This window comes from Osmerus eperlanus, chromosome 19 (genome assembly GCF_963692335.1).
Source record: "Osmerus eperlanus chromosome 19, fOsmEpe2.1, whole genome shotgun sequence".
Lineage (NCBI taxonomy): Eukaryota > Metazoa > Chordata > Actinopteri > Osmeriformes > Osmeridae > Osmerus > Osmerus eperlanus.
In genome coordinates this window covers 5842664-5914752 of record NC_085036.1, presented here as the reverse complement: position 1 = coordinate 5914752, position 72089 = coordinate 5842664, and the positions used below count along the sequence as shown (strand labels likewise).

At 43.1% G+C, this 72089-nt stretch overlaps 4 protein-coding genes and 1 long non-coding RNA gene across 5 annotated transcripts; 1 reads left to right on the top strand and 4 right to left on the bottom strand.

Annotated features, from left to right (window-relative positions):
* Nucleotides 1-12127: 12127 nt before the first annotated feature.
* LOC134039202 (tripartite motif-containing protein 5-like) lies at nt 12128-13199 on the bottom strand. The gene has a single exon (XM_062484913.1). It carries the CDS (start codon nt 13196-13198, stop codon nt 12443-12445), a length of 756 nt encoding a protein of 251 aa, XP_062340897.1. The 5' UTR covers nt 13199; the 3' UTR covers nt 12128-12442.
* Nucleotides 13200-15907: 2708 nt separating this feature from the next.
* LOC134039561 (zinc-binding protein A33-like) lies at nt 15908-19339 on the bottom strand. The gene is made up of 2 exons (XM_062485494.1): nt 19259-19339; nt 15908-18744 (listed from the first exon to the last, which is right to left on the bottom strand). The coding sequence occupies exon 2, from the start codon at nt 18726-18728 to the stop codon at nt 17793-17795; it is 936 nt and encodes a 311-aa protein (XP_062341478.1). The 5' UTR covers nt 18729-18744; nt 19259-19339; the 3' UTR covers nt 15908-17792.
* A 9348-nt stretch (nt 19340-28687) lies between these two features.
* On the bottom strand, nt 28688-29927 carry LOC134039943 (DNA polymerase theta-like). The gene is made up of 5 exons (XM_062486152.1): nt 29849-29927; nt 29597-29698; nt 29271-29382; nt 28971-29095; nt 28688-28857 (listed from the first exon to the last, which is right to left on the bottom strand). Exons 1-5 carry the CDS (start codon nt 29924-29926, stop codon nt 28699-28701), a joined length of 576 nt encoding a protein of 191 aa, XP_062342136.1. The 5' UTR covers nt 29927; the 3' UTR covers nt 28688-28698.
* A 569-nt stretch (nt 29928-30496) lies between these two features.
* Nucleotides 30497-31566, top strand: LOC134040006 (uncharacterized). The gene is made up of 3 exons (XR_009932845.1): nt 30497-30665; nt 30753-30867; nt 31153-31566. It is a non-coding gene; the product is annotated as an uncharacterized LOC134040006 (long non-coding RNA).
* Nucleotides 31567-42354: 10788 nt separating this feature from the next.
* Nucleotides 42355-44321, bottom strand: LOC134040012 (DNA polymerase theta-like). The gene is made up of 5 exons (XM_062486232.1): nt 44267-44321; nt 43939-44063; nt 43458-43593; nt 43033-43136; nt 42355-42875 (listed from the first exon to the last, which is right to left on the bottom strand). The coding sequence occupies exons 1-5, from the start codon at nt 44319-44321 to the stop codon at nt 42762-42764; spliced, it is 534 nt and encodes a 177-aa protein (XP_062342216.1). The 3' UTR covers nt 42355-42761.
* Nucleotides 44322-72089: the final 27768 nt, after the last annotated feature.

Genomic DNA, 72089 nt, shown 5'->3' with positions numbered 1-72089 from the left:
ATCCTAATCAACAACAGCTACAATCATCACCGCAACCAAAGGGCTGCAGGGAGACAGGAGAGTGTGAGGACCATCATATCTGTCCACAAAACCGACGTGGCAGCAACAGCTAATGCACACCTGACTTACAGAGCAGAGAGAGAAGTAAGGGATCCAACTAAGAACTGTCCACTTCATGACAAGCCGCATCCTCTGGAAAGATGCAGACGTTTTAGAATGAAGCCGCTCACAGAACGTAAAAGGTTACTAAAAGAATTTAGAAGATGTTTTAGGTGCTGCTCTGCTGTTCACATGGCCAAGGAATGTCCAGTTAACAGTCTACATTTACATTTAGTCATTTAGCAGACGCTCTTATCCAGAGCGACTTACAGAAGGGCATTCCCCCCGAGGCAAGTAGGGTGAAGTGCCTTGCCAACATCATTTTGCAGAGCCGGGGATCGAACCAGCAACCTTCTGATTACTAGCCCGCTTCCCTAACCGCTCAGCCACCTGACTCTGCAATTTCGAAACAAACCTAAATCCATAGGCTACATCTATATCCTCCATTTTCCCGACACAACCATGTTAAAAAGTTAGGCTACTGGGTAATGTATTGATTAATAGTAGGCTATTTATTTAAAACAATGTAAAAAAAAAAAATGTACATGTGTTTAGAGGGTGTCTGTTTCTTAATTAACAACGTAACTAAAGGTCTAAAAGAGGACCTCGACCTACGTAGCCTATCGTTCACGTCGATTATGGCGTGTCGTTTCATTTTGATGAAGCGGTGGATGAGGGAGCTGTCATACTACACGGCTTAAAGGGAACGTTCTTTCTGGAAGAAGTCACGTGGCCGTGTGCATTGCTTTTGCCGTGGTGGATTGTATGATCCATGTTTTACCTCTCGGGCTGCTTAAGAATAGGGTGCACGTGCAATTAGCTTGACTACTTAAATCTGACTTGAATTAGTAGGACTGCTTGAGCTGAAATTGGCCTTTATGGAACCGCTTTAGCCCCGCTTGACTTGTTAAGCTAATTCAAGTCTGGTTTGGGACTTTAAGTCCAACTTATTTGAGCAGCCTTTATGGAACAGGGCCCTGCTTTGTGTTTGGCGCTGCCGTGCCAGCGTTGCTAGGAAAGATGAGACGTATACAGTGACGTAATGACGTGGCTCTGTGGTGGCTCTTTAGCCCATGGAAAAGCAAACCGGTTCTTAGTAGGCTCTGTTCTTGAACCAGCTCTAGCTCTGGCTCTAGCACCAGCTCTGAACTAGCTCCCGGTTCACTTTGGTGGAAAGGGGGTATCAGAAGCCTGATGGCCCTTGGAAAGAAACTGTTGTCCAGTCTGCGTGTGCGAGACCGAATGCTTCGGTATCGCCTGCCAGAAGGCAACAGGGTAAAAAGACTGAATGATGGGAGACAGTCTCTTAGAATCCTGCATTCTTTTCCCGAAACCCGTGGGGAGGAGAGCCACAACATCATGGCCACAAACAAACTCAGCAAACATTGTTCTTGCTCCGGCTTTAACTTTTGGATATCCGGCAGCGTTGCCGCAACGGACCGAATGGCTTCGCTAGCATCTTTCTCCGCCGCCATTACTGAACTACAACTCAAACTAGCGCACTGTTCGCTGATTGGACCTACAAAAAGTTGATTTGAAAAATCCGACTAATATGCCGAAATCCCAGACCTAGGACAGAAGCAAAATGAAAATTTAGCGGAAGTACGTAGGAGGGCAGAGTCAGGCTAAAGGTGACCAACCTACATGTCTAAAATGACACTTCAATTTTAGTCTTTTCAGATCAGATGAGGGGCATAGTCAAAGTGGCCCTTAAGGACGATCCTTTCCTCATCTGATATGCCCATGATAGAAACAGATGCGTTTACACACGTAACTTTTGAACCGTATGCCCTGGATGGATCACGTCAATTTCCAGTTGTATAGGTTTTCCGTTATTTTCGGTTTTATAAAAAATCTTAGACATTTTTCACAGGTCACAAATGTTGTCCAATCTTCACTAAATTTGGCATACTACTGCTGTGGAGGAAGAAGGAGAGGAGGTGAAAAGAGAGGTGTCCTCAGCTCTGGACCTCCTGACTGCTGATATCTCCGAGGTGGTCTGCTACTGTGAGAGACAGCGTGGAGAGATGACCACCACCAGGGTAACATCCGACCAACTGAAAGCCCAGACCAGCCAGCAGTTTGAGGAGCTGAGGAAGGAGCTGGAGTGGAGGGAAGTGGAGGAGATGAGGAAGGTAGATAGATGAGCAGGGTGACCTGACTGCGATGGAAAAGAACATGGCTATGGAAACATGACACAACTGGCCAGTCTGCAGTCCCTCCTGCACCTGTCTGACCCCAGAGACCTGGTGGTGCAGTGGCAGGAGAAAGATAGGGTGGAGGAGAGGAGAAAGCTGTATTCTCCTTCTGGAAGCTTCCCCCGTCTCTGCCTGCTGCAGAAACGTCTTGCCCTCCGGCCACCCCTCAGCTTGCTGCCCCACACTGACAGGAGGGGTCTGGAGTCCACCCTGGCCCAAAACATAGGCTCACCTCCACGCTCATGGATCAACCTTCTGTTTGGTAACATGTTTGATTGCATCCAGGGACTTCTATGGAGGTGGACTTTTGGTCAATTCTTCTAAAACGTATCTCAGTATTCTGTTAATATCTGTCAGTATCCATCTCAGTCCACATCCAGCCCCTCCTCCAGGCAGTCCAGAGAAGTCAATGATGGTCTTCCAATCCTAATATGTGTCCTGGCTGTTACACTCGTGTTCGCCCTGATCACAATAGCCTGGACTCTTGGCACAGTCAGACAAAATAGCATTTAAGAGTGTCTTTTTGTGTGAGTTCATCGGATTTCAAAATAAAATATTTACTACATGACAACGTGTGGCGCAAATGAGCAAAATAACAGTAATAACCTACTGTTATAGTGGAGTTTAGGACATTTGTTTGCAGATAATTTATTGGAGTGATTTAAATGATATACTTGTTTGCATATGCACATTTCTTATGAGAAATATTGACGTAGGCCTATATATATTTATAATACGTTCCATCTGTATGAAAAATATATTCGAATGCTACACATGACGTACAAATATGTAATAATGACGTATCTGCATACTCATTACAGAGCTACATCACATTTATTCTGAAAAAGCAGGTGAACGCTAACTTAGCACTATATTGTAAGCTTTCTCAGGAGATATTCTCAGACAGGCTAATCAGACAATTTTTTGTTTTTGGTGAGTAATTCTTATAAATTCTTTACTTATTTTACTTTGTATATTATTACACGTAGGCATAATATTGAATTGTAAGGCTTTGTTTAATCCACGTTGGCTGGTGAATGATTGGAATGGTTGGAAAACGGTGTTGTTTGTATTTTAACGTTTATATAATTATTTATTGCTTAGGGAAGATCGAATCTGTGAATATATTTCCAACTTTACCTATGTCTTGGCTATATACAACTAATTTATAATTTATCAGTAAGACAGAAATCTTAATAAGTAGAGAACCAAAATTTTATAGCTTCCAAATTGTAGTGCCAAATAGTGCTGGCTATATTCATAATAGAAACAATTTTCTTTTTCTGATTATTAAAAAACAGAAAAAACAGTACTGTCTTGGTGCTGGTGATGTTTTGTGATAGGCTCTGTATAACTGTCATCTCAGTATGTATGCGCCTCGTCCATTGATTTTATATAGCGGGTTATTCCTTACTTCTCAGCGTGAGAATTGTTGAAATGCTTGAGAAATACAAGGTGTCGCGTGAGAGCGTGAGAAATGGCTAAAATGTGTGAGTCTCAAGGCGAGTGCTTGAGACGTCATCATGTTGTGTATTCATACTTTAATGTAACATTACAGAGCTACATTTCTTCTGAACAAGCAGGTGAACAGTAACTTGAAGACTTTCTCATAAGATTTTCTCAGGCAATTTGGGTATTTTTGGTGAGTTATTCTTATTAACACATTAATGTTTAGTGTAATTTTACAAGGAAAACATAATTTAATGCTAAATTTAATTCACACTATCGTTATGCAGTTACCGTCAATTTCATGGTTGTACAACTAAGAAAATGTTCTTCACATTCAAAATTCAATACATTTAAAGCTAGTTTGGATACATGGTTTTCATGGTTTCTGGTCAGTCCACAAAAGGCCTGTAAATCAAACCTCAACAACATTGCAGTTACAAAAACAAATGTATCTCTCTCAATTGCTTCACAGCCAATCACTGTTAGAAAACATTAAGGACGGGCAGATTTCTGTAGAGGCTGCAACAAACATGCCAAATCCAGACTCTCCCAGTGAGGTCAGCTCCTCTCTAATAACACTTTCCCATAATCACTGTTATTGGCCATAGGCTTTTGCATGGGGTTTCCAGAGATTATGAAAACCCTGCCCTGACTAATTTACGATTTTGATGATTCTCCACAGTCTGGCAGAGTGACAGTATTGCTGAGGAGAAGGGATGAGCGTCCCTTTTCTTCATCTGTTCGCCATACTCTGATGTCATAATTGAGTCATACACTGATGGTGAATCTCAGGTGAGAGAACCCTGACATTGTGTTATATACTGTTTTCTGTAACATTGAGTAAACATTGTTGGTGAAGACTAACAACGTACCTTTCACATAGAGTGATTATCCTGATCACCATCATTGGGCGTGGAACTCGATCAAAACGGATTGTGAGAAATGGATGACAGCAAAATGTTAAGAGCCTTGTATTGACTTCAACTTAAATGGTTGAAAAGGACACATGGTCAAATGCCTCTGAGTGACTGTGTCTCTAATGTAGGGAGATGAACATGAGGGAATCAGTGCCCGACAGAATTACAAGGATTCGAACAACGGGGATGACCTCTCTATTCATTCATTCGATGAGGCAGATTTTGGAGTCAGTTTTTGCATCAAAAGCAACAAGGTACATTACATTTTGAAGATAGACTGTGTGAACAATATGTTACCATCTGACCCACAGTCTGATGAGGACCGTGACCATTGCGTGAAACCTCTTCAGGACAAACGCCTGGTATGTGTGTGACAAAAGGTCAATGAACTGGCCTGTTTTTCTGGTCAAATTTTCCCCTCTGCCCTGTTCCTGCACATTGTTCTTTACTCTTGGTCTCCCTAGAATCGTGTTATGGATTGCGAAGTCTAGGTAATTCTCCCTCCCTCTGTGAGAGCCGAGAAAGAGACCAGAGACGATCTGTGGAAGAGGCTCGACAGACACCTGTGTGTCTGGAAAAGGTTAGACAAATTCCTGCAAGTCCTGGAACATGACATTGACGTAACCATGGAGAAGGTCCTGAACACCAACCAGATATTTAGGTCCTGAACACCAACCAGAACTGAACACAAAGACGTGTTTGTTGTGAAGAGCCAGAAAGACAACTTTGAACGGATCTTGAAAGATTATGATTATGTTTGATTCAAGGTATCGAATGACACTTTCCTGATTAAGTTTGTCGATTATCATCCTAAAGAGTCATTGAAAGATCCCAGGTCCCACATGCCAAAAGGTTATGTCTTCTCTTGTGACTGTGTGTCCCCAGGATCTCTCTGAGACAGAGACCACTCCTGTGGTCCCCTTCTGCATTGAGGATGCCACGGGATGAATCAAAGGATGACTCCTCTCAACTGTGTCACCGTTGGAGTTGTGACTCCTACGTGACCTGAGACTCCACCTGCTGTGGGGTATTTACCCCACTCTCATCTGCCACCAATCACAAACTTGAGCTCTGATGCAAAGAAGCTGCTCCAAGGAAGACTGGAAGAGCTCCAGCAGGTGGGCCATTATCATCATAGGCAAATATATGATGATATTCACTGTTTAAGCATAAAGCACAATATGCACAATAACTGACTGGATAAATTGTGGACTAATGAGGCTTGAAAAGAACCTTGATTTCACTGGTTCATTGCCATTTTTTCTCAGCTCAGTGATTCTTCCATGTAAGCATGTGTTCTGCTTTCAGGATATGGCAAAGCAGACGACTGACAAAGGGAAAAAGAAGGCCAAAGCCCAGTCATCCATCCAACCACTGACTGTGGAGGAAGATTCCATTGACAACGGGAAGGAAAAGAAAAAGAAGAATGTGGGAAAGAGGTGAGGGCAGATAGCAGAAAAGCCAAATTAAGGGGGTAGTAGAATGTGGGTAGAGACAGCAAGACCTTCATTGTAAGGATGTGAGAATGCATACTGGTATGGCAGATTACATTTGATGTTTTTTCTTATGATTGACAGGTTTCTCCAGTGGCTGTCGCACAAACTCATACGAGGAAGTTGTTTAGATGTTTAACAAACATCATATGCATGCATACACACACACGTCTTTTTTACATAACAGCATTTTGTCAAGAATCTGTATTCAATAAAGTTACAGACATATTTTTTTTTTGTGGTATTGCTTTTTGATTAGGCTATTACTAATCAGGGTAGGTCAACTAGTAGAGCATCCAGAGTATAACTATAAATAATAAAGTATTTGTTCAGGGCTTCTGACAAATGAGGAAGCCGAAAGTTACCTAATTTGCTGTACATGCAGAACAGTAAAAGAAAAAAACTGAAAATGGGAAGAAAACAGACAAATACATTGTTCATGTTCTAATGTTCCAGAGTTGCTCGTATCACACTGTAGGCAGCCTTGAAGAGTTAAGGTCAGTGACATTTCCCAAACACCACTTACATTTCTACAGTTGGTAGTACATAGCTATTTCCTCTTTTATCAGCAAATAGGAGGTTTTAACACAGACACTAGGCCTGTCTATCACACTTAGACACTGGGGTGTCTATAAAGGTTAGGGTGTTAAAGGTCAGGGGTTAAAGATCATGGTTCCATCGTACCTGAATGAGGTCTTCTTCTGTGGTCTCATAGATCAGCTCGTCATGCAGCTGCAGGATGAAGTAAGCCCCTCTGACCCGAAGCCATGTCCTGCTACGGCCCCTGTCTGCACAGCCATCGATGCATCAGTACCACACTTAGTGTGTGTCCATACAGACATATTTGAAATAGTCACATGATGTGTTCATTTTGTTGTGAGCTCAAGGCTATGTGTGTGTGTTACCTAAGTGTGGGTGTTGATGTGACAGGGGGGCAGTAGGGAAGGTTTCCTGTAGTTTCCTGTGCTGGATGTTGACAGTGGCCAGTTTAACAATGTCAGCAGCTGAACCCTGAACAGTGGTGTTCACCGCCTGGCGCTCTGCCTGAGAGGCAGAACCACACACACTCTGTTACAGTCAAACATCAGAGATAAGATGTGTTATAACACTTCAGATGGGCCTCACACCCCCTCACACACACACACACACACACATACAGTTAGGTCCATAAATATTTGGACATTGACACAATTTTCATCATTTTGGCTCTGTATACCACCACAATGGATTTGAAATGAAACAATCAAGATGTGCTTTAAGTGCAGACTTTCAGCTTTAATTTCAGGGTATTTACATCCAAATCAGGTGAACGGTGTAGGAATTACGATACATTTTATATGTGCCCCCCCCCCCTTTTTAAGGGACCAAAAGTAATTGGACAATTGGCTGCTCAGCTGTTCCATGGCCAGGTGTATGTTATTCCCTCATGGGAGTTCTTTATTTCATTGACAAGGAGCAGATAAAAGGTCTAGAGTTCATTTCAAGTATGGTATTTGTGTTTGGAATCTGTTGCTGTCAACTCTCAATATGAAGTCCAAAGAGCTGTCACCATCAGTGAAGCAAGCCATCGTTAGGCTGAAAAATAAAAAAAAAACTATCAGAGAGATAGCAAAAACATTAGGTGTGGCCAAATCAACTGTTTGGTACATTCTTAAAAAGAAAGAACGCACTGGTGAGCTCAGCAACACCAAAAGACCTGGAAGACCACGGAAAACAACTGTGGTGGATGACAGAAGAATTCTTTCCCTGGTGAAGAAAAACCCCTTCACAACAGTTGGCCAGATCAAGAACACTCTCCAGGAGGTAGGCGTATCTGTGTCAAAGTCAAAAATTAAGAGAAGACTTCACCAGAGTAAATACAGAGGGTTCACCACAAGATGTGAACCATTGGTGAGTCTCAAAAACAGGAAGACCAGATTAGAGTTTGCCAGAAAACATCTAAAAGACCCTGTACAGTTCTGGAACAACATCCTATGGACAGATGAGACCAAGATCAACTTGTACCAGAATGATGGGAAGAGAAGAGTATGGAGAAGGGAAGGAACTGCTCATGATCCAAAGCATACCACCTCATCAGTGAAGCATGGTGGAGGTAGTGTTATGGCGTGGGCATGTATGGCTGCCAATGGAACTGGTTCCCTTGTATTTATCGATGATGTGACTGCTGACAAAAGCAGTCGGATGAATTCTGAAGTGTTTCTGGCAATATTATCTGCTCAGATTCAGCCAAATGCTTCAGAACTCATAGGACGGCGCTTCACAGTGCAGATGGACAATGACCCGAAGCATACTGCGAAAGCAACCAAAGAGTTTTTTAAGGCAAAGAAGTGGAATGTTCTGCAATGGCCAAGTCAATCACCTGACCTAAATCCAATTGAGCATGCATTTCACTTGCTAAAGACAAAACTGAAGGGAAAATGCCCCAAGAACAAGCAGGAACTGAAGACAGTTGCAGTAGAGGCCTGGCAGAGCATCACCAGGGACGAAACCCAGCGTCTGGTGATGTCTATGGGTTCCAGACTTCAGGCTGTCATTGACTGCAAAGGATTTGCAACCAAGTATTAAAAGTGACAATTAGATTTATGATTATGTTAGTTTGTCCAATTATTTTTGGTCCCTTAAAAAGGGGGGGGGGGGGCACATATAAAATGTGTTGTAATTCCTACACCGTTCACCTGATTTGGATGTAAATACCCTGAAATTAAAGCTGAAAGTCTGCACTTAAAGCACATCTTGATTGTTTCATTTCAAATCCATTGTGGTGGTATACAGAGCCAAAATGATGAAAATGGTGTCAATGTCCAAATATTTATGGACCTAACTGTACATGTGCCCTGGCGTAGGTGTTGCCGTTTGTGATCCCAGGCAGGTATCTCCTGCGTCCCAGCAGTGTCTGAACGTAGCCCTTTTTTACACAGCTCTTCACCGTGTCTCTCAGGAAGGACTGGATCCCTGGATGGACACACACACACACACAGAGAGAGAGAAACACACACACAGAAACATACTCTTAACCAATCATGAACACAACACACAAGTTGAACAAACAGGAATGGTGCATCTTTGTTTTGCAAGGCTAAAAGAATGTGCCCACAGTGTCTACCTGTGTATCTGGCCTTCAAGATCTCTATGTAACAGGCAGCATCGTTCTCATCCACGCCCATCTGCTCCCCCAGAAACATGGCTCCCATCCCGTAGATGATGCCATAGCAAATCTGAGCATGTCATGCACACATGTTTAACACACATTAATGACTTGTCATGATGTGACTTGTCACATTTGGGGATTTTGCAGATTTGAAAGTGGCACACCTTCATGAAGTGAGTATGTGTGTATTTGTTTATCGGCCAGTCAGCCTCAGCCAGCCCTTTTGATTTTGTTCTTGACCAACTAGCCTTGCTAGCAGCCCCCCCCCCCCACCCCACCCCACCTGCTTAGCCTGCTGTCTGAGGCCGTCCTTCACAGCATCTGGGGTTATGTTCTTCCACTCTGCCGCGATGCAGCGGAAAACATCCACCCCTCCGTTCAGCACCTGGCTCAGAGAGAGAGAGAGAGAGAGAGAGAGAGAGAGAGACAGAGAGAGAGAGTGCATCATCAGGTGAGGACCATTTTGCTGTCCACAAGGTGTCCTGTCAGCATTCCTGTCTGACTGTTTGTGCGTGCGTCTCCTGACCTGTAGGAGGCGCTGGTCCTTAGAGAGGTGAGCTAGCACCCGCAGCTCCAACTGGGAATAATCAGCAGCTAGGATCATCCCTCCTACAGAGAGAGAAAGAGAGAGAGATAGAGGGACGTAGATAGAGAGAGATAGACACACCTTCAATGAATCCAATCAAAACTCATTTTGACTGCACGCGCACGCAAAGCCAAAGGAGGGCGTGGCCTAACCTGAGAAGGGGACGAAGGCGTGTCTCATGCTGATGGAGAAGGCGACATCCTTCTCTGGACTGCCTGCAGGAGGGGCTGGCAGCCTGGAACGCCCTCTCCTGCTGGGAAGACAAACCCACCGTGTCATCATTATGCCACCCCGTTCAGCTCCAGCAGAGCCAGACACACCTGCGAACGCATCTCCACACACTGGGGCACACACACACACAGCATGAATACATTGAAAGCTTAACATGGTGAAACTGAACAGTGGATTAGGAGGAATATCATACAGGTGTGTGCGCGCACATTACTGTGCAAAAGTCTTAGGCACAAAAAAAGTTACGAAAAAATGCTTTAACACATAATGAGACACAACTGCAGCACAAATACAGAAGACAAGAAAAAAGAACGAATTAAGATGATTGTAAAAAGTGTTTCGCAAAGGACCGTATGTGTGTGTGTTCCCCACCTAGCAGTCCATCTTTCTCCAGCAGCGTGTTCAGCTGGTCCATGGCAGCGTGCACCAACACGCTCTCCGTGGCGGCCCTCAGGCGTGGGGAGTGTGTGCATGTCTCCCCTCCCCCAGACCCTCCAGCAGATCCAGCTCTTGGGGGCAGAAGCAGGTCACCATGCTGGCCAGGGTCCTCTCCTCACTGCCAGGGTCCAACAGCCAACACGCCACCTACAGGACCCACAGAGCATTACGAGACCTCGACAGACCCCGAGGTAATGCATGCATGCACACCCTCACTCAGAGAGAATACGAACAACATATGCTGTGTGTGTGTGTTGTACACGTGTATGTGTGTGTGTGTGTTTCGTACACGTGTATGTGTGTGTGTGTGTGTGCATTACCTTGGGGTCTTCACAACTGCCGTCTAGACTGATGGCACAGCTAAGCATCAAGGTCTTGTACACCTCGATGATGTCGTAAGTGATAACCACGCCCCCTGCACCTTTAACCAATGACCGGTTAAAAGGAGAAGTTGTGCGTGGGTTGTGTGTAGCTACACAGGCATGTTGGTTGTGTTAGTGTGTGTGTGTGTACCTGTGCTCTGCTTCTGTTGCAGTGATATTTAGTAGGCGTCGCGCCCCCCCCCCCCCCCCCCCCCCCAGCAGACAGACAGGCCGGTTTGGGGTGTGCGAGGTAGACTCTTGCTGTTCAGTGTCTGATACAGCCTCGACTGGCAGAGGTCTGTGTCGCTTACTGCTGATTTGGTCAACTCCGGCCGTGGGCGGGACTGGGGACACTCAGGGACTCCTGGTTGGTCAGGGTGGGCGGTAGTGGGAGTGGATTGGTTGAGGGGCACAAAAGTTGTATACAACATAATATAATTTAATTGTTATTGTCTATATTTGTTTGGAGAAAAAACATATAATTGTAACAATGTAACGTTTGTAGTTGATGTAGGCCCATATAGGTTATGGTAAATAAAACGCGTAACAGAAGCTTTTTGTGATTAGCATAAAAAGATCATTCAATATTTTTTAATCTTTTTCAAAAAGCATTGAAAAACTATTCTTGGGGCGAACTTGAGATTTTTCGACGACAAGACACTTAGATTTATTGAACAATGGCCGGTATATAGGCCTACACAGAAGAATCCCACACTTGCAGGAACGCTTGCGGCAGCATACATTTTCACATCTGTAAATGCGACATTGATTTGAACTACATAACATTTGGGATTTGTCGAGTGTTACATTCAAAAGTAATTTATCCGTTCTCACCTTTCTACGAGGTTACCGTTCCTGAGAAGTTAGCTGAAGTTGTCCGTGTTTGAGGTGTAATTGAGGCGTGTTCAGTCAGCTTGTGTTGAGGAGTGTGAACTCTGCTCTCTCTCTATCAATAAATCTTCAACACTAGTCTGCTCTCTACGTTTACATTAGACAGTAGTGAACAGTTGAAATATATCCTTGTAAGACAAGACAAGGAAGATTAAGGGAAAATGGGTATATAGATTTTTATACACTCTTGGTCAATATCTTAACCCATTTCTCTATCAGTATCCCCCCCCCAAAAAAATGTAGTGAGAGGCATTTATTTGATGAAGGTTTTCAGACTCACATTCATATATGATCAGAAATACAATTGTGTACAATGGTCAACGGTCAGGATGGGAAGTCTTACTAGATGTGGACTGAGATGGATACTGACGGATACTAACAGGATACTGAGCTACGTTTTAGAAGAATTCACCAAAAGTCCACATCCATAGAAGTCCCTGGATGCAATCAAACATGTTACCAAACAGTGGGTCGACCCAAGAGCGGGGAGGTGAGCCTATGTTTCGGGCCAGGGTGTACTCCAGACCCATCCAGTTAGTGTGGGGCAGCAGGCTGAGGGGTGGCCGGAGGGCAAGACGGTTCTGCAGCAGACAGATACGGGGGAAGCTTCCAGTAGGAGAAGACAGCTTTCTACTCATCCACCCTACCTTTCTCCCACCACTGCACCACCAGGTCTCTGGGGTCAGACAGGTGCAGGAGGGACTGCAGATTGGCCAATTGTGCTCTGGCGTCCACCAGACATGTTTCCATCATAGCCAGGTTCTTCTCCATTGCAGTCAGGTCACCCTGCTCATCTACCTTCCTCATCTCCTCCACTTCCCTCCACTCCAGCTCCTTCCTCAGCTCCTCAAACTGCTGGCTGATCTGGATTTTCAGCAGGTTGGAGGTCCACCTGGTGGTGGTTATCTCTCCACGCTGTCTCTCCCAGTAGCAGACCACCTCAAAGATATCAGCCGTCAGGAGGTCTAGAGCTGAGGACACTTCTCTCTTCACCTCCTCTCCTTCTTCCTCCACAGGCCTGAAGGAATGGCCGACATGGTCCCTCCCGTCCCGACACACGAGACAAACAAGCCTGCTGTCTTTCTTACAGAACAGAGTGAGCTCCTGGTTGTGGTGCTCGGGGCATGTGTGTGCTCTGTTCCCCTCCTGCCTGGCTTCATCAAGCCTCAGCTGCTCCACTAAGTCACGTACAATCCTGTGGGGTTGAAAAGACTTGCCGACAATAAAGGCGTTACACTGTGGACAGTGTTGGAGACCAGCACTCAGGCACTTGTGGATGCACTCTTTACAGAAGGTGTGTTGGCAGCTGAGGATCACTGGGTCAGTGAAGACCTCAGTGCAGATGGAGCAGAGGAGGTGGTCTAGAGCAGAGGAAATCACCGCCATACTGGTGCTCACTACACACTGCAGCTCACCATGACAGAAAATAAGTTTCAATGGCTTTACCCTTGCCTTGTACACACAGACTGACCTTTGGTTTACGGCCAATATCAACTGAGGAATTTTGATTGTTCATAAGAGTATAGCCTTCTCCGTCAGCATGAGACACTTCTCAGGTTAGGCATGCCTATTACTTGAAGCTCTCTCTCTACCTTTATCTCGAGGAGGGTTGACACTAGCTGCTGATTTATGGAACCAGACCGGGTAATGCTATTAAGGCTAGTTGGTCAAGAACAAATTTAAAAGGGCTGGGTGAGGCTGACAAGTTGAAAAACAAATAAACACACACTCACTTCATGAAGGTGTGCCACTTACAAATCAGCAAAATCCCAAATGTGACAAGTCGCATCGTGACATGTCATTGTGTTTATTATTTATTCAGTCATTTTAGTCATTTAGCAGACGCTCTTATCCAGAGCGTTAAAATGTGTTTATTAAAGAATGTGTGTTAAATGTGTGTGTAAGATGCTCAGATTTGCTATGGCATCATCTCCGGGATGGGAGCCAAGTCTCTGGGGAGCAGATGGGTGTGGATGAGAACGATGCTGCCTGTTACATAGAGAGCTTCAAAGCCAGTAGACACTGTCTGTGGCCACGTTTGTGTTTGTAGGATGTTCTGTTTTCTTTCAGCCTTGCAAAACAAAGATGCACTGTTTCTGTGTATTCAACTTGTATGAGGTGTTCATGATTGGTTAAGAGTACATTTCTGTGTATGTGTTTCTCTCTCTTTCTCTGTGCTTGTGCGTCCGTCCAGGAATCTAGTCCTTCCTGAGAGACACGGTGAAGAGATGCGTAAAAAAGGGCTACGTTCAGACACTGCTGGGACGCAGGAGATACCTGCCTGGGATCACAAACGCCAACACCTACACCAGGGCACATGTATGTGTGTGTGTGTGAGGGGGGGCGTGATGGCCCATCTGAAGTGTTATAACACATCTTATCTCTGATGTTTGACTGTAACAGAGTGTGTGTGGTTCTGCCTCTCAGGTAGAGCGTCAGGCGGTGAACACCACTGTTCAGGGTTCAGCTGCTGACATCGTTAAACTGGCCACTGTCAACATTACATTTACATTTAGTCATTTAGTAGACGCTCTTATCCAGAGCGACTTACAGTAAGTACAGGGACATTCCCCCCGAGGCAAGTAGGGTGAAGTGCCTTGCCCAAGGACACAACGTCATTTGGCATCCAGCAGAGACTACAGGAAACCTTCCCTACTGCCCCCCTGTCACATCAACACCCACACTCAGGTAACACACACAGTAGCCTTTAGCTCACAACAAAATGTACAAAAGTTACACATCATGTGACTATTTTGTATATAGTATTGTATTACTATATTGTGACAAATATGTCTGCATGGACACACACACACTAAGTGTGGTACTGATGCATCGATGGCTGTGCAGACAGGGGCCGGAGTAGGACATGGCCTCGGGTCAGAGGGGCTTACTTCATCCTGCAGCTGCATGACGAGCTGATCTATGAGACCACAGAAGAAGACTTCATTCAGGTACGTTGGAACCATGACCTTTAACCCCTGACCTTTAACACCCTAACCTTTATAGACACCCCAGTGTCTAAGTGTGATAGACAGGCCCAGTGTTAAAACCTCATATTTGCTGATAAAAGGGGAAATAGCTATGTGATAGCAACTGTAGAAATGTAAGGGGTGTTTGTAAAATGTTACTGACCTTAACCCTTCAAGGCTGCCTACAGTGCAATACAGGACAATACTGTGTAAGGACAGAATTTCAGACATGTTTTTCCTCCATCTCCCTTAGGTGGCTCAGATAGTGAAGAGAGAGATGGAGTCAGCAGTCAAGCTTTATGTGAAGCTCAGAGCCAAAGTCAAGGTGGGACCCAGCTGGGGTGACCTTCAGGACATGGACATATGAAGGGGGGTCACAAGTGGCCTTAGACATACTGAAGCAGGACTTGACGGCTTTACATTAGTGTTGTACGTTGCACTCTTCGTATATTTGTGTGTGATAAAGTAATTTATTCTCAACAATATACCGAATGGACTGAAAAGTTTAACATATTTTAAAGTATCAAGTTTTATCTCTGCTGTTTATCAATGAACTAAATGTCCTTTCCTTGTCTTCCTTGAGGGTTTAGGTTGGTTGAGGGGCAGTTCTATGGGCATATGTGAAGCCCTCTGTGACATGCTTGCGTGTAAAAAGGGCTATACAAATAAATTTGATTTGATTTAAATGTAGCAATTTATATATATTTTTTGAATCCTCTAACACTGGGAGTCAGGTGGCTGAGCAGTTAGAGAATTGGGCTAATAATCAGAAGGTTGCTGGTTTGATTCCCGGCCGTGCAAAAAATGACGTTGTGTCCTTGGGCAAGGCACTTCACTCTACTTGCCTCGGGGGAATGTCCCTGTACTTACTGTAAGTCGCTCTGGATAAGAGCGTCTGCTAAATGACTAAATGTAACTTGTGATCCTGTGTAAAAGTAATTTGTTGGGGTACTGTATTTGATCCGGTGATTAAAGATTCATCATATTTAGTTTGAAACATACAGTAAATGTCATCCATGAACCTCCGAGTGAGTGTCCAATAACAGAAAAAAATCTAAACAAAGAAAATACATGTTTATAATGAGACCTCTGTATCAATATGATTTAATAACCCTCAAATCTTAACTGAATTTAAAACACATTTATTAACATCCAGGAAAAACTCATATTTATAGTTAAAGCAGCTAGACATTGTGCTAAATAGTTTCATACTGGCTGTATCAAACTTACTAGTGGAGGGCAAGCATTGTAATCAATCATAACAAGTATGTGAGATCAATCTGTAATTATTAAGATATACAGTATACAATACCACTTGAGGAAAGGACATGATTAAGCTGAATTTGTTATTACTGTATACACTCTAAAAGGTTTGTGACCAGGTGTTGCCTTTCTCAATGTGGACAAACCTCTCAGAAGCGAAGCTGACTATAATAGCTGTCATAGGTTTAAGCCGGCGCTCCACCTCCCCCTTGGTTGTAGTTTCAACAGTCTTGCCCACGTCTTCATCAAACTGCAACCACAAGGTTTTGTCTGTTAGCTGGAGGCTTCTTGATTCCATTCTGGGGGAATAGAGTGCAAGGACTGGAGGGCTGTACTGCTGGAGGGACTGGGCTCTGTGGAGTGATTCCTGGACGGGCTTCTCCTGTGTCTCACCAGGATCAGATCCTGTGGGCAGCAAGATCATTCTGCTGCTCCATGCACTTCTTCCTGGCCTGATATATTTTAATGCCATGTGGATTCTAGCATACTTAGTAAGAGCACAGATACAGACGCATCTTGTCTAGTGTCCGTCCTGTTGTGGTCTCACCCCCCTTTCCTGGGGTTATCTTAAAGAATATATTTATGTATGTATTTGACTCAAATGCTACATCTGTATTTTACTGTACAGACTTTAGTTTTATCTCAAGAGTTTATAAATTGACTGAATGTAGCAATAAAAAATACAAAAACAATGATCCTTTAAATTGTGATCCTGTGTAGAAGTAATTAGTCGGGATAGCCTAGTGTATCTGATCCGGTGATGAAAGATAATTATATTGTGTTTCAGATATACAGTAATGTCATCCATGAATGTGGTGCTTTGTAAATTAAACAAACATAGAAAAGCGATCATCAACAGTAAGTGTCCAATAGAGTAAAATTTAAACAAAGAAAATACTCTTCTTTTTTTAACACAATGAGACCTCTATGAATATGATTGAAAAACGATTTACACTATTAACCAGTACTGTCACGACTCAACACACAGCGTGCCCTCCAGGACAGCAGGGAGCACTAAGGAGTCAGAGCAAGGCCGGCTCAGCTGTGAGGAAGTGAACGGCCATGGTTAAAAGGAACCCTGAATTGTTTGTCAGTGCTCATTCATGGTTTGTGTGCTACGGGCGTTACCTCACTTGGAAACTTTTTACGGAAACTCTTTACCTGTGCTGGACCCTGCTTGCCCCGACTGTGGATTTTGGAATTACGATTTGGACTGTTCACTTGGACTCTCTTTTGTTTCACGGTATTGAACCCCGCTTGTCTCTGACCTCTCCTTTGTCTTGCCCTACCTGGAAACTTCGATTGTGCTGGCTGCTCTGTGTACCTTGACCCTGGACTGTGCCTTGACCTTGATTGTGGATTACCCTTGAACCAACCGTCTTGATGGACTTTAAGTTTGCCTTTGCCTCAATTATTATTTGACCCAGTGTGTGGTCATGACTGACTACTTTACGTGATTGAAGTAAATCAGAACCATTAAAAACTCTAAACTGCATCTGCGACTGTGCTCTTCATTCCAACCTGACAAGTACTCAGTGCAGTCTTATATACTTGGTTAGTTCTGATGTTTGAAGAATGTATTTTTTTAAGCTTTTTATCTTAAATAATTAAATGTTTAAACATTCCAAGCTGCTTATTTTTTTGAGTTTTACCTCATGTCAATTCCACTGCTCTTGCCCATACCAAACCATATGTTCTTCAACACCAATATCTACTGTCCTCCCTTCCCCCTCCCTTGGCCCTGCCGGTTATGCTATGCAGCACCTGTGTTGTTTTACTGTACTAAGATGCCATCTAAGGATTTTATCAATGTTCTCCCAAAGAATGCAACCCATCATGTTGTCATAATCTATATCATCCTGTTTTGTAAGACTGCAAATTTTGGATCTGTGGACTTGTGGCCATTTGGGAGATGTATTATACAAAGCACTGCCCTCCTCTCTCCACCACCTAAGAAATTCTCTGGGGTCAGTGATCTCCAGCCCAGACTGCAGTGTGTTTTTTCTTTCTCTGGCTGTAGCCAAGTATCTCTCCAGCTTAGTCAGATGCTCTCCCATCTCAGCCGGACAACGATTGAACTCAATTTCTCTCATTGCTTTCTCCTCTTTTTCCCTCAACTTGGCGATGACCTCCTCAAATTGGGCCTTAATCTTGCTTTGGATGTCATCACATCGATGTCTTTGATCAGAGAGGACTTGTTCTTGATCATGTATTGCTTTGCTTGCTTTATCAATGTCCTTCTCAGAGCTACCAAATATAACTGACACCAACTTTCCTCTCAGATCCTCCTGGGCCTCTTTGAGAGGTATGAATGTGTGACCTCGGTGCTCTCTTCCATCTCTGCAGATATGACAGATCAGCTGGTCGTCTGTCTCACAGAACAGCTTCAGACTCTCTCCATGTTCTGGACACACATCTTCTCTCTCCACTCCTCCTCTCCCCTTCTTGTTCTCCTCCAGTCTCAGCTGGTCAGCTATGTTCTTTATCAGTCTGTTGATCTGGAAGTTCCTGTCCCTGACAGGCTGTCTGCACTCTGGGCAGTGCTGGTGACCAGCATCCAGACATTGTTGGATACATCTCATACAGAAGGTGTGTTGGCAGGTGAGAAACACTGGGTCAGTGTAGACCTCAGTGCAGATGGAGCAGAGGAGGTGGTCTGTCAGAGTTGAGGAAGCTGCTGCCATACTGGAGCGGAATGAACTGAACAATGGAAGAGAAGAAGTGAAAATGTTTTAAGCACATACAAGTTAGCCTATGTTAACCTAGTTACAAACTTTGTTAACCGCATTACAACTGTTATGATTTTAAGCCCATCCATTATCAAAAAGTTATGTACAAACATAATAAGTAAGTTGTTTTTCAGCATCTTTTAAAGTTTCGGTTTCGTTTTGTAATGAATTAGTTTCTATTTCGACTTTTGACTTAGTTTTTATTGTCTATATTTGTTTGGGGAAAAACATATAACTGTAACTATGTTACTTTTGTAGTTGATGTAGGCCTATATAGGCTATGGTAAATTGAACGGGTAACTTCGACGACAAGACACTGGCTGGTAAATAGGCCTACACAAGAATCCCACACTTGCAGGAACGCTTGCTACAGCATACATTTTCGCATCTGTGAATTCGAGATTGATTCAAACTAGATAACATTTGAGATAAACATTTAACATTTGGTTGACTGTTACATTCAAAAGTAATTTATTCGTTCTCACCTTTCTATGAGGTTACCGTTCCGGAGAAGTCATATGAAGTCGTTCGTGTCCGAAGTTCGAAGTGTAATTGAGGCGTATTAACCCTCGTGCTGCCTTCGGGTCACATGACCCAAAGGTTCATAACGAATCATCGTTGTGTTTACCCAATTTTACCCAATACAAAAACAAATTAAAATAATTTTCTTTTAACCTTTGCAATGTGGGGGGTCTGAGACAGCCCAACGGTTAAAAGAATATGCTTCACTGTCTTTGTATGCGGTAAATCTGTCGCAATACGAAGGTGGGTCACAATGACTGATGGGTCAGAATGACCCGAAGATAACACAAGGGTTAAGTCATCTTACGTTGAGGGGTGTGTGTGTCTGAACCGAAACTGTGCTCTCTGTACTTTGCCTACCAAGACGCTTTTAAGATTATCATGTCACGACCAAGGTCAAGCAGCAACAGCTGGCTCTTTGCGCATCTGCGTGTTGACACCTTTGACGCCAGGAGGCGAAAGCTGACGCATTCTTTTGCGGCTCGCCTCCTGACGTCTGGGAATGACGTAGTTAGGCTAGGCCTGCCATACTCTTGTTAATCTTGGACACTTTCTCCAGGAGCCAGTCCTTCCTACAGGCGACATAGGCAGCCGCCTCGGGCGTCATGAAGAGGGGGGCGGCCGAATGTGCTAGGACCGGCACTGCATAGGCCATGAGATGCCGCCTAACTGTGTTGTTGTAATTGAAGTATTTTAGTTAAGTAAATTCATGTCTCTTGTATGTAGCCTAATGTATTCGGGTATGGGCCATTGCGCCCGAAATAAACAATAAATAAATAAATTTACATTAGACAGTAGTGAACAAGAAATGAGAGAGGAGCTTGAGATAACAACTCACTACACTTACACACCCTGCCTCCCCCCCTTTCCCCCCACACATTTAGTGTGACGCTGACTGACTAAACCTGACAGGTTCAACCAGTCTTTCCTGTGCTATTCCATTATATTTCGTAATGGAGGGAAATGATCTTGCAGGAGGACTTACAGTATGTGATGTTACTCTACAGATAATTTCCTCTTCATGCTCCCTCTTTCTGTCCTCCACTCACTGGCATTGTCTTTAAAAGCTTGACAGTGTCAGGGGTCAGGCACATCCTAGCCTTCCTCTGTGTAATACAAACAGCCAGGACACATATTAGAATGGGAAGTCCATAATTTATACTGAATGTAGACTGAGATGGATACTAACAGGATACTGAAATGTGTTTTAGAATTATTGACCAAAAGTCCACCTCCATAGAAGTCCCTGGATGCCATCGATCTCCATCACCACCAGGAAGTACTCGTTCTCCCCCAGGGTCTCTATCTTGCCCTCGTAGCGGGCAATATCCACTCTACAGCTAGAACCCCAGACAATGGTATTCTGGAAAGAAGTTTAATACCTTATCCATAAGTTCCCAGAATTTTCTTGTCTACGACCGCAGGCTGATGAGGCTGGAGGAGTTGATGGGGCTGAAAGGCATCCTTCTTCAACCCGATGAGACCGGCTCTCGGAACTTTGTTAGGTGTCTAAAATACACAGATTTTTATTGAATGTTTTATCACACATTTTCAGTAGGCTACTGTGTTGTGGGTAGAATATTACCACTTGTATGCTACTCTTCCTTGGCCTCAGTGTTCACATTTAGGCTTATTTTGATCATATTGTCTGGGTTAACAGTGACGATCTAGGTATTAATTTATGTATTGTCATAAGAGGCTGTGACGTTGTGGTCAATATTGCCTTGAGAAAACCCCAAATACATGATTAGTACACTCAGGTAAAGCAGTGGTTCTCAAACCTGGTCCTCAGGGACCCCCTGTCCTGCATGTTTTAGGTGTTTGTGCTGTCGGTGCCGAACAGCAAGAAAACAAACAAACAATCATCAACAATCACTAATAGGCCTAGTTGACAATTCAATGGTCAAAGAAAAATGTGTACAAATGTCATTACTCAGTAGAATACATATGTCACATACAAGTACATTAAGTAAATGTATAATACCACTTCCTTATTTTCTCCGTCTCTGACCTCTTTTCTCAAACGGGTGCTCCGCTTCGTAAAGGGATTTCATCGTTTTACAGCTTTAGACCACCTCTAAAACCAGTCCTCTGAATAATATTGGAGATGTGTCATGGTAACATTGGTTGGATACAGCATACGCCATGAGAGCCAAACTGTGACTTCAGGAAGTATTTTCACCATATACAGTCTATGGTTTTGACTCGGAGCGATTCCAATTTCCTCTAGATCGACTGTCAGACTAGATCATCAGAATCCCAGAAGAAAACACACCACATATGCAGCTGACTGACTTTGGCACCTCTTAGAAAAGATGAGAAGGAGGCTAGCCACGCAGGTAACACTCCTCCTAAAGTAGGCCACCTCCACTACAGAAAGCCCACGTGAAGCAGTGCAGTAATAATCATTAAGGAGTAATCATCAAAAAGCAATACCAAAGAGACCCCAAAATGATGATAATTTTATTGAGAACAAAATGTGTTCAAGCATCTGTAATATGAAAAATAAGTCTGAGGAAGTCTGAGGCTTTCCACTTTTTCCAGTTGAAAGCCACTGGAAAAACCTGTCAATCATAAGAATACAAATTAAACTAGAGAGGGTACAATTTCTGGGGAAATTGTAGGGTGTGCTTGCTTGCGTCGGTTGCACAGGGGTCCGTTTTTTAATGACACTTTTACAACTGATATTTCTGTATATTTTATCTAAAAATGCATAGGGCCTACTTATTATTTATAAAGATTACATAGATTTAAAAGCATCTTTTTTTTGCTGCTCATTTACAACTCAAAATCCGAGTTAAGTGTAGAATGAAATATGATGTCTTCTCATTTCCCCTGCAAGAGGCAGCCTCATAGCTGAATCAACGAATACATTTGGCAGACCGGTGTAAAAATTGACCTAATCTCTATGACTTAAACGTCCTTTTAAGTTTTCCCTTCTCATGATATTTTCAGGCATTTAGCCTACTCATATTGCATTCATTCATGAATAAAGAACCCCCTTTGAAGATTATTCTACGACGTTATCGGCAGTAGAAGATGGAATCGCGATTCAAACATTACCATCTGCTAACTGAAAAAATGCCCTCAAAAACGTAAATAAGCTTGACATTTATTTAGTGGAAAATCGCTCATTCATAAAAAGCTCACTGGTAGCGATCATTGTCAGTAACAACGCAAAATGCAATATAGTGTGGAGAAGCTGCCCCGGTAAATTCTACTACGGTACAGTACTAGACTACTGCTGTGTTCGTCTCGGTAGCGATTGCGTTGGTTGAATTCGATTTAACGTTCCGTTGTAAGGTTTAGGCTGAAATTAATTATTTTCATGAACAGATTGACAAAGTTTAGGCTGTGGCAATGAAGTTCAGGTTAGTGGTCAGAGACTTTTGATTTAAGTAAGGGGAGTGCCGAACATGTTCTGTCGCCGTTTGATTTCCTAAACAGCTGTGTACTGTAGATGTTTTTGTAGTGTGTCTCGCGTAGGCTACAGCGTTGCAGTGAGCAACACTGGTTTGAAACCACAGGTAATGGTAATTTCACCAACAAATCGTTTACTAATGTCAGAATAAATCCTACAACGAAAATATATATGTGAGGAATGTTTATTTTAACGATTGAAAACAGATAACGCTACATCATAGACTACTGTAGTATGTGTTGCCCGGGCAACACAGGCTAATGTCATGATGCTAATACGTCAGTGAAATAGTAGACTACTGTTTCCGAAAGTAGATGTACTTCCTTAATAATATCAGCTTATACTGTACATTACACATCACAATTGTGTGTCATATCACAAAGTAATAAATAGTTATCACCCTGGCCTCTTTGCTTGTGGCGTTTCTGCAGCTGCCTTCCAGTAAAGCTATAGTTAGCCTAGCTATCTCCCATGTTAACAGATGCGAAACGAATGTTCTGCCAAAGGTAGTCACGCGTGTTTTCGTGACGTTAGTTACGTAGTGACGTTAGTAACGTCAGTGACTGTGGCTAGCAAATTAGCCACCGTTAGCTTCACTTTTCGCCACAAAAACTTAATTTCCACTTAAACCATACAACGGAACGTAAATTCCAATAGAAGCAACTCAATCGCTACCAAGAAGAAACTTTTGACACCTACGTTGTCTATGTAGGCCAAATATTGACTGAGTTTTAGGGGGGCAAAATGAAATAAAAATAATAATAACTAGAAAAGGCTGTTCCTGCGAAACAGCAGTGAGAATGCTGAAAACCTGAATGGGGATAGCTGACCATGCTAAAAAAAGCTGAAAATAGTGAAAATTTAGTAGAAAGTTATAAGCTGAAGCTTCAAAGCAACCGAAAGGTATTTTTGAAAGGGGCTGGAGCAGCATTCCAACAATGATTTGAAAGGATTTACCATTACTTTTAAAGGGAGAATAATTTGCACAAAAACCTTAATATTTTAAAAAGTATAAAAGTGAGAAATGAGAAAATACCCGCAAGCTGAAATGAATTTCAAAAATGTGTGAGTCACACAAAAGAGGCAGTGTGGAAGCTGAACTGCATCATCTTAACAAAGCATACAACGATGTCCGTGGAGCATACAACGATTAATAAAAAAGAATCATGTAGACGTGTTTATTGAGTAATCGCATAACTAATTACACATGTAAACGGAGTAATCGTATTATTGGCATAAACCGACAATTGCTAGTAATCGTGTTTCTCATGGTCAAGTAAACGTACCAATCACCTGTGTGAGAGACTGAGTGGTGCGTGTCTGTCGTTACGGTGATGGTGCAGCTATGACTGCTAACGCGCTGAGGGCAGAGAATAAGATAAATGTAGCTAGAATCCACACCTCAAACAAGATAACCTAGACGCAAAACTGTACGTCCAATCCAAAATATAAGGATATTTTCCGAGACCCAAGACTCTGCCGAAACCAGAGATATTCTTTATATGTCTGTGCAGTCAGAAATACGACTCTACCTGCAGTTTCAAAAACGTGTTCCTTTTGCTTTCCTGGTGCTTGTTTGTTTGGTTGCCACGGTGATGGCGCAGCTGTGATAGCTAACGAGCTAGGCAGAGAGAAAAAAGAACATTTACCTAGCATCCACACCTCAAACAAGTTGACCTAGACGCAAAACTATACGTCCAATCCAAAATATAAGGATATTTTCCGAGACCCAAGACTCTGCCGAAACCAGAGATGTCCTTTATATGTCTGTGCGGTCATAAATACGACTCTATCGGCAGTTTCAAAATCTTGTTCCTTCTTGCTTTCTCTGACTGATTTTACTCACCTCTCCATTGAAGTTAGTGAGAGAATTTGAAAGGCTGCTCTCGCTTCAAGGCTCATAGCTGAAAATCTGTAAATGTGAACTCTTTAGTAGTTACATTGGCTGAAAGAGGACAATATTTCCTACATTTTAAGGTATAACTTGTTTCTGTAAGTTAAACTATATGAACGTTAGAGGAATTTGTTTGACAAATTAGTTGAATATCAGAAAAAGAATTCATAAAAATCAAGAAGGAGCAAACATTTTAATGTATTTCACACTGTCATAATTCAAAATTGGCTGAACATTTGAAAAAGCTGAATCATTTGGGAATAGCTGAATGTCTTGTGAACATTTTAAAGGTTGAATGGTGTCTCTAGCTTAAAGTAAGCTGAAGTAGTTACGTTTGAAAGAGGAGGAAGCTTTTTAATGATTTGAAAGGATTTACCATTACTTTTAATGGGAGAATAATTTGCACAAAAACCTTAATGTCTTAAAAAGTATAAAAGTGAGAAATACCAAAAGTCATAGCCATCATCTCCTGAAGGAGCTGAACGTTTTGATACCTAAATTGTAGGAATCGGTGAAAGTATGCAGAACGAGTTAAAGGCCAAAAAACGGCGGAAGAACTAAGAAGTTGAAAAACAATAGTGAGAATGCTGAACAGCATTCTCACAATAAAGAGAAACAGGAAAACAATAGTGAGAATGCTTAACCCTCGTGCTGCCTTCGGGTCACATGACCCAAAGGTTTATAACGAACCATCATTGTGTTTACCCAATTTTACCCAATACAAAAACAAATACAAATAATTTTCTTTTAACCATTCCAATGTGGGGGGTCTGAGACAGCCCGACAGTTAAAAGAAAATGCTTCACTTTGTTTTTGTATGAGGTTAATTTGTCACAATACGACGGTGGGTCACAATGACTGATGGGTCAGAATGACCCGAAGATAACACAAGGGTTAACAGCATTCTCACAATTGTTTTCCTGTTTCTCTTTATTATTATTATTGTGTATCAAGCCTTCGGCTTGAGCACACCCACACCCACAATAATACAATTAAACAATTAATTAACAATTAATACAATTAAACCCACAATTAAATCTGCCATACCAGTATGCATTCTCACATCCTTACACTGAGGGTCTTGCTGTATTCACCCACATTGTATGACCCCCTTCATTTAGCCTTTCTGCTATCTGCCCTCACCTCTTTCCCACATTTTCCTTTTTCTTTTCCTTCACGTTGTTTTTGGAATCTTCCTCTTGCTGTTTGTCACTGATTTCCTCCACAGTCAGTGGTTGGATGTGTGACTGGGCTTTGGCTTTCTTTTTCCCTTTGTCAGTCGTCTGCTTCGTCATATCCTGAAAGCAGAACACATGCTTACATGGAAGAATCACTGAGCTGAGAAAAAATGGCAATGAACCAATCATGGTCAAGCCTCATTAGTCCACAATTTATACAGTCAATTACTGTGCATATTGTGATTTATTCTTTAACACTGAATATCATCATATATTTGCCTATGATGATAATGACCCACTTGCTGGAGCGTATCCAGTCCTCCTTGGAGCAGCTTCTTTGCATCAGAGCTCAAGTTGGTGATTGGTGCTTGACGAGAGTAGGGTTTACGCCACAGCATGCGGAGTCTCAGGCCTGCTAGTCACAACTCAAAAGGTGAAGCCGTTGAGAGGAGTCAAAGCCCGGGGAACCTGCTGATTGAAGAGGAGGGCCTCGGGAGTAGGAGGAGTCAGAGGGGGTGAGTCCGTGGCATCCTCACTGGAGAAGGGGACCACAGGAGTGGTCTCTGTCTCAGATAGATCCTGGGGAGACAGTCACAAGAAAATACATAACCTTTTGGCATGTGGGACCTGGGATCTTTCGATAGCTCTTTAGGATGATAATCGACAAACTTAATCAAGATAGTGTCATTCGATACCTTGAATCAACCAATAGCTGAATCAATGAATATGTACATGTATCTTCTCAGGGCTGCACCCACCTGGCCTTGTCTCTGGCTCTTCGCAACAGACACGTCTTTGAGGTACTGGTTGGTGTTCGGGATATCCTCCATGCTTGCGTCAATGTCATGTTCCAGGACTTGCAGGAATTTGTAGAACCTTTTCAAGAGACTGTGGGTCAGATGGTAACATATTGTTCACACAGTCTTATGTTCAAAATGTAATATACCTTGTGTTGTCCGCAAACTTCAGGAGTTTGACGGACTGATGACTGAGGTGCAGCTGTTGGTGTACAGCTAGAAGAGCAGAGGGGAAAGGACGCAGCCCTGAGGAGATCCGGTGCCGATGGGCCGGGAGTCAGAGCCTTGTGTTCCTAACTTAAGGCACTGCTTCCTGTCAGACAGGAAGTCTGTAATCCACCTGCCGGTGGAGTCGGGCACGTTCAGCTGGGAGAGCTTGTCCTGAAGCAGAGCCGGGATGATGGTGTTGAAAGCAGAGCTGAAGTCCACAAACAGGATCCTGGCATAGGATGCTGGGGAGTCCAGGTGCTGGAGGGTGAAGTGGAGGGCAATGTTAACTGCGTCGTCCACAGACCTGTTGGCTTTGTAGGCAAACTGCAGGGGATCCATAGAGGGTCTGTGATGGATTTGAGGTGTTCCAGCATCAGACGCTTGAATAGTTATTAAATCATATTAATAAAAAGGTCTCACTGTTGATGGTCTGCTCATGTATATTTGTTTTATTTACAAATCATCCAAACATACAGTACAGTATGGAGGTTACATTCAGAGATTCATGGATTACATTTACTGTATGTTTCAAACACAATATTATTAATCTTTCATGACAGGATCAAATACGATACCCCGACAAATAACTTTACACAGGATCACAATTTAGAGGATTAAAAATATACATATGCATTACTACATTCAGTTCATTCGTAAACAGCAGAGATTAAAATTTATCTTGACACTTTAAAATATGTTAAACATCAGTCCATTCAGTATATTGTTGAGAATAAATGACTATCACACAGAAATATACGTAGAAAAACACAGAAAGCAACACTTGTGTAAAGCTGTCAAGTCCTACTTCAGTATGTCTAAGGCCACTTTCACCCCCCCTTCATATTTCCATGTCCTGGAGGTCACCCCAGCTGGGTCCCACCTTGACTTTGGCTCTGAGCTTCACATAAAGCTTGACTGCTGACTCCATCTCTCTCTTCACTATTTGAGCCACCTAAGGGAGATGGAGGAAAAACATGTCCGAAATTCTGTCCTTACACAGTATTGTCCTGTATCACACTGTAGGCAGCCTTGAAGGGTTAAGGCCTGAGCCTGTCTATCAAGGTTAGGGTGCTAAAGGTCAGGGGTTAAAGCTCAGGGTTCAGTCATACCCAAATGAGGTCTTCTTCTGTGGTCTCGTAGATCAGCTCGTCATGCAGCTGCAGGATGAAGTAAGCCCCTCTGACCCGAGGCCATGTCCTGCAACTGTCACAAATCCCAGTGATAGGACCCAAATCCACTGGTAGGTGGTGAAAAAAAAAGGTATTTATTGGTGACAGGTGGGTACAGGTGATGGTGGTAACAAACGTGCAGGTCGGTGGTGAGGGTGGCTAGGCAGGAGTGAATGGGTCTCCAGGGTGCAGAGGCTGAAACAGAGGAGCAGGAGTCCGGTCAGAAAAATAAGGTAAAATTTGCAAAGCGAACAGGATGACTTGTGGTATACTTTAATACAGGCACTAAAGCGCAACGTACTGGTACGTCTAACAATCCGGCAGAGACTGGATGTCAGGCCACAGTTTAAGTAGTGGTAACGGTAACGATGATCAGGAGCAGGTGTGTAATGGAACAAGCTCAGGGGGGTGGGGCCATGACAGCTACAGCCCCTGTCTGCACAGCCATCGATGTATCAGTACCACAGTAAAGGCCTTTGCACACTGAGTGCGAAATGTTCGTATGCGTTTTTTTGTAATCGTCAGCCTCAAAATTTGGTGGCTTTGAATTGTCAAAAAAACTCTAAATGTTTCGGAGGTAGTGTGTAAGCGTGATTGACATAACGTTTTTTAACGTGCAAACATTTCAGACACGAATTTCGGACTCAAATGTGTGCAAAGGCCATTAGTGTTTGTGTTCATACAGACATATTTGAAATAGTCACATGATGTGTACCTTTTGTAAATGTTGTGAGCTACTTGCTACTGTGTGTGTTACCTGAGTGTGGGTGTTGATGTGACAGGGGGGCAGTAGGGAAGGTTTCCTGTAGTCTCTGCTGGATGTTGACAGTGGCCAGTTTAACAATGTCAGCAGCTGAACCCTGAACAGTGGTGTTCACCGCCTGGCGCTCTGCCTGAGAGGCAGAACCACACACACTCTGTTACAGTCAAACATCAGAGATAAGATGTGTTATAACACTTCAGATGGGCCTCACACCCCCTCACACACACACACACACACACATACATGTGCCCTGGCGTAGGTGTTGCCATTTGTGATCCCAGGCAGGTATCTCCTGCGTCCCAGCAGTGTCTGAACGTAGCCCTTTTTTACACAGCTCTTCACCGTGTCTCTCAGGAAGGACTGGATCCCTGGATGGACACACACACACACAGAGAGAAACACACACACAGAGAAAGAGAGTGAAATACACACACAGAAACATACTCTTAACCAATCATGAACACAACACACAAGTTGAACAAACAGGAATGGTGCATCTTTGTTTTGCAAGGCTAAAAGAATGTGCCCACAGACAGTGTCTACCTGTGTATCTGGCCTTGAAGCTCTCTATGTAACAGGCAGCATCGTTCTCATCCACGCCCATCTGCTCCCCCAGAGACTTGGCTCCCATCCCGTAGATGATGCCATAGCAAATCTGAGCATGTCATGCACACATGTTTAACACACATTAATGACTTGTCATGATGTGACTTGTCACATTTGGGGATTTTGCAGATTTGAAAGTGGCACACCTTCATGAAGTGAGTATGTGTGTATTTGTTTATCGGCCAGTCAACCTCAGCCGGCCCTTTTGATTTTGTTCTTGACCAACTAGCCTTGCTAGCACCCCCCCCCTCACCCCACCCCACCTGCTTGGCCTGCTGTCTGAGGCCGTCCTTCACAGCATCTGGGGTTATGTTCTTCCACTCTGCCGCGATGCAGCGGAAAACATCCACCCCTCCGTTCAGCACCTGGCTCAGAGAGAGAGAGTGAGACATAGAGAGAGAGGAAACAGAGAGACAGAGAGAGAGAGAGTGCATCATCAGGTGAGGACCATTTTGCTGTCCACAAGGTGTCCTGTCAGAATTCCTGTCTGACTGTTTGTGCATGCGTCTCCTGACCTGTAGGAGGCGCTGGTCCTTAGAGAGGTGAGCTAGCACCCGCAGCTCCAACTGGGAATAATCAGCAGCTAGGATCATCCCTCCTACAGAGAGAGAGAGAGAGAGAGAGAGAGAGAGAGAGAGAGAGATAGAGGGACGTAGAGAGAGATAGAGGCGTGGCCTTACCTGAGAAGGGGATGAAGGCGTGTCTCATGCTGATGGAGAAGGCGATATCCTTCTCTGGACTGCCTGCAGGAGGGGCTGGCAGCCTGGAGCGCCCTCTCCTGCTGGGAGGACAAACCCACCGTGTCATCGTTATGAATGTTACCCTAAGAGCATACAGCTGGAGGGAGACAATCTTTTCTGTGCTTTTCTATTAGATCTCCACAGAGCCCATTTGACTGTAACTGCATTACAGAAGTGTGGATTAAATTGAGCATTAAATTCCGTTACATGTAAGATTACACTAAGTGTTAATGTGTTAAGAAGAATTACTCACCGAAAAGCACCAAATTGGCTGATTAGCTTGAGAAAATCTTCAGAGAAAGCTAGACAGTAAATACCGTTCACTTTTTCAGAAGAAATGTGATGTAGTTCTGTAATGATCACAGCCTCTCGAAGTTGGGACTAAAGAGTAAGGACTTGTCTGTTCCATTGCTTTTTTCGCCTCAAATGTTTGGAACAGTTGGACTTATCTGGGAACTCTCTTGAAGAGATGCCCCAGGGTATGTGTCTGCCCTCCTTGCTCAAACTGGACCTAAGCAACAATGACCTGGAGGATGTCACCACACTTGAATCGTTGGAGGAGCTGAAAGTTGAGGATAACCTATACCTTACAGTAAGTATCGATCTAGGTTTTATATTTGTTTTGTACATGGGCTTTCTTTTGTGTTTCAAACTGTTTAATGTATGAACATTTTTTCAGGTCAATGACAACTACAAGCTGATGGTGCTCCTGCCTAAAATGAGGGTTTATAATGGGAAGGACATTAGCACCACAGCCAACCAAGGTTTTCGCCGGGGAAAACCTTAGGACCAGGGTATGAATGGACTCATTTATCAAGTTGTTGTTTCTCATTGAGTATCACAACGCTCAACAGTCAACAGGGCAGCTAGATGCTTGTGTTAGCCTGCCAAGTTCACAGCAATATTGATAGGCAATAATCTTGACCACAGAAACTGCACGAAATAGACTGCACGAAATAGAATGGATCCTAGACTTGAAATGGGCACTCTTGAAAAGTCATTTGTTTGAGACAGATGGTCTGAGAGATCTTATGAGGCTGTGTACTTCCTTGATGATTGTGAATTTCTGTGATTTCTAGGTGCTGGCCGTGTGGGAGAGTGATGTCATCCCTTCTAGGTGGCGGCCATATGAGATTGTCCATCAAGTCCACTCCGGCCCAAAGACCAGTTTAGACTACACATTTTGTCAAGTTTACATTGTAACAATATTTGAAGGAGTTTTTCTGTGTATATTTTGTGCGTGACCATATTTCTATTCTTTCCTTTATCAGACTCCCAAAAGAAAACACTGGAAGTACATCTCCATTACAGCAAGCCCACGTGATGCAGTGCAGTAATAATCATCAAGTAGTAACCATCAAAAAGCAATACCAAATGAAACACAAAATGATAACTTTATTGAGAATAACATTAAGTCAAGCATCTGTGATATGAAAAAAAAAGTCTGAGGAAAGGGTGGTGTGCAACTGCTGACATCATAAGTGTGTATGTCTACATGATATATGTGTAGTGAGAGAGGGGAGAGAGAGAGAGAGAGAGAGAGAGAGAGAGAGAGAGAGAGAGAGAGAGAAAGAGAGAGAGAGCGAGAGCGAGAGCAAGAGAGAGAGAGAGAGAGAGAGAGAGAGAGAGAGAGAGAGAGAGAGAGAGAGAGAGAGAGAGAGAGAGAGAGAGAGAGAGAGAGAGAGAAAGAAAGAGAAAGAGAGAGAGAATGAATGTGTGTGTGTGTAAGGGTGGTGTGTAACGGATTATGTCAAATGTGTGTATGTCTACATGATCTCTGTGTAGTGAAAGACAGAGAGAGAGAAAGAGCATATGCATGCATGTTTGTTAAACATCTGAAGAACAGCCGCATATGAATTTGCGCGACAGCCACTGGAGAAACCTGTCAAACATAACATCAAATGTAATCAGCCATACCAGTACACATTCTCTCATCCATACACTGAGGGTCTTACTGTCTTTACCCACATTCTACCAACCCCTCCATTTAGCCTTTCTGCTATCTGTCCTCACCTCTTTCCCACATTCTTCTTTTTCTTTTTCTTCTCCTTCTCGTCGTTTTTGGAGTCATCCTTTTGCTTTTTCTCACTGACTTCCTCCACAGTCAGTGGTTGGACGTACGACATCGCTTTGGCCTTCTTTTCCCCTTTGCCAGTCGTCTCTTCCGTCATATTCTGAAAGCAGAACACATGCTTGCATGGAAGAAATCCTGATTCTTTTCACGCCTCATTCGTTATTATTGTGCATATTGTGATTTATGCTTTAACAGTGTCATCATATGTGATGATACCTGTGGTGATGATGATGATGACCCACCTTCTGGAGCTCTTCCAATCCTCCTTGGAGCAGCTTCTGCCAAGTTAACAGCAATATTGATAGGCAATAATCTTGACCACAGAAACTGCACGAAATAGACTGCACGAAATAGAATGGATCCTAGACTTGAAATGGGCACTCTTGAAAAGTCATTTGTTTGAGACAGATGGTCTGAGAGATCTTATGAGGCTGTGTACTTCCTTGATGATTGTGAATTTCTGTGATTTCTAGGTGCTGGCCGTGTGGGAGAGTGATGTCATCCCTTCTAGGTGGCGGCCATATGAGATTGTCCATCAAGTCCACTCCGGCCCAAAGACCAGTTTAGACTACACATTTTGTCAAGTTTACATTGTAACAATATTTGAAGGAGTTTTTCTGTGTATATTTTGTGCGTGACCATATTTCTATTCTTTCCTTTATCAGACTCCCAAAAGAAAACACTGGTAGTACATCTCCATTACAGCAAGCCCACGTGATGCAGTGCAGTAATAATCATCAAGTAGTAACCATCAAAAAGCAATACCAAATGAAACACAAAATGATAACTTTATTGAGAACAACATTAAGTCAAGCATCTGTGATATGAAAAAAAAAGTCTGAGGAAAGGGTGGTGTGCAACTGCTGACATCATAAGTGTGTATGTCTACATGATATATGTGTAGTGAGAGAGGGGAGAGAGAGAGAGAGAGAGAGAGAGAGAGAGAGAGAGAGAGAGAGAGAGAGAGAGAGAGAGAGAGCGAGAGCAAGAGAGAGAGAGAGAGAGAGAGAGAGAGAGAGAGAGAGAGAGAGAGAGAGAGAGAGAGAGAGAGAGAGAAAGAAAGAGAAAGAGAGAGAGAATGAATGTGTGTGTGTGTAAGGGTGGTGTGTAACGGATTATGTCATATGTGTGTATGTCTACATGATCTCTGTGTAGTGAAAGACAGAGAGAGAGAAAGAGCATATGCATGCATGTTTGTTAAACATCTGAAGAACAGCCGCATATGAATTTGCGCGACAGCCACTGGAGAAACCTGTCAAACATAACATCAAATGTAATCAGCCATACCAGTACACATTCTCTCATCCATACACTGAGGGTCTTACTGTCTTTACCCACATTCTACCAACCCCTCCATTTAGCCTTTCTGCTATCTGTCCTCACCTCTTTCCCACATTCTTCTTTTTCTTTTTCTTCTCCTTCTCGTCGTTTTTGGAGTCATCCTTTTGCTTTTTCTCACTGACTTCCTCCACAGTCAGTGGTTGGACGTACGACATCGCTTTGGCCTTCTTTTCCCCTTTGCCAGTCGTCTCTTCCGTCATATTCTGAAAGCAGAACACATGCTTGCATGGAAGAAATCCTGATTCTTTTCACGCCTCATTCGTTATTATTGTGCATATTGTGATTTATGCTTTAACAGTGTCATCATATGTGATGATACCTGTGGTGATGATGATGATGACCCACCTTCTGGAGCTCTTCCAATCCTCCTTGGAGCAGCTTCTTTGCATCAGCGTTCAAGTTGGTGATTGGTCCCAGACGAGAGTGTGGTAAATACCCCACAGCAGGCGGAGTCTCAGGGCTGCAAGGAGTCACAACCCCAACGGTGACACAGTTAAGAAGAGTCAAAGCGGGGAACCTGCTGATTGAAGAGGATGGCCTCGGGAGTAGGAGTCAGCGGGGGTGATTCCGTGGCATCCTCAATGCAGAAGGGGACCACAGGAGTGATCTCTGTCTAAGATAGATCCTGGGGACACACAGTCACAAGAGAAGACATCACCTTTTGGCATGTGGGACCTGGGATCTTTCCATGCCTCTTTAGGATGATAATCAACAAACTTAATCAGGATAGTGTCATTCTATACCTTGAATCAAACAATAGCTGAATCAATGAATATGTACTGTTTCTGTATTGATTACTTACAAAGCGTTGGATGGTGCACTTCTCTTGCTGAGAGGGGTTGATCTTTGGTGTTGAACTACACACTTGGTCGATCCTCGCAGTGAGGTCCCTGCAGGCCCTGCACGCCATGTGCAGCTTCAGCATCTCTCTGCCATATCTCATGCAGGTCCACATCACTGTGATCAGCGTGGTCCGAGTCCATGACTTCGTAAAGTCCTTCAAACTCTGTCAAGATCCGTTCCAACATGTCTTTCTGGATCTTCTGGAGCCTTCTCCCCCTGAACTCGTTCGCATACCGCCTCAGGGCTGCACCCACCTTGCCTTGCCTCTGGCTCTTTGCAACAGGCACCTCTTCCAGGTACGGGTCGGTGTACATGACATCCTGGGTGACTTCAATGTCAAGTTGAAGAAGTTCCAGGGATGCCTTGATGGCCTGCCTGTTGAGTCTCTCCCAGAGGGGTCTGTTCTCTTCGTCTGGTCTCACAGAGCCAGGAGGAATGACCTGGACTTCACAATCCATAAAACGATTCTAGGGAGACCAAGAGTAAAGGACAATGTGCAGGAACAGGGCAGAGGGGAAAATGTGAAAATCTGAAAAGAAAAACAGGCCAATTCATTAACCTTTTGTCACACACATACATACCAGGCGTTGGTCCGGACAGGGATCCTCCTGGTGCTCACGGTCCTCATCAGACTGTGGGTCAGATGGGAACACATTGTTCACACAGTCTATCTTCGAAATGTACCTTGATGCTTTTGATGAACAAACTGACCAGAAAATCTGTCTCGCTGACTGAACATAGAGAGAGGTCATCATGATCTTCAGTCTGTCGGACGGTGTTCCCACCACGTTCAACTCCCTATATTAGAGACACTCAGAGGTATTTGACCATGTTTGATGATTTACCATTTAAGTTGAAGGTAAAATAAGGATCTTACCAATTCGATGTAATCCATTTCACCTATCACTATGCATAAACTACTGAAATCTGCCTCATCAAATGAACAGAGAGAAAGATCATCCCCACATTTCCAATCCTTTTCCTTGTCTTGGAATGTGGTCCCATCAAGTTCAACTCCCTACAATAGAGACACAGTCACTCAGAGAGGTATTTGACCATGTTTGCTGTTTAAACATTTAGATTTAAGTTGATATAAGGTTCTTACCATTACGGCCTCATCCATTTCTCTAACCAGTATCCGTTTGGATCTCGTTCCACTGTCCCAACGACGATCAGGATCATCAAACTATGTGTAAGATAGACTGTTAGTTTTCATAAATCGAATATCTGAAAACCACTGCATTAGGCTATGGCCAATAACAATGATTATGGCAAAGTGTTATTAGAGAGGAGCTGACCTGACTGGGAGAATTTGGTTTCGGCATATCTGTTGCTGAACCCCAGATATCTGCCTCTCCTTGATTGGCTCACAATGATTGGCTGTGAAGCAATTGAGAGAGAGAGAACTTGTAACTTTTGTAACTGCAATGCTGTTGAGGTTTGATTTACAGGCCATTTGTGGACTGAGCCTTGAGTCTCTGTACTGATGTGGCCAGTTATAACAATACAAAAAGAAAACCATGTATCAAAACTTGCTTTAATTATGTTTTACGTGTAAGATTACAATAAGTAGGGGAAACATTAAATTTGTCCAGAAGACCAGACGCGGCCCGTCAAATTCAAGACTCTGGTACTGACCTTCCGAGCGGTGAACAGGACTGCACCCGACTACATCAAGTCTCTCCTCCAGCCTTACAACCCCCCCCCCGCCACCTACGGTCTTCTTCTGACAACCGTCTGGTGGTCCCGCCGCTCAAGAGCGCCTGGTCCCAACACAAGCTCTTCTCCTGTCTGGCCCCCCAATGGTGGAATCAACTCCCCACCTCCCAGTGGCGGTTCTACATTGAATTACACCCAGGGCGAGAAACGGTTGGGAAAGCGCGAAAACTGAGGTCATTTCCACCTCAAAACTATTTCACTTCCTGAAAATTTCATGTAAACCAATCTCATACGAGTTTTGAATCTTGCTTGTTTCACAGCTAGCCATATTTAAAACATTATAGTATATTTTAATTGATTATGTTTAATATATTTAACAATTAATAGACTTATGCTCATTGTAAGGAACTTTAATGTATACATTTTGAAAAAATGACTATTTAAACTAGAGAGGGTACAATTTCAGGGGAAATTGTAGGGTGTGCTTGCTTGCGTCGGTCTCTCAATTTCTTCCAGAGCTCATGTCAAATGTCTTACCTTCAAGGTAAAAATATTTACTGAACAGATAGGTGACCATGTCAATACAGGACATGCTAGGACTTTTGCTTATAATGAAACCATGCCCAATCTCAACACCGATCTGTCACAAGGATGATACCCAGCGTTTTATTGGAAACACTGATAGACTCCATGTTTTCTACCCATACCCACCCAGAGACATACATTGTTGATTGATAGGGCTGGGATGTTTTGGTACATCGAAGTAAATAGAAAAATATAGAAAAATAGAAAACAGTCAATAATTTGAAAATAGAAAAGTATTTTTTTTAAAAATTGACATTTATGTCATTTCATATTACGACAACTGAAAAAATCTGTACATTCTCAATAATTGAAAGGGAGCAGTCCATCTGTGACATGGATATTTTCAACTTGATTGTTATAATGTGGCTTTGAAACCCCAGAAATGTCTTTCGATGTGATATTTCACCTGAGCAAATAGATGACAAGGTGAAGACAGGAATGGAATACGAAACATTTTCTGAAACGTTGACAGGTAATACAGACTGAGACCAAGAATCCAAAGACTATAAGGCAAAAATGTTTGTTTAAAAAAAAAAAAAAAAAAAAAGCTGTTCTCTACTTGTTTTTAGGTTTCCTTGTTGCTCCCCTTTCCTATTGAGGTCCCAAGTCTCATCTCATTCTCAAAGGCCTCACATAGAGATGAAGAACTGACTGTATGGGGAAAGGGGAGGGCGTGTGCAACAGCCAGCAGAGAAGGCATTCTAAGAAGTGGAGCCAGTTGCTAGCTCAAACTGACCAATCACCATAGCCGATGCTGATGGAGGTTTCGACTTAGAACGGACCGGACATCTGAAGTGAATCTGCAACAAAAAAGAAAAAAAACAATATAAGTATGGAGTATATACAGTAATATATAATGTATATTATATGAATATAAGTGTGGAGTATATACAATAATACATAATGTATATTATATACAGACGCTTAAGAGACAAAGAGGGGGCTTGGAACCTTTGACCTTGATCTGTAGTCAAATGCTCTGCCACTGAGCTGTTCGCACCCTTATAATGAATGTAGACTCATAACAAAACAGCCCTGTCAGCGTTTTACAAACATACCTCAGAGCATCTAGCATGGGTAGCAGGTTTAGCATCAAGTAAATGTATGCGACAATCTTTAGTTGTGACAACTTACTGTCACCCTGTCTGGGTACTTCTTCCTTATTTTCTCTCCCTCTGACCTCCTATTCTCAAACGGGTGCTCCTCTTTGTAAAGAAATGTCATTGTTTTACAGGTGTATACCACTTCTAAAACCAGTCCTCTGAATAATATTGGAGATGTGTCACGGTCACGTTGGTTGGCTAGATACAGCATACGTTGTGAGAGCCAAACTGTGACGTCAGGAAGTGTTTTGATGCCGAGGGATCCAACTTTCGCTGCTAAGGTTCTGTAATGTCTAGGTGACGGCCATATGAGATTGTCCATCAAGTCCACTACGGCCCATAGTCCAGTTTAGACTACACCAGAGCCATAGACATTTTTTCTATGGCTCTGGACTACACATTTTGTCAAGTTTACATTGTAACAATATTTGTAATAATTTTTCTGTGTATATTTTATGTGTGACCATTCATTTTTATTCTTTCCTTTATCAGACTCCCAGAAGAAAACACTAGTAGTCCATCTCCACTACAGGAAACCCATGTGAAGCAGGTCAGTATAATCATCAACCATCAAAAAGCAATACCAAATGAAACACAAAATGATAACTTCATTGAGAACAACATTTAGTCAAGCATCTGTGATATGAAAAAAAAATTCTGGTGTGTAACTGATGATGTCATAAGTGTGTATGTCTACATGATCTCTGTGTAGAGAGAGAGAGAGAGAGTGAATGTGTGTAGATGTGTGTGTGTGTGTGTGAGAAAGAGAGAGAGAGAGAAAAAGAGAGAGAGTGTATGTGTGTGTGTGTGAAAGAGAGGGAGAGAGAGAGAGAGAGAGAGAGAGAGAGAGAGAGAGAGAGAGAGAGAGAGAGAAAGAGAGAGAGTGAATGTGTGTGTATGTGTGTGTGTGAGAGAGGGAGAGAGAGAGAGAGAAAGAGAGAGAGAGAGAAAAAGAGAGTGAATGTGTGTGTGTAAGGGTGGAGTGTGTATGTCTACATGATCTCAGTGTAGTGAAAGAGCATGAATATGCATGCATGATGTTTGTTAAACATCTGAACAACAGCCGCATATGAGTTTGCGTGACAGCCACTGGAGAAACCTGTCAATCATAAGAAAAAACATCAAATGTAATCTGCCATACCAGTATGCATTCTCACATCCTTACAATGAGGGTCTTGCGCTCTTTACCCACATTGTATGACCCCCTTCATTTAGCCTTTCTGCTATCTGCCCTCACCTCTTTCCCACATTTTTCTTTTTCTTCTCCTTCCCGTTGTTAATGGAATCTTCCTCCACAGTCAGTGGTTGGATGTGTGACTGGGCTTTGGCCTTCTTTTTCCCCGTTGTCTGCTTCGTCATATCCTGAAAACAGAACACCTTGTGAATATCATCATATATTTGCCTGTGATGATAATGACCCACCTGCTGGAGCTCATCCAATCCTCCTTGCAGCAGCTTCTTTGCATCAGTGCTCAAGTTGGTGATTGGTGGCAGACAAGAGTGGGGCAAACACCCCACAGCAGGCGGAGTCTCAGGCCTGCTAGGAGTCACAACTCCAACGGTGACACAGTTGAGAGGAGCCTGGGGGACCTGCTGGTTCAAGAGGAGGACCTCGGGAGTAGGAGGAGTCAGAGGGGTTGAGTCTGTGGCATCCTCAATGGAGAAGGGGACCACAGGACTGATCTCTATCTCAGAGAGATCCTGGGGAGACAAGAGAAGATATAACCTTTTGGCATGTGGGACCTGAGATCTTTCCATGGCGCTTTAGGATGACAATCGACCAACTTAATCAGGATAGTGTCATTCGATACCTGTCTGTGGATCTTCACAGCAGACACGTCTTTGACGTGTTTGGTGTTCGGGATCTCCTCCAAGTTTGCGTCATGTTCCAGGTCTTGCAGGATTTTTTCAAACATTTTCAAGAAATGGTGTCTTTCGGCACGGGCCTGCCTGGCTCTCTTCCGCAGATTGGCTTTGTTCTCTTCCCGTACACTCACAGAGGGAGACAGAATGTCCTGGACTTCACAATCCGTAACACGATTCTAGAGGGAGAGCAAGAGTAAAGTACAATGTGCAGGAACAGGGCAGAGGGGAAAATCTGAACAGAAAAACAGGCCAATTCATAGACCTTTTGTCACACACATACCAGGCGTTTGTCCTGGACAGGTGTCACATTATGGTCACAGTCCTCATCACACTGTGGGTCAGATGGTAACATATTGTTAGTCTATGTTCAAAAATGTTATGTACCTTGATGCTTTTGATGCACAAACTGACCAGAAAATCGGCCTCATCGAATGAATGAATAGAGAGGTCATCCCCATTTTTCGAATCTTTGACATTCTGTCGGGAACTGATTCCATCATGTTCATCTCCCTACATTAAAGACACAGTCACTGGGATTTGACTATGTTTGGTGTTTAAGTATTTAAATGTAAGTTGATGCAAGACCTTATCCATTTCACTTATCACTATGCACAAGCTGACCAGAAAATCTGCCTCATCAAATGAATGTAGAGACAGGTCATCCCCCTTGGTTGAATCCTTGCCACTTATTTTGGTCCAAGGATGGTTCTGAGGATCATCCCTCTGTGAAAGATACGTCGTTAGTCTTCACCAACCATGGTTACTCGCCGTTACAGAAAACAATATATAACCCAATGTCAGCATCAGGTACAGCTCTCTCACCTGAGATTCACCATCAGTTTCTGAGTCAGTTGTGACATCCGAGTATGACAAGCTGATGGAGGAAAGAGGACGCTCATCCCTTCTCTTCAGCAGTACTGTCACTCTGTCAGACTGTGGAGAATCATCAACATCGTTAATTAGTCAGGGCACGGTTTGCATAAATCTAGTCTCTGAAAACCCCTGCATTAGCCTATGGCCAATAACAGTGATATGGGAAAGTGTAATTAGAGAGGAGCTGACCTGACTGGGAGAGTCTGGATTCGGCATGTTTGTTGCAGCCATCAATGTGCCTCTCCTTAATGTTTTCGCACAGTAATTGGCTGTGAAGCAATTGAGATTTTTAAAAAATGTTAGTAACTGCAATGCTGTTGAGGTTTGATTTACTTTTGTGGACTGAGTCTTGAGTCTCTTTTTACTGATGTGGTCTGTCATAACAATGCACAATAAGAAAACCATGTATCAAAACTCGCTGTAAATGTACTGAATTTTGAATGTGCAGGACATTTGTTTTTAGTTGTACACCCATGTTATTGACGGTAACTGCATTACAGAAGTGTGGATTACATTTAGCATTAAATTCCGTTACATGTAAGATTACACTAAGTATTAATGTGTTAAGAAGAATTACTCACCGAAATTGGCTGATTAGCTTGAGAAAATCTTCAGAGAAAGCTAGACAGTAAATACCGTTCACTTTTTCAGAAGAAATGTGATGTAGCTCTGTAATGTTAGATTAAAGTATGAATGTACACCATTATTACGTTGCTGTAGCCTACGTCATAATGTGTAGCATTTGGACATAATACATATTTTATACAGTAGCCTATATAATTTTAAATAAATATACGTCAATATTCCTCATTTGGTAATTCCGATTGTGTTTTCTGTAAAACGTGAATTGCATGAACAATGACAGTACTACTTTCAGTTTTTTCAGTTTTTAAATAATCCGAATAGAAAACTGTTTCCATTATGAATATAGCCAGCACTAAAATTCAATTTGTCACTAAAAGGCTGGTTCTCTACATATTATTATCTCTGCCTTACTGATAAATTATTAATTGGTTGTATATAGCCAAGACAGATAAAGTTGGAAATATATTCACAGATTTGAACAATTCCCTAAGCAATAACTAATTACAGAAACGTTGTTAAAACACAAACGCCACCTTTTTGCAACCGTTCCAAACATTCACCAGGCAATGTGGATAAAACAAAGTAATAAAATACAATGTTACGACTAATATTATACAAAGTAAATATTAATAAGTAAATAAGAATTACTCACCAAAAACACAAAATTGGCTGATTAGCCTGACTGAGAAAATCTCCTGAGAAAGCTGTACTGTTCACCTGCTTGTTCAGAAGAAATATGAGCAAGCTCTGTAATGTTACAATAAAGTATGCAGATAACACATTATTACGTTTTTTTGTACGTCATTATGTCTAGCATTCGGATGTATTTTTCATAAAGATGGAACGTATTGATATAAATATACATAGGCCTACGTCAATATTTCTCATCATTTAAATCACTCCAATAAATTATCTGCAATTATTGTTATTTCTCTCATTTGCGCCACACGTTGTCATGTAGTAAATCTTTTATTTTGAAATCCATACAAAGCAGTACTTGGCTGGGACTACATTCTTTCCTGTCTACAATTGTAGCAGTGTAGGTCTGTTCGGGAACTCCTCCGGCATTCGAGTCGAAGTAAGATACAGACATTATTTTTCATAAGCAAGCTCTTGTTTTAGCTTCGTGCATGCCAGCATGGACCTGACCAGCTAACCACTGGCTCAGCTAGCTGCCCCAGTCCAAGCACCTTGTTCGTGTTTTAATTGTAGCTGTATGTACAGACCTGTTGGCTCTGTAGCCAAACTGCAGGGGGGTCCAGGAGAGGGTCCGTGATGGACTATTGAAGCACCAGATACTTCAATAGTTATTAAATGATATTAATAAAGAGGTCTCACTGTTGATGCTCTGCTCATATATATTTGTTTTATTTACAAATCATCCTAACATACAGCACAATATGGAGGTTACATTCAGAGATTCATGGATTACATTTACTGTATGTTTCAAACACAATATTATTAATATGTAATCATGGGATCAAATACGATACCCCGACAAATAACTTTTACACAGGATCACAATTTAGAGGATTAAAAATATACATATACATTACTACATTCAGTTCATTCGTAAACAGCAGAGATTAAAACTTATCTTGACACTTTAAAATATGTTAAACATTTCAGTCCATTCAGTATATTGTTGAGAATAAATGACTATCACACAGAAATATACGTAGAAAAACACAGAAAGCAACACTTGTGTAAAGCTGTCAAGTCCTACTTCAGTATGTCTAAGGCCACTTTCAACCCCCCTTCATATTTCCATGTCCTGGAGGTCACCCCAGCTGGGTCCCACCTTGACTTTGGCTCTGAGCTTCACATAAAGCTTGACTGCTGACTCCATCTCTCTCTTCACTATTTGAGCCACCTAAGGGAGATGGAGGAAAAACATGTCTGAAATTCTGTCCTTACACAGTATTGTCCTGTATCACACTGTAGGCAGCCTTGAAGGGTTAAGGCCTGAGCCTGTCTATCAAGGTTAGGGTGCTAAAGGTCAGGCGTTAAAGCTCAGGGTTCAGTCATACCCGAATGAGGTCTTCTTCTGTGGTCTCGTAGATCAGCTTGTCATGCAGCTGCAGGATGAAGTAAGCCCCTCTGACCCGAGGCCATGTCCTGCTACGGCCCCTGTCTGCACAGCCATCGATGTATCAGTACCACAGTAAAGGCCTTTGCACACTGAGTGCAAAATGTTCGTATGCGTTTTTTTGTAATCGTCAGCCTCAAAATTTGGTGGCTTTGAATTGTCAAAAAAACTCTAAATGTTTCGGAGGTAGTGTGTAAGCGTGATTGACATAACATTTTTTAACGTGCAAACATTTCAGACACGAATTTTGGACTCAAATGTGTGCAAAGGCCATTAGTGTTTGTGTTCATACAGACATATTTGAAATAGTCACATGATGTGTACCTTTTGTAAATGTTGTGAGCTACTTGCTACTGTGTGTGTTACGTGAGTGTGGGTGTTGATGTGACATGGGGGCAGTAGGGAAGGTTTCCTGTAGTCTCTGCTGGATGTTGACAGTGGCCAGTTTAACGATGTCAGCAGCTGAACCCTGAACAGTGGTGGTCACCGCCTGACGCTCTGCCTGAGAGGTAGAACCACACACACTCTGTTACAGTCAAACATCAGAGATAAGATGTGTTATAACTTTTTATATATTTTTATTTTGTATTTAACCTTTATTTAACCAGGCAGAATCATTAAGAACAAATTCTTATTTTCAGTGATGGCCTGGCAAAAAGCAGAAGCTTTTTGAGGGAGAGGGGAAGGGGGCTAAAATAAAAATCAGGTAAAAAGCACAACGGTACACAACCACAGCAGTACAACATACAGAAACAAGCAACAAAAAAGCAACAACAAAAACAAGCAAGTTAAACAAAGCAAGGCATAACACTTCATATGGGCCTCATGCCCCCTCACACACACATACATGTGCCCTGGCGTATGTGTTGGTGTTTGTGATCCCAGGCAGGTATCTCCTGTATCCCAGCAGTGTCTGAACGTAGCCCTTTTTTACACAGCTCTTCACCGTGTCTCTCAGGAAGGACTGGATCCCTGGACACACACACACACAGAGAAAGAGAGAAACACAGATACACAGAAATGTACTCTTCACCAATCATGAACACAACACACAAGTTGAATACACAGGAATGGTGCATCTTTGTTTTGCAAGGCTAAAAGAAAACAGAACATCACACAAACACAAATGTGCCCACAGTTTCTCTACATGTGGACCTTGAAGCTCTCTATGTAACAGGCAGCATCGTTCTCATCCACACCCATCTGCTCCCCCAAAGACTTAGCTCCCATCCCGTAGATGATGCCATCATCAGATCTGAGCATCTCACACACACACACACACACACATTCTTTAATAAACACAATGACATGTCACTATGCGACTTGTCACATTTGGGATTTTGTTGATTTGTAAGTGGCACACCTTCATGAAGTGAGTATGTGTGTTCATTTGTTTTCAACCTGTCAGCCTCACCCAGCCCTTTTTAATTTGTTCTTGACCAACTAGCCTTAATAGCATTACCCGGTCTGGTTCCATAATCAGCAGCTAGTATCAACCCTCCTACAGATAAAGGTAGAGACAGAACATCAAGGAATAGGCATGCCTAACCTGAGAAGTGTCTCATGCTGACGGAGAAGGCTATACTCTTAAGAACAATCAAAATTCCTCAGTTGATATTGGCTGTAAACCAAAGTTCAGTCTGTGTGTACAAGGCAAGGGAAAAGCAATTACATTTACATTTAGTAGACGCTCTTATCCAGAGCGACTTACAGTAAGTACAGGGACATTCCCCCCAAAGCAAGTAGGGTGAAGTGCCTTGCCCAAGGACACAACGTCATTTGGCACGGCCGGGAATCGAACTGGCAACCTTCAGATTACTAGCCCGACTCCCTCACCGCTCAGCCACCTGACTCAATTGAAACTTATTTTCTCTCATGGTAAGCTGTAGTGTGCAGTTTGCTCCAGCATGGCGGGGATTTCCTCTGCTCTAGACCACCTCCTCTGCTCCATCTGCACTGAGGTCTTCACTGACCCAGTAATCCTCAGCTGCCAATGTAACGGGTGTGAACCTGTGAAACTCACTCCTCAGGTATGTAACAGGCCACCCGCGTCAACGAATAGCTATCTTTTCTTTGGCGTAGCTGGTAGTGGTCGCGCTTGGCAAGTCAGAGGTCGTGCATTCGAGCCCAGCGAGTGGCGAACGATACCTTGTTGTGACGGAGCGTGGCTACGTCTGTTACATACCGTCACACCAACACACCTTCTGTAAAGAGTGCATCCGCAAGTGCCAGAGTGCTGGTCTCCAACACTGTCCACAGTGTAACGCCTTTATTGTCGGCAAGTCTTTTCAATCCCACAGGATCGTACGTGACTTAGTGGAGCAGCTGAGGCTTGATGAAGCCAGGCAGGAGGGGAACAGAGCACACACATGCCCCGAGCACCACAACCAGGAGCTCACTCTGTTCTGTAAGAAAGACAGCAGGCTCTCTGGACCGGCCCTGTAAACAATGCCAGAGACATATGTTGAAAATTTAATTTTAAATAGGCCTATATGTTTTAATCATATCATATCTGTATTTGATAATGAAGGTTGGCTTTCAAACTAAAATTTCCCTTAGTTATTAACTATAATTATTAACGTAAACAAATTATTTGTTAGATTCACCCACCAACAGAATGGTACATCCAACATAACGTTCCATCGTGATTGAGAAGGTGTACGCGAGGCAGCAAGAAAATTCAAACAGACAACAAAATGGCCAAACGATTGGGAAAGAGAAAAGGTGATTCAGAATGCAGGATATTTAAGTGGACAAGTGATTATTTTTTTGTTCAATGCAAAGAAATTGCTGTTTGTCTAATCTGTCAAGAAACCGTGTTTGTGTTCAAAGAATACAATCTGCGCTGACATATGAAACCCGCCACACAGACAAGTATGCAAATTTACAAGGCCAAATGAGAGCAGACACAGTGTCGAAACTAAAAAGTGGACTACCAGCTCAGCAGAATACGCACGCCAAACCCAGTTGAACCAGTCATCCGTTCAAGCTAGCTTTATATGGAGCTAAAACACTGAGGTATTAAAAATAGAAATTGGCATTGAAACAACAAGTAATGGCACAGAAAAATGTTCAACTGAAGAAAAAAAATCTCCCAATCCTATTTTATTTTGATATTTGTATGCATCATAATTGGTTTTTCAATTTCAATCTTTACACATTTTCTCGATTTCAGCTTTTTTCCCCAATTACAGTTTTTTTACACTGTCAGGATTTTTACAATGTCACTGGTTTTCTGTATCAACTTTCTGGTTTTCAGTTTCAACTTTCTGGTTTTCAGTTTCAACTAACAGTCACTGTTTTGGCGCAAAGGGGAGTGGCTTGAGGGGAGGGATTGACTCTGCGCGCCCCTCCACCAGAGTCCATCATCCTCAGTGCAGCTTGCTTCCACAAGTTCACCTGCAGCCACCAAATCTCAAGTAAGTCTGTTTACTTCTGCAGTTGTTGTTTTTTTTATAGAAGAAGGCAGGTTTTATGTTAGCTTTTAATGGATGTTGTGCTGTTTTGGCTGATGAATTGGAAGCCAAAGCCCCGCGCCGCCCCGTGCCGCCCGCACCGCCCCGCGCCGCCCAAATAAAAACTTGCTGACAAATGAGAACATGATATGAGGATATCTCAAATTCACATGAATTCAACCAAGTTTTTAATGACAAACTCTACCAACAGTAACCAGTAGTTCCGAACGGAAAGAAACTGAATACCTTACTTTATAAACAAATAAAGATTACCAGAATCCACATACATAGAGACACTCCTCCACTGTTCTGAGACTGGTTTTCTGTATGCCTTTGTGGCTTCCTGTGTAGTTAGGCTACAAAGCTCTGTTTGACCTCAAACTAGTCTTTCTGCATTCAAACCAATCTTTCAGTTTAAGCTCAGCAGTTGAGTGCAGGAAGCTCAGACATGGCTGCCACTGTGACTGTGACCACCGTCTCTCTGTTCCTCTTCACCTCTATCCAAGGTAATCTCATGCTAGGGCTGGTGTAACTGGAAATATCAGGGCTGGCTCTTGCCCTGGACACACATTTGCTGCGATTAAAAAGTATAATATGGGTGGGTTCCCTGAGGAACCCACCCAATTCCCACTCACCCTCTTTGACTGACCCAACTAAATGTCTAAACGCTTTCTCTCCCCTGTCCGAGGCAGAGATCTCTGACCTCATTCTCTCTCATCGCCCCACCTCCTGTCCCCTTGATCCAGTCCCCTCCCCTCTCTTTCAAACCATCTCTCCCTCCATCATAACTTTTCATCTCCATGTCCTTAACTCTTCTCTTACTTCCGGCACTTCCCCCTCTGCCTTCAAACAGGCCAGAGTTAGCCCTCTACTCAAAAAACCCTCCAGTAACCCAGTTGTCCTCCAGAACTACAGACCGGTATCACTACTACCCTTCTTTTCTAAAACAATTGAAGGCGCTGTATCTAACCAACTGTCAAACTTCCTCTCTCAGAACAACCTGCTTGACCCCAACCAATCGGGCTTCAAGACTGGCCACTCCACAGAAACTGCCCTCCTGTCAGTCACCACGGCCCTCCAGTCTGCCAGAGCGGCTTCGAGGTCATCCGTCATCATTCTGCTGGACCTTTCTGCAGCGTTTGGTACGGTTAACCATCAAATCCTGCTGGCCAGACTTTCTGAGATGGGCATCACTGGCATTGCACTTCAGTGGATCTCATCCTACCTGTCGGGAAGATCCTACCAGGTCTCCTGGGGAGGCAAAGTGTCAGGCCCCCGCCAGCTCTCCACTGGTGTCCCACAGGGATCCGTCCTTGGACCCCTTCTCTTCTCCCTCTACACCACCTCGCTTGGACCAATCATCACCTCCCATGGCTTCTCCTACCACTGCTATGCTGACGACACGCAGCTGTACCTGTCGTTCCCCCCGACTGATCCGGGGATCTCAGCTAGGATCGAGGCCACAGACATCTCCGCCTGGATGACCGAGCACCACCTCCAGCTGAACCTCGCCAAAACAGAACTCCTCATCATCCCGGCCAAACCCTCCATCTCCCACGATCTCTCAATCACCCTGGGATCGGCGACGGTGACCCCTTCATCCTCTGCCAGGAACCTCGGGGTGACCATGGATGACGAGCTCTCCCTCACAGCCCACATTGCTGCTGTCTCCCGGTCGTGTACATTCACCCTCTACAACATCCGGAAGATCAGGAGATACCTATCTGAGCATTCCACCCAGCTGCTAGTCCAAGCACTTGTCCTCTCAAAGTTGGACTACTGCAACTCGCTGCTCGCCGGTCTCCCAGCATGCGCAACCCGCCCTCTCCAGAGGATTCAGAACGTGGTGGCCCGTATGGTCTTCAATCTACCCAGACGCTCCCATGTTACCCCGCTGCTCATCTCCCTCCACTGGCTTCCCATCACGGCCCGTATCAGATTCAAGACTCTGGTACTGACCTTCCGAGCAGTGAACAGGACTGCACCCGACTACATCAAGTCCCTCCTCCAGCCTTACACCCCCCCCCCCCCCCCCCCGCCACCTACGGTCTTCTTCTGACAACCGTCTGGTGGTCCCGCCGCTCAAGAGCGCCCGGTCCCAACACAAGCTATCTCCTGTCTGGCCCCCCAATGGTGGAATCAACTCCCCACCTCCCAGTGGCGGTTCTACATTGAATTACACGCGCCCCCCCCCCCCCCCATTGAAATCAAAAGGCTGTTATGGTAAGACCGATTATGTTCTATACAGCTAAAACAGCCTGGGGTCAAATTGACACCAAACATAATAGGAGGGTTACATAAACATGCCCTTACACGCTAAATGTCTGTTATTAAATGCTATATTAATATCACTTTTAGGGAGGAACACTTTTAGTTATGACGTTAAACTATACTTTGTCACGAAATATAGTTGTAGCAAATAGAAAATGTTCGTCTTTGAAACTACCTACAGATTTGAAAATTCCGTTGGTTACAGGGCCTAACCTAAATAATGAAAATAAATAATAACTGAACTTGTAACAGTTTTGTTGCAAAGCACACTATTATGGTGAAATGTTATCTCGTGTTTGTTGAGTTAAAACCGAAATATTGTTGTTGCATAGCAAGCATCATAGCAAAAAGGCTAACAAACGTAAGAGTTAGTGTGGCATACCCCCCATTTTGTCTTTTCTTTGGTCCCGTTTCATGATTTTGTGGTCTTTTATTTTCTTAATTGGGTGTGCTCAAGCCTTCGGCGAGAGCGCAACCTTTGTTCTCTCACATATATATTTATTTATTGTTTATTTTCGCCCCCCTAAAACTCAGTCAATATTTGGCCTACATACACAACGGCGGTGTCAAAAGGTTCGTCTTGGTAGCGATTGCGTTGCTTCTATTGGAATTTACGTTCCGTTGCATGGTTTGGGCTTAAGTTAAGTTTTTGTGGCGAAAAGTGAAGCTAACGGTGGCTAATTTGCTAGCCACAGTCACTGACGTTACTAACGTCACTACGTCACTAACGTCACGAAAACACGCGTGACTACCTGTAGCAGAACATTCGTTTCGCATCTGTTAACTTGGGGGATAGCTAGGCTAACTATAGCTTTACTGCAAGGCAGCTGCAGGAACGCCACAAGCAAAGAGGCCAGGGTGATAACTATTTACTCATTTTACTTTGTGATATGACACACAATTGTGATGTGTAATGTACAATATTAGCTGATATTATTAAGGAAGTAAGCCCACATCTACTTTCGGAAACGGTAGTCTACTATTTCACTGAAATATTAGCATCATGACATTAGCCTCTGTTGCCCGGGCAACACATACTACAGTGGTCTATGATGTATCTGTTTTCAATCGTTAAAATAAACATTCCTCACATATACATTTTCGTTGTAGGATTTATTATGACATTAGATTACAAGTAAACGATTTGTGGGTGAAATTATCATTACCTGTGGTTTCAATCCAGTGTATCACTGCAACGCTGTAGCCTACGCGAGACACACGACAAAAACATCTAACATACACAGCTGTTTAGGAAGTCAAACGACGACAGAACATGTTCGGCACTCCCCTTACTTAAATCAAAAGTCTATCTAACTACTAACCTGAACTTCATTGCCACAGCCTAAACGTTGTCCATCTGTTCATGAAAATAATTAATTTCAGCCTAAACCGTACAACGGAACGTTTAATCGAATTCAACCAACGCAATCGCTACCGAGACGAACACAGCAGTAGTCTAGTACTGTACCGTAGTAGTAGAATTTACCGGGGCAGCTTCTCCACACAGGGCTATATCGCATTTTGCGTTGTTACCTTACAATGATCGCTACCAGTGAGCTTTTTATGAATGAGCGATTTTCCACTAAATAAATGACAAGCTTATTTACGTTTTGGGGGGCATATTTTCAGTTAGCAGATGGTACTGTTTGAATCGCGATTCCATCTTCTACTGCCGGGTAACGTCGTAGAATAATCTTCAAAGGGGGTTCTTTATTAATGAATGAATGCAATGAGTAGGCTAAATGCCTGAAAATATCACGAGAAGGGAAAAACTTAAAAGGACGTTTAAGTCATAGAGATTAGGTCAATTTGTACACCGGTCTGCCAAATTTATTCGTTTTGATTCAACGATGAGGCTGCCTTGCAGGGGAAATGAGAAGACATCCATTTCATTCTACACTTAACTCGTATTTTCAGTTGTAAATGAGCAGCAAAAAAAAATGCTTTTAAATCTATGTAATCTTTATAAATAATAAGTATGCATTTTTATATAAAATACAGAAATATCAGTTGTAAAAATGTCATTAAAAAACGGACCCCTGTCCAACCGACGCAAGCAAGCACACCCTACAATTTCCCCAGAAATTGTACCCTCTCTAGTTTACTATGCTGTTGCATGTTTTGGCCTTAGATGGCGCTGTTAGTAAGAAATTATACTGCAGTTGCATGACGGTTAGGAAGAAGAAAAAAGCTAAGCTAGACGAGTTGTCGAGGGAAAGACAAAGAAGCAGTCGTTGTGTGTAAGTGAAACCTTAAAGTTTGAATAAAAGAAGACAATCTCCCCCCGCACACTGTTGAGAGTATCACTTTCTTCAAGTGTGCAACAAAATTGGCGCCCGAACAGGGACCCAACGTGATGCAAAAAGACGTCTGAAAAAAAAGAAGAAACGTTGGAATACGCAAAATGGAGCTGGAGCAACTACAGGATCAGCTAACGGAGCTACTGTGTCGGCTAACGATTGAACAGCTAAGAGAGGTGTGTATCCAAGCCAAAGTTTCACCAGATAAGGAGAAGAGGCACACGTTGATCCGAGAAATTAATGAGACAGTGGATAAAGCTTTTGACGAGGAGGAATATGACGTAGCAGAGACATTTGTGCAAGAGTTGTTAGCTACAGCTGAGCGCTTGAGAGAAACCGTGCCCAAACCAAGGAGGGATGAAGAAAATGATGAGGAGCTACAAAGGCTACAAAAACGGTATGCTGAAATGCAGTTGAATTTCCAGACGTCGACCAAAATGCTCGAGGAAGAACTAAGTCGGCTTCGGGAGAAAATTAACAGAACGCCTAGCTCACCAGAGCTTCCATTCCCCAGAGCTCCTGAAGTGGTTATCAGACGTGAGTTTCGAATTAATGGCCAGATCGGTGAGCTGGGGCAGAAAGATAAGTTATCGTACACTAACCTCATACACCAAATAGACTCTGGAAAACGTAAGGGCCACAGTGATTTCTAAATTGTTGAAGCGGTAGTAAAAGCAGCTACACCAGGGCTCAGTTTACGTGAGATGTTGGAAGCTAAAAGTAATTTGACACTGGTGCACTTGAAGACGATTCTCAAAGCCCATTTCAAAGAAAACAGTACTACAGATATGTTCCACAGACTCATTAACATAACTCAAGATGCAAAAGAATCCCCTCAAAACTTTCTTTTTCGTGCAGTTGAACTCAAAGAGAGGCTACTGGCAGCTGCAAAAGATGCCAGCTCAGTCGTACAGTATAGCCCAGACCTCATTCAGAAGAAGTTTCTTAGGTCAGTCAGTACAGGACTACTGAGTGATAATGTTAAAATGCAGCTGAAATCTCACCTGGATGATCTAGGAGTGACTGACGAGATACTAATAGAGAAAATGAATGATGCTGCTGCTGTTGATTTGGAGACACAGCAGAAATTGAAGAAAAGTATCCGGAATAAGCCAGCCAGAATAAATGAGCTACAAACAGAAACAACTACTTACCAGCTGTATAGTGACAGGGAAACAGACTTTGGTCAGCCGTCTGAACACAGCACTTCAGTCAAGGCCAGTGTTAAAAGAGGAGTCAGGTGGCTGAGTGGTGAGGGAATCGGGCTAGTAATCCGAAGGTTGCCAGTTCGATTCCCGGTCATGCCAACTGACGTTGTGTCCTTGGGCAAGGCACTTCACCCTACTTGCCTCGGGGGAATGTCCCTGTACTTACTGGAAGTCGCTCTGGATAAGAGCGTCTGCTAAATGACTAAATGTAATGTAAATGTAAAAGCCAGAAGATACAAGCTGCGAAAAGTCCAGCAGAAACTGAACTGATGGATGCAGTGAAACAATTGAGAGAGGAAGTGGCTGAGCTGAGAAAGAATGTTCAGTACTCAGCAAGACCATCTCGCCAGTTCCAAAGCAGAGGGAAGAGGGCATGCAGAGGATGTCAAGACCGGGGAGAAGATGAACAGTGTGACCACTGCTTCAAATGCGGCCTGAGTGGACACTTCTCAAAAGGATGCAGAGGCCAAAGGAACACAAGAGGTAGCACTGATTCAGCTAATATCAAAGGACAGACCGTAGAATATATACCTCCCCTGCCACTCCAGAACAACAGAGCGGGTCACCCTACACCCCAACTATTCTCAGAGAAAGCATTTTCCAATTAGAAGAGAGACTGCGAGCAGAAAGGTGTTCCCCAGGTGGAAGATTGGGAGGGTCTGCTTATGTTAGCCATATCTCCCCTCGACATCATTCACAGCTGCTGCGTCTTATTGGAAAGAGATGCATGGTGAGTTGTTACCTAGATGGAGTGAAGACCCAAGCCTTATGGGACACTGGATCGCAAGTGTGTCTCATCAATGACACCTGGAGGAAGAAGTGCATCCCAAAGGTGAAGGTACGGAACACTGAAGATCTCCTTGGCCCTGGTTCACTTGTGGGGAAAGCCGTCAACCAGACCGACATCCCTTTCCTAGGGTGGGTGGAGGTCACGTTCCAGCTAGACCCATCACATGCTCCAGAGTTCACGCTTCAAGTGCCCATGCTCGTGACAGGTGAGAAAGGAGCAGCAGAAGAACCAATCATTGGTTACAATGTAATTGAACTGTTATTAAAGAAGGGTGTGGAGGGTCCACATGAAGTAATAACACAGGCTGTGAGCACAGCTTTCTCGTTTAACTGTAAGAAGACTGAAATGTTAGTGAACATTATTAAAAACAGTGACCCTCAGGGCAGTGACGGCCTAGTGAGAGTGGGCAGGCAGAAGGAAGTGATCCCAGCTGGTCAGGTGAAAACTGTAAAATGCGCAGTGAGAACAGGTCCGCTACTGTCCAGTCAAGAAGCTCTTTTTCTGCCTGATGAACATGCCTCCTGGCCAGATGGCCTGAGTATGTCAGAGAGCATGATGACTCTTAGCAAAGGGACATATTCTCGCATAGCACTGCCTATCACCAATAACACCTGTCATGATGTCACCCTGAGCCCACGCACAGTGTTGGGACAGGTTGAACTTGTCAAAGCTGTCTATCCAGTGGACGCCAAGCCAGTCACTTCCCGGCCAGCTTCTCCCGTTGAATGTCCAGAGGCCAGCAGAGAGGACGAGCCTGAACCTGAGAGAAGGACAGCGGAGGACGAGGAAAGGTGGGACCCACCACTCACACTGACTCACCTCCCCCTGGCTCAGCAGCGACAAGTGAAGCAGATGTTAAGGGAGGAATGCAAAGCGTTCGCCAGAGACGATGATGACGTTGGATACATCCCTTCCCTACAACTGAAAATCAGACTCACAGATACAACACCTGTAAGACGTACCTATGTGTCTGTGCCTAAGCCACTTCACAAAGAAGTAAAACAGTACTTAGAGGACTTGTTAAACAGGGGCTGGATCCAAAAATCAAGGTCACACTACTCATCTCCCATTGTCTGTGTGCGGAAAAAAGATGGGAACCTCCGTCTGTGCTGTGATTATAGAGAACTCAACCGTAAGTCTCTGCCAGATCGCCATCCTATTCCCCGCATTCAAGATATGCTTGATAGTTTACATGGTAGTGCCTGGTTTTCAGTGTTAGACCAAGGCAAGGCCTACCATCAAGGGTTCATGGAAGAGAGTAGTAGACCACTCACAGCCTTTATAACGCCCTGGGGCCTATACGAGTGGATCCGAATCCCTTTTGGCTTGTCGGCCGCACCCTCCGAATTCCAGCGCAGCATGGAAGAGTGCTTATCCGGACTCAGAGATGAAATTTGCGAGCCATATCTAGACGATAACCTGGTGCATAGCCAAACATTTGATAATCACCTGGAAGATGTGAGAAAGGTGCTTCAGCACTACCAACAGCACAGGGTGAAATTGACTGCAAAGAAATGTGAGCTCTTCAAGAACCAAGTCAAATTTCTGGGAAAAATCGTATCAAAGGAAGGCTACACAATGGATCCTGCAGAGGTAGCCCCAGTGCAAGATATGAAGTGGAGGAAGCCAGCTACAGTGGGTGAGGTGCGGAAAGTGCTGGGATTCATCTCATACTACCGAGCCTATATTACAAACTTCTCTCGCATAGCTAAGCCTCTCTATTCACTGCTGTGCGCTGAGAAGCCAAGCAGTGAGACCCCAACAGAGACGAAGAAGCAGAAGGCTGTTGTGAGAAAGACAAAGCAAAGCCAGGTACCCTCACACCAGCGTATCATGTGGACAGAAGAACACAGTACAGTTCTCAGTCAGCTGATAGATCACCTCTCCAGTCCTCCTGTCATGGGCTACCCAGACTTTGAAGAACCGTTCATTATGCATTGTGATGCGTCCCAGGAGGGACTTGGAGCGGTGCTCTATCAAAGACAGGAGGGAAGGTTAAAGGTCATCGCGTATGGCTCCCGCACACTCTCTGCTCCAGAGAAGAATTACCATCTACACTCTGGCAAGCTAGAGTTTTTGGCAATGAAATGGGCCATATGCGAGAGGTTTAGGGATTATTTGTATTATACTCCATCGTTTGTTGTATATACAGATAATAACCCTCTCACATATGTGCTGACAACAGCTAAATTGAATGCCACACTTCTGAGATGGGTGGCTGAATTGGCAGATTTCCGATTTTCAATTAAGTACAGGCCAGGGAAGGCTAACTCTGACGAAGCAGGTCGCCCCTCAAGCACTGAGAACAGCTCAAGACGAGGATCCACTGCTGAAGCAGGTGAAACAGCAGGTCGCACAACAGCAGTGGCCGAGGGTGAAGGACGCTCACAGTGAGTTGGCGGTGTTTGCAAGGGAGAAAGCAAAGTTGGTGATTGATGCTGAGGATGTTCTCCGGAGACAAACAGCGACACGAACACAACTGGTTGTGCCTCCAAAGTTCCGTCCCTTCATCCTGAGAGAGCTGCATGAAGAGATGGGACACTTGGGTGTTGAACGGACACTCCATCTAATCCGTGAGCGCTTTTTCTGGCCTCACATGCAGAGAGACGTTGAGCATCACATAAACAAGGTGTGCAACTGTGTGAAACGGAAAAGACCACAGAAAGCAGTAAGAGCACCACTTACCAGTATTGTGACAACATACCCCTTTGAGATGGTCTCAATTGACTTCATGAACCTAGAGAAGTGTAAAGGAGGATATGAGTACATTCTGGTGGTCATGGACCATTTTACACGATTCGCTCAGGCGTATGCGTGTACAAATAACAGTGCTCGAACTGCAGCTGAGAAGATATTTGGTGACTTTGTTCTCAAATTCGGCTTCCCCAGTAAATTACACCATGATCAGGGTAGAGAGTTTGAGAATAAGTTATTTGCAGAGCTCCAAAAATACTGTGGCATCCAAGGTTTTCACACCACCCCATACCACCCACAGGGGAACGGTCAAGTGGAACGCTTCAACCGCACCCTGCTAGCCATGCTGCGTAACCTGGATAATCAAGCTTAAGCAGATTGGAAAAACTCTCTTGCCAAAGTAGTACACGCCTACAATTGCATGCGCAATGAGTCCACCGGATACGCACCATATTACCTGCTCTTTGGTCGGAACCCCAGATTGCCTATTGACATCTTGTTCGGTATCCCTCACAGTGATGGCAGTGCATCTCATGATGACTATGCAAAGAAATGGAAACAGAGGATGGAAGAGGCGTACCAGTTAGCCTCCAAGGCTGCAAAGGCAAGTGGAAACAGGGGGAAAAACCTGTATGACCGGAAGGTTCAAGGTGCCGAGCTGTATCCTGGCTGCAGAGTACTCATAAGGAACTTGACCGAAAGAGGTGGACCCGGGAAACTCAGGTCATTCTGGGAAGACAAAGTCCATGTAGTAGTCAAGAGAAAACACCCAGAGAGTCCAGTTTACGAAGTACAACCAGAGGATGGCCAGGGTCGCACCAGAGTGCTTCATCGGAATCTGCTACTCCCCTGTGACTTCCTGCCAGTTGAGTCACACAAGCCTGAAAAGAAAAGAGGTGAGAGAACACACACAGACAAAAAGACATCAACAACACAGAATGCAGAACCCGAGTCTTCATCTGACTCTGAAGAGGATGACTGGCGATGCATGTCCGGATGGCCCAAAGGAGATTCCGCAGCACAAACCAGGAGCAACCTCAGACCAGAGGCTACAGCCTTCCAGCCACGGGCTGCAACACCAGCACCTGAGGGAGATGATGTGATAGGAGAACAGACCCTGTGGACATCAGATGCCGATAGAAAGCAGGAAGAACAGATTGGGACTGAACTGGAAAATGAAGTGACGGGGACAGCAGGTCCGAGTGAGGAAATAGAAGATGCTGAGCTGAAGACAGCAAGCAATGAGGGAGAAGTGGCTCCACCATCCTCACCACCTGCAAGACAATATCCTTTCAGAAATAGACATGCTCCCAAAACATTCACATATGATATGTTGGGGCAGCCCACAGTAACTGAATTAAGTTTATGAGATTATATGATGCATTTTAGAGATGCCAGTTCTTGCCATCCAGTATTAGGATGGATGCAATGTGTAAGTTCCTGTTCATGTCAAAGTCATAGGATGGAGTGAAAATGGAAATGTGTTGTGAAGAAAATGTTTAAGAAAAGCTACTTTTAGTTTGTATAGGCCCACACAAAGTCAGTTTGTACACTTAGAATCGCACAAGGATAATTGAAGAAGAAATGGTGGTTGTAAGATAATGTGTTTACAGGAGTATGGTTGAAAAGACTAACTGTGAAAAGAATCTTATAACAAAACGATATGAGGAAAAGTGATGTGTTATTAGTATCATTGAAGTATGAGATTCTATGTGATGTGATTACACTACAGGTCAAAGGTCACGCCTATTCCAGTCAAGACAAGCTACCCGTGAACACAGCGGAGTAAATGGATGGTTGTCGTAGTGCACAATGACTTCCTCTGTTTAACACATGGCATTAAGTTGAGATAGATGTGATGTGAAATCTGTCATCAGATGTGTGTCTTGAATAATGGACTCGAACCTGTAAGTGATCAAACTGTTTAAAACAGAAGGAACTGAGCCGGGAAATGTCGGGACAACATTTAGTTAAGCAGGGGAGAGTGTGGCATACCCCCCATTTTGTCTTTTCTTTGGTCCCGTTTCATGATTTTGTGGCCTTTTATTTTCTTAATTTACTATGCTGTTGCATGTTTTGGCCTTAGATGGCGCTGTTATTAAGAAATGAGTTGCATGCCGGTTAGGAAGAAGAAAAAAGCTAAGCTAGACGAGTTGTCGAGGGAAAAACAAAGAAGCAGTCGTTGTGTGTAAGTGAAACCTTAAAGTTTGAATAAAAGAAGACAATCTCCCCCCGCACACTGTTGAGAGTATCACTGACTTCAAGTGTGCAACATTAGCCTATACCCATTTTTTTTTTCAATTCGCCATTTCACACAATTAAAAAAAACAAAAATGTGCAGGAACTTTAGGCCTATATTTATAATATTATGAATTGTCCGTTCCATTTAGGAGACCCAGTCAGATGAGCTGTCTGTCCCTCTCCTCTTTTTTCACACAGCTTCTGTGCACGGCACCTTCTCAGCAAGCAGGGGTGCCTGCAGCTGCCTGAAGGGGGCGCCAATTTGCCAATTCCCCACACAGTGAAATGATAGAAAAGAGAAAACCGCTTAGCGGCGCAGATTTTTATTGATTTATTTTATGCTCGTCCGCACCTCCGTCAAGGACACTGACTGTCTCCCCACCTTCAAGAAAAGGCTCAAGACGCACTTGTTCCGGGAGTACAACGGCACTTAGGAATGCTTACCTGGACCTGATGTTAGTTTCCTCCAGGATCACAATGACTCATATTGAGAGACTTGTTGCTCTTGATGGTTAGTTGTAACGGTTTCAAATTCTTGTACTCGCTGTGAAATATTTTTACCGTTGATTGTTTTTTCTACAGGTACACTCTTGCACTCTTGTGGGGAGTTTCATGTTGTTCAATTGTAACTTGTTTAACTGCATGCTCTTATGGTTCTTCCCTTTGGCACTTATTTGGTTTTCCACAATGTATGCTTCATGTTTTGGCTGCTCGCAATGTTTGGGGGTATCTCGTTGTTATGATCAGTGATCTATGCTCTTTTGTAAAGCTCTCTCTTGGAAGTCGCTTTGGATAAAAGCGTCTGCTAAATGCATAAATGTAATGTAAATAATAAATTGAGCTTTAGGCACATAGTCTGTTATGGCCTGTGTTTGGTAAAAAATACATAATATTGCTTCTGGGTGTTATTTGGTATTAATCCACTGGATAGTATTTCAATTTTAAAAGTTTGTTATTTGGAGTTCTTATCCAACTCCTTTTATTTTGGTGATCTCCTCCTTCATGTGATGTATTTGACAGGGTTCGCAGCTGATCCAGTTCTGCTGACAACAGCACTGGCGAGCGAGAATGTGGTCGGAGTCTGAGGAGAGCACATCTGCACCTCTCAGGGGTCCAGATAGGGGACAGTGGGCTTTACAACTGTGACCTCAGCACATACTCAAGAGGCTCCATGAGGATGTCTAACAAGCTGGAGATCAGAGGTACTGTATACACCCTTGTCTCTATGTAAATGTGATGTTGTATGTTTGCGTTGCATTGTACCCTAAAAGAGGGTTTACGCTGTAAATAGAAACCCTGAAAAATGCTAGAATTTCTGTGTTACAAAATCATGGATCTAGTGATGTTTATGATGCAACACTTTTTTCTCTGTCGGGACTAACCCTGAAGACCCCTCTATCGACCGGTGGCAAGACTATGCATGTTTGCCCTGGCATGTCTTTCTATGTTTCTATGTTTAACACAAGAAATGCAGCCAGTACGTTACTTGCAATACGACTTTCCTATCAATGCTTTCTGTTGCCATTTCTTTACATGGGTTGTTAGCCGATTTAGGTAGACTTCCTTGCATTGGCAAGATTCAATTCAACAATTAGGATGTTGTGAGTGTAATTGTAGGACCCTTTACATGCATGTTAACATTGTTTATCAATTAATTTCAGGATATAATGTCAAACTTCTCCATAGGACAGGCCCAAACGCCAAACGTATTTTGTGATCTACTGCTTACTTATTGAGAAAATATTTGATACAATATCATATTCACATTTAAATAAAGATTTTAAACTAAGATTGTTATGGATAACCCGCACAAAATGATCTCTCCCACACCAATTGACCGTCCCAAATAGTGAACATGATAGCTACATGATAGCCCCCCCCCCATCACTCCCTGTTCCAGCTACTCCTCTCTGGCAGAAGGCTGCGGTCCATCAGGACCAAAACTTCACGCCATAAGAACAGTTTCTTTCCATCTGCTACTGGCCTCTTCAACAAGGCCAAGGACTCCCATTGACATTCATTCACTTATTTAACTATTATAAGTCCAGTGCAATTCAGTATGCATAAGCCACTTTATCTCAGTATCCGATTGCACTATGTTGACCATTCACGCTGCTCATTCTATTCTTATTTTTATATATATTTTATTTTATATTTAAATTGTTGTATTCTTAGATTGTTTAGTTCTTAGAAATAGTTAAACTTTTGTACTTTTACTTAATTTAAGATCTTTATATGTTTAGTGTTTTGCACCTCCCTGCCACAGTAAATTCCGTGTTTGTTTAACATACATGGCGAATAAACCGAATTCTGATTCTGAACTGTGTGTGTGTGTGTCTAGTTACGGACATGAGTGTGTGTGTGTGTGTGTTTAGTTGTGTACATGAGTGTGTGTGTGTGTGTGTGAGACACACAGAGAGATGGAAAGAGAGACACAGAGAGAGACACACAGAGATGGAGAGAGACACAGAGAGAGACACACAGAGATGCAGAGACACAGAGAGATGGAGACAGAGACAGAGACAGGAGGATTTACGATTGTGAGATCTACACTCCCTCTATCCTCCCCCCTCTCTCTGTCTCTCTCTCCCTCCCCCCTCTCTCTCCATGCTCCCCTCATTCCCAGGCCTGTGCAGGAATGAGATCATGATCATGTTAATGAGTTTCTAACCATCTTAATGACTGGCAGACATAACTGGACTGCCTGTCAAACAAGCTTATTCCCTGTCAGAGGACGTCACACACAGACACACACACACACCCCTGTCCCTGTGTGAACCAGGATCTCTCTCCATGTCACCTGACCACAAGGAGCGCTTGTATTGTGATCGTATCTGTACTCGTCCCTTTGAACGCAACAGCCACCAAGACACTTGTTGTTGCACAGTCAGGGGGGCAAGGATGGAGGAAGTCTGGGAGGAGGAATTATCTCTGTAGATGGGAGTTGTAGTTCATTAAAATTGAACTACGGCAGGCTAATGTTCTGCGATCTCCTTCTCAATGTGAGTTGTTGCATGATGTTAAAAGAATGGAATGGAATAGTTCAAGAACATTCAGCTGAGAGACAGTTGAGAAGTTCTAGAACTGCTGACTGGCTTCATCGCTGTGGCGACTGTGGGGTGGTGCCTTGTCACGGGTCGTTTGTGAACGATTGCTTCAATTGAACGAATCTTTGGTATGACTCGGTAGTAACTAGTAGCCTAGTCTCAGAGATTGCTTCATTCATTTTCTCGTAGCAACGCACCCATACTGTTGCATAGGCTTAGTAGAGGAAACTGATTTTAAACATTTAAAATTCAATTCCCTCGATTTGAATACCTCCACTATTGCAAACATTTATCATAGTCTAAAGGAAGAAATATTAATGCATTTAGTTGGCAATATGAAAGAGAATTGTACATCATGTGGCAGATAATATTTTAAAAGAAAGATTTCCGCATTAAATACAATAGGGCCTACATCATGACAGTTTGTATGATTTGAAATGGTCATTTATTATCACACTGGCATTTCATTATCATAGCAAACAATTGCACTGCTCTGAACTGTAAGGGGGGTCAGATGGCTGAGCAGTTAGGGAATCGGGCTATTATTCGGAAGGTTACCGGTTCGATTCCCGGTCGTACAAAATGACGTTGTGTCCTTGGGCAAGGCACTTCACCCTACTTGCCACTGGGGAATGTCCCTGTACTTACTGTAAGTCTCTCTGGATAAGAGCGTCTGATAAATGACTAAATGTAAAATGACTAATTGTAAGTGAAAATAACAAAACCTGTAATCCTCAATTGTGAACGAACGAATATCATTCACGTCTTGACAGCAGGGGCGGTTTTAGGCACGGGCGGACCGGGCAGCCGCCCGGGGCGGCATTTTTTCATGTCATGTGGGGGGCACACGAGCATAAAATAAATAAATAAAAATCTGCGCCGCTAAGCGGTTTTCTCTTTTCTATCATTTCACTGTGTGGGGAATTGGCAAATTGGCGCCCCCTTCAGGCAGCTGCAGGCACCCCTGCTTGCTGAGAAGGTGCCGTGCACAGAAGCTGTGTGAAAAAAGGGGAGAGGGACAGACAGCTCAGCTGACTGGGTCTCCCAAATGGAACGGACAATTCATAATATTATAAATATAGGCCTAAAGTTCCTGCACATTTTTGTTTTTTTTAATTGTGTGAAATGGCGAATTGAAAAAAAATGGGTATAGGCTAACTCTTACGTTTGTTAGCCTTTTTGCTATGATTCTTGCTATGCAACAACAATATTTCGGTTTTAACTCAACAAACACGAGATAACATTTCACCATAATAGTGTGCTTTGCAACAAAACTGTTACAAGTTCCGTTATTATTTATTTTCATTATTTAGGTTAGGCCCTGTAACCAACGGAATTTTCAAATCTGTAGGTAGTTTCAAAGACGAACATTTGCTATTTGCTACAACTATATTTCGTGACAAAGTATAGTTTAACGTCATAACTAAAAGTGTTCCTCCCTAAAAGTGATATTAATATAGCATGTAATAACAGACATTTAGCGTGTAAGGGCATGTTTATGTAACCCTCATATTATGTTTGGTGTCAATTTGACCCCAGGCTGTTTTAGCTGTATAGAACATAATCGGTCTTACCATAACAGCCTTTTGATTTCAATGGGGGGGGGGGGGGGGGGGGGCGCGAAGGGCGTCTCGCCCTGGGTGTAATTCAATGTAGAACCGCCACTGCTTAACAGGGGTGGATTTAGCTATGGGCGACATGGGCATCCGCTGAGCTATCATTTACCCGACGGCAGAGGCCACCCGCACAAAAAACAACATCTGAATGGTGACATTCACGCGATCAGTCTCTATTGCTCATTTGCCAGTCGGGTAAATGATAGCCTATAATGTCACTGTGTGGGACAATTCCCCTTGACGGAGTGGGCACCCTGACTGTAGTTTGTGAGCTAGGCAGACTACTAGGCTGGGAAGGTCTCCCACTCAGAAGCACGAGATGGGGAGGGGGAAAGTTTAACTCAGGTCTCCCCACTGGAAGCCCAAGGGGGAGCAGGGTAATCTATCAAATAGCGCACCTCTAACTTTGCACAGTACTAATACATATAGTAAAATCAGTTACACTACAAAATGCTATACTAAATAAACCACAACTTATTCATAATACTGGGAATACAAAGTTTCACAAGGGATAAAGATGGGCATGGGCGGAGCAGGGGGTGGCTTATGGTGCTTGAGTACTGAATGTTTTTACCAAAGCCCCGGTAATACACTTTTTTCTTCTCGCTCGCATTATTTTTGAAAGTCCATGTCTAAGCTCACATCAAACCCAGACTAGCTGCTAGGCCTAATGTTTTTGTATTTGTATTATTTTGTTGTAGGGTGGGCCAGGGAGCCAAACAAGCTAGGGACGCCCTACGTCTTACTCAGTGCTCGAAGTGGGCCGGTACTCACCGGTACGCAGTACCGGCACCTCTACATTTGACTCTTAAGCGTACCGGCACCTTTTCTTGCGTACCGGCACCTTTTCTTGCGTGCCGGTATGCTAGATTCGAAAAAGTTATCTAGACAGCACCAGCTGATGCGTGACTAAAACAGATGTTCCACTGCTGCTTTCAAACCTAGAAACTAAACGACTTTCGTTTGTAAGTAACTATGTTAGACTGGCTTCAGAAAGGCACTAAAATATGGAACGCCAACTGTGCCAAAACGTCTGAATTGTTGAAGTCTGTACACGGCCGTTGGGTGCTACCACTTCATTTGTTTCTGAGGGGAAACCAGATAACGATCATTGCAAGAGAGAAAACCTGTCCACACTCAACCGATCTTGATTGAATTACGGTTAAGAAATAAGCTAATATAAATTGGCAGTGACATTATCAACAACTGTAGGCTTTTGTAAGCTACTGAAAAAATGACTACATTTGTATACTATATCATATTCACATTTTGAAAAAGGTATACATTTAAGTTTGCTAAAGTGCCCACTAGATGACAGTGTGAGAGCACAAATATTAAGGGCAGAGCCTCTGGTCAATTTGATGGGTATACCCAAGGATAAATTGTGGCGCAACAGCAAGAAAAATAACATTACAATAAAACAGGTTAGGAATACACAGGGTTGAAGACAGCTGGACAGTACACAGAGTAGCCTTATTCAAGAAATAAAACACGTAATACCCATGGCAATATACAAGTAATATCCAACACAGCACAGGGAATGTACAAAATACTTTTAATGTAATTGAGAGTAAATGAAAATGTACAGGGTCTGGATAGGGATGGGAACCTATCAGTAGTGGTAGTGGTTCCCAACCCTGGTCCTCAGGGCACCCCTGTCCTGCATGTTTGAGATGTTTCCCTGCTCCAACACACCTGATTCAAATGAATGGTTATAAGCAGGCTTCTGCAGAGCTGGATAATGACCCATTCATTTGAATCAGGTGTGTTGGAGCAGGGAAACATCTCAAACATGCAGGACAGGTCTATAGGATAAAGACCTGTGTTATGCTGGGTACAAACAAAAATATTTTTAAAATATTTTAAGATTTTTAAAATGTGAGAGACCACAAACATGGTGGACAAGAACATCCTAGATTTAACCTTTTTGATCCTATAGTATGTGGTGTTTGTCCTAGGGGTTCTTCCGAGCGGTCACTCTTAACACACCTCACATCAAGGGAAAATCTGGTAAAATAATCTGTAGATAATCGGGACATAACCTATGATTGTCGGAAGGGGGAAATCGGCCAAAAATCAGCCCGATTATCTTGTGGTGTGTACCCAGCATTAGTCAGAGCATGTTTGAACGGAGTTGTAAATTAGTGGAGCACGGAACAGAGTCCATCCATCATCTTCCGCTTATCCGGGGGTCGGGTCGCGGGGGCAGCAACCTAAGCAGGGAGGCCCAGACTTCCCTCTCCCCGGCCACTTCCACCAGCTCTTCCTGGGGGCATTAGGACACGCAAACCCCTCCACCGCGGTAAGGTGGTGACTCAGGGAGGGGACGGAACAGAGTGCCATTAATTAAACCTGAGCAAGGAGCGCACATTATTAATGGCCCAGTTTCCCAGACATGGATTAAACCTCTAGTCCTAGTCCAAAAGTAAGAGAAAATGACTAGGCTTAATCCATGTCCGGGAAACTGGGCCATATCGGCTGTAAGAACAAATACAGTAGTATGTAACAAATGTGAACAGATTTAATCTCCATGCCGCTAGTCTCATTGCCTGAGCAGCACCTTTGGCCAGATATCTGGTGCATTCCTTTGCCTATTTGGTAGGCTATTGAATGTTTGAATCCCCTCTGACCTTACATGGGGCATAGCGCACACATTTCTTTTTTCACTCACGCTGGTGGTTGTATAGTTTCAGCATTATACTTTTTCATGCCAAAACGAATCTTTAATAAATGTTGTAGGCTATATGACCTTTCATCAATTATTTACAATCTCCTTGCATGCTCTGCGCTTGGAGTCATTATAGGCTATGGTTGCATTCATCCCGAGGTGCATCATTTTCGTAAAATGAATGACACTGAATAGTTTGTCATGAAATGCTTGTCTTAAATTGTCTCAAATTGTAGGCCTATGTGTAGGCTAGAGTCACATATATTTATGCATAAAGTTGAACATGTTTATGAAATGTCTAAAGTTGGTAAATTTAGATGATGTAGGCCTAGCTTAATATTCTAACCCAAGGGGGTTAGTATATTATGCAGTGTATATAATGCACTGTACATTTAAACATTAGTTCTCTGCTTTTTTCTAAACTGTCGGAGGCCAAACACACCACAAAACAAGGCTACAGCAAAATATGGGCTAATGACTTGACTAGGAATTAATTCGCCTATGCACTATAGAGGCTTTATTTATTATTATTATAACATGTATATATTGCATATTTCCGGTACAGCCAGAGCTAGCCTTTCTCTACACAGAAGATGGACTGGCCACGTTCCGCAAGGCAAACACGTGCGTCCTGGTGCTGTACTTACCTGTGGGCCAGACTTATGACAACTTTAAAAGAAAGGTGGAGCTTGGAATAGGCTAGAATAGGTTCTGCGGATCAGTTTGTGGAGGGCTAAATGTAGTCGTAAATTAATTTTATTTTACATGAACACATGAATGTATTTTGTTCTGTTTGAAGGCATGATACTCATCTTCGAATTTGTAATGTATGTGATATGCTGATCCGTTGGGAGGGCTGAATATTGTTTGTCCTACATGTATCCTATTTTCATAGTTACATAATGCAATAACATTAAACACACTATTGTATTTGGTCTGCTCATCTTTATTACATTAATGTGATTGAGACTGCTTACTCATTCCAAGGCCTATTGACTATATGATTACAACAGCTAAATGTGTGTGCACTGTATTTAAGACAGAACATTGAGGACCTGATCAGTTCCCAAACTATCTACACCCAAAGGATTGTGTGTTGCCTGAGGTGTTCCAACTGTTCGTCACTTGGTTGAAATTGGTTTAGGGAAACCACAACTCTTTGTAGCCAGTCAAAGGCAAGTGCAGCCGCCCCCTGGTCGGCCACCCCCGGAACTGGCTGCTCCAAATATACCTTGGATACCAGTCTGAAGTTGCAACTGTTGTGTCAAGACATCCTTGCACAAAAATATGATATGGGGACATGTATCTGGCAGTCCTCAGTAGGTGGTGATTCCATTGATTGCAAAACAATCCAAGGTCACATTTTATACGAGGCAGGTAAATAAGTGAAGAGCCCAAAGATGCCTTTCGTTGTTGGCAATAATGATTCCTTCATTTTCTCTATAGATATGTAAACAAGGAGTGGTAGATATCTGTTTCAAGTCTTATTGTCAGGTACACAGAACACCAAAGTCAGACTGGGCACTGACATTTTTGGGACAAGACAATGCAAAGCAACCTGGCATACCATAATAAGAACTTTGATTACATCTATGATAAGCTAAAAGAAATAATAAATTATAAACCTCCTAAATATAAAAAATAGTATACAATATATTAGACCTCTAATACAGATAATGACCTATACTAACCTAAGACAAGTGGGGTACAGTTAGTGCAACCAGTAGCTGAAAGTGACAGTGTGTAAAGTGACTACTGAGAAATGCATCAATGTAAAGTGGCTAGTGGTGGCCTGCCGATGATAAACTCAGACCTGACCACACTACGTAGGACCTTGCGGTTTTTTTTGTCACGCCGCTCCAGACATCTCCCCACAGTCTTTCAATGCATTGATTATGAGTGCTCATCCCTCAGGTTGATCCTCAGAAGACATCCATGAAGAGGCAAATCGCGTTGTTTTCCCCTCCATAGTCACAGCTGACTCTGGATGGGACACCAAACTGGGAGACTGTAATGGACCTGTTTTCGGAAGCAATGTCACTACTGTTGTTGTTGTTAGAAGCCTTCAGGAAAACCACCAGTCGGCTGAACCCATCGATTCCTCCATGGATTACAATCCTCCACCTAAGAGATGAAGAAAAAATAAAAGATTTCACTTGCACATCTTATTTTATAAATAACAAAAAATATATAAATGGCTTGAATGCAGCTAAAATGATTTGTATACATTTCTGTGCAACATGTTGGGCGTTTAATAGAAAAGTCCTAACCTCTATTGCATTCATGTGAAGCAGAAAATCCCATTTTCAATTCAAAACTCATAAAATAATCAGCTTGTCATTGGCTAGGGACACAGTTAGGGCAAATGAATAGCAGCACCTTCAGATCAAGAGCATCATCTGTTAGATCCGTGTAGCGACCTCTAAGAGAAATTTGTACCATCTATGGAAGACAATGTATACATATTAGAACTTAGATACATTTTTTACATTCATCCCCAGTAGTAACTAAACAAAACAATGCGTTTAACCCTTGTGTTATCTTCGGGTCATTCTGACCCATCAGTCATTGTGACCCACCGTCGTATTGCGACAACTTTACCGCATACCAAAACAAAGTGAATCATTTTCTTTTAACCGTTGGGCTGTCTCAGACCCCCCACATTGCGATGGTTAAAAGAAAATTATTTTTATTTGTTTTTGTATTGGGTAAAATTGGGTAAACACAACGATGGTTCGTTATGAACCTTTGGGTCATGTGACCCGAAGGCAGCACAAGGGTTAAGGAACAGTGACAAGGCAGCTATGTGGTACATGCGCATGCCATTTTTTTTCTCCAAAGATATGGGATATGAAAGAGTTCTATCACAGTATATCGATTTCTTTATGAAATCGATAGAAAGGGTAATTCTGCAGTGTTTTTGTCTTTGTAAAGAAAAACAAAATAGTGTATGGCTCAGTGAGAAAGGGGTTACATTATTCAGAGCTCTCCCGAACTAGTCCTTCAATTGACACATACCGTAACCGTCGGTTCACTGTTCTTCTTGAGACACCCAAGATCTCCGCAATCTGTTTAGCAGAGAAGTTAAAGGACAACAACATCTGCAACTGCTCTTGGGCGATTTGGTAAACCGGCCTTCCTCCAGTCTGTCCTCCCATTCGAGGTACGGTGAAACCAGGAGCAACTGCAGTTCAAGAGAAAAAAGTTAGAGGCATCGTGTTTTGAATCTTGCTTCTTCAGATCATGTTTAAATATGACGAGTACATTACCAGGTTGTTGCTGATCGTTGGCTTCCCAAATTAACTCGCTAATGAGCAAAAGCATTTCATCAACCACTTCAGACTGAAGCAGTCGCCCTCTGCTCCAGCGAACGCTCGTCGCCATGATCTCTAACCTGTTAGCATGACAAAATATATTAGTGGTAGCTCTAGGCCAACTACAACAAAGCTTGTTAAACAACTCTGAGATTGCTGGCTTCAGTAACATAACTGCATTCTGTAACGCAATATTCAAAGCCTTATAAAGGTCTAGTTTAGCGGCGTTAATTTGAGCTTGCTCATTATTAAAGAGTTAGCACTACAAGTGTGATGACGAGAAGTCAGGAGCCCAGGAGGACAGGACTAGCCAAACAGCTAACTATACTAAACAAGTGACTTGGCTTAATCAGAAACTAAATCAGAATGGGTTTTATTCGCCATGAAAGTTTGCAGACAAGGTATTTGCTTTGGTAGGAAGGTTCATACATTAAACATATAGGAATCTTAAATTTAAACATGAGGACTAACTATACTAAGGGTACATAACTAGCAATAATAAGTGGAATTAGAATTAAAGTAAAATATAAGTTGCCGTAATTTACTATATAAAACGTTGCTAATTTACCTGGTTAGAACAGTCTGTATAGAATCCTGGTCATCTGAAGACAAAAGTCGGTTACATTCTGCAAAAGTCTGGGCAGAAAGTTTGTGGTCTCATTTTCTGCCATTTGCCTCCACCAGAATTCGAAATCACACACAACCAAGCCCCCACCCCTCGCCCCTCGGCTTGAAACAACCAGTGGATGTAGGTGGTATTGCATTTGTTGTTAGACTTCCGGCTCTTCTGGTCGTTTTTATTCTATTAACTCCAGTAAATATCTCCCCCAATAATTTTTGTTCGATTCTCGAACCTGGCTCATACTACTAGATTTTTCATAAAATAATTTTTGCTAAATTTGAAACCAATCCGAAATGGGTAAACTAGCACCCCATGTATTTGCTTACGTCAATAAAAGTTGCCTGCAAATGTGCTGGCGGAGACTAACAGGGCACGAGCACAAAAGTTCACATTGGCTGATAGTCGATTTACCTGGAGCTGAATGAGTCATATTGAATGAGCACAGGGAGAAATGGCTCGAGTTGCCTGCCCTGTTGTAGCAAGTTTAGCAAATGGTTGTCACATACATGAAATGTTGTTAATATAGTTTATTCCTGTTATGAAATGTTGTTAATATAGTTTATTCCTGTTATTTTAACAGATTTGATTTGTCAAGAACGTTTTTACGTTCATGACATGATGGCAAATATTACATTATGTTAAGCGTGAGCATAGATTGTTGACATGTCTATCTGGAGCAAAGACGAAGATTAATACTTTAACTGATGACCACAATAAGAAATGATATAAATATGATTAGTGTTGCCTTCAGAAGCTTTTGTTAAACACAACCATTATTCTTTTTTTAATTTTTAATTGTGTCATCAAGCCAGACTGCTTTTGTGGGACAATGAAGGTCCTCAGTGACTGTTTCACCCCCACTTATATCTGATGGAAACGTCTTGTATATAGGCCTAGTTCTGTTAATATGCCCCTTTCAAAGGCAAATGTTAAATAAAGTATATTTTAGACACACTTCTCAAGCTTTTATTTATTACATTATTTCCCTTGTTAGATCACGTTATATCCATTAATAGGCGTTTGGTTTTGTAGAACATATAAAACACAGGCCACATTTCTACACTGATATGTACATTTCGTGGCATTTCGTTTGAAAATACAGTTGACAGTAAGCTATGGTAAGTCTGCATTATGGAAGATTTGTTACCAAAATAACTATTGAGCTTTCTTTGCCTGGCGAGAACAACGACGGAGCTAGGTGTTCATGTTAACAGTTTATTTAATCCGATACAATGCGTTGGAAATCATACTCAAATCACAAGAAAAAAAAGCAACATATGTGATGAGTTCCATCTAGAATAGCACTATATTTAGCCCTATAGCCTATTTCTAACAACCAAGTGAAAGGAATACTATACAATGACAGCATACATTTACATAAAGTTTGCATCATGTCTCTGATTCTTATCGGACTTGTACCCCATTCTGCCACTGCAATGCCTTAGCTCACACGCTCGCAACCATATAAATCTATGCTCGCCACTGGCTGTCGCAAAGTATGACGTGTACAGCTAGTTGCAAGCGTGCACGAGGTCTCGGAGCTAGGGAAAAAAGAGACACTGTTTAAAGCTAGACCGGAAGAGTCAGAAGTGGAAAGATGGCGTGGTCCAGTTTCGCACTCTCGCTTGCCTCACTCCGCCACTGAGCACTTTTCATAGAAATGAATGGGGACGCCATCTTGGAAGACAAGTTGCTTCCTCTAGTTATATTAACTCTATGCACACAACGTGTTCGTCCTCTTCTTTGGTTATTTTAATGTCGGTTAGCAAAGGTATTGGTGCATCATCGCCACCTACTGGACTGGTGTGATACAGGATAAACCACACCAGTTGTTCTTCCCCACACAAATGGACTGTCCCAAATACTAAATGATAGCTACCCAAGTTAAGCCCACATGATCACAGTAGGACTACGTACAGCCTAGCGCAGACACTAGGTCAAAATGGGGGGTGGCTATGTTGGTCCCAACCAATAGCATGGAAGCATAGATGGTCCAAACGTGTACAGACGTTAAAAACGGCCGTGTACACACATTCAAATGTAACGTCTGTACACGAACGACAATTCAGACGTTTTGGAACAGTTGGCGTTCCATACTAAAAGAACGCGTGTGCCAGAGCCAGACACGTCAACAGAGGTCCAAGTCCAACCAGAAACATCGGGTAGGCTACGAATCATGAGCTTCAAACTTGTTTAAATAAATACATTTATGCATGGCTGCGGGAACTAGGGGTGCTGAGGGTGCTGCAGCACCCCCTGACAGTGTAACAGACGTGGTCTTGCAAGCTCCGTCAGAGGTATCGGGCAAATCGTCCCGCACTGGGTTCGAACTTAACACCTCTGGCTTCCCAAGCGCCACCACTACCAACTACGCCAACGAAAAGCTAGCTATTCATTGATGCGGGTGGCCTGTTACATACCTGAGGAGTGAGTTTCACCGATACACACCGGCTACAACAGCACGAGAATTTAAAATGATATGACTAAAATCCACCACCGCGGAATAGCCCCGCAGTAGCGGACTGGCCATCGGGAGCACTGGGAGAAGAATAACGATGGAAAACCAGTGTAAGACACGTAAGGGTGGGGCTGAAAATAAGAGAAAAAAAAAAAACACATTCACCAATTAAAAAAACTGCAATTCTTATTTTACACAAAGCAAAAAAAAAAAAAAAATTTATATAATATTTTGCGCTCAAATAAAGGCCAAAAAAGTTGCCTCGCGCGCAAGGCGCGCTCGCATCAAGTATCGAACTAGCATCACATCAAACA

Bases quoted from the DNA above. Each gene is read 5' to 3' on its own strand.
- LOC134039202 (XM_062484913.1), bottom strand. From the start codon at position 13,198: ATGGCGGTGATTTCCTCTGCTCTAGACCACCTCCTCTGCTCCATCTGC.
- LOC134039561 (XM_062485494.1), bottom strand. From the start codon at position 18,728: ATGGCAGCAGCTTCCTCAACTCTGACAGACCACCTCCTCTGCTCCATC.
- LOC134039943 (XM_062486152.1), bottom strand. From the start codon at position 29,926: ATGATCCTAGCTGCTGATTATTCCCAGTTGGAGCTGCGGGTGCTAGCT. The intron at 29,699-29,848 runs GTCAGGAGACGC...TCTCTGAGCCAG, and splicing joins AGGACCAGCGCCTCCTACAG to GTGCTGAACGGAGGGGTGGA. The intron at 29,383-29,596 runs GTGGGGTGGGGT...TGACATGCTCAG, and splicing joins TCAGACAGCAGGCCAAGCAG to ATTTGCTATGGCATCATCTA.
- LOC134040012 (XM_062486232.1), bottom strand. From the start codon at position 44,321: ATGGGAGCTAAGTCTTTGGGGGAGCAGATGGGTGTGGATGAGAACGAT. The intron at 43,137-43,457 runs GTAACACACACA...ATGGCTGTGCAG, and splicing joins ACATCAACACCCACACTCAC to ACAGGGGCCGTAGCAGGACA. The intron at 42,876-43,032 runs GTATGACTGAAC...CATCTCCCTTAG, and splicing joins CAGAAGAAGACCTCATTCGG to GTGGCTCAAATAGTGAAGAG.